Source organism: Pan troglodytes, chromosome 7 (genome assembly GCF_028858775.2).
Source record: "Pan troglodytes isolate AG18354 chromosome 7, NHGRI_mPanTro3-v2.0_pri, whole genome shotgun sequence".
Taxonomy (NCBI): domain Eukaryota; kingdom Metazoa; phylum Chordata; class Mammalia; order Primates; family Hominidae; genus Pan; species Pan troglodytes.
The window spans coordinates 89,973,709-90,045,797 of NC_072405.2; the positions used below are offsets into that span (position 1 = coordinate 89,973,709).

At 37.5% G+C, this 72,089-nt stretch overlaps 1 long non-coding RNA gene across 1 annotated transcript; it reads left to right on the forward strand.

Annotated features, from left to right (window-relative positions):
• Window positions 1-10,339: 10,339 nt before the first annotated feature.
• On the forward strand, window positions 10,340-43,045 carry LOC134810883 (uncharacterized). The gene is made up of 5 exons (XR_010159620.1): window positions 10,340-10,441; window positions 29,169-29,367; window positions 31,789-31,957; window positions 32,992-33,179; window positions 41,659-43,045. It is a non-coding gene; the product is annotated as an uncharacterized LOC134810883 (long non-coding RNA).
• Window positions 43,046-72,089: the final 29,044 nt, after the last annotated feature.

Below are 72,089 nucleotides of genomic sequence, written 5' to 3' on the forward strand. Positions count from 1 at the left end.
GAGACAATGGGGATTTCTAGATATACAATCATGTCATCTGCAAACAGGGACAATTTGACTTCCTCTTTTCTTAATTGAATACCCTTTATTTCCTTCTCCTGCCTAATTGCCCTGGCCAGAACTTCCAACACTATGTTGAATAGGAGTGGTGAGAGAGGGCATCCCTGTCTTGTGCCAGTTTTCAAAGGGAATGCTTCCAGTTTTTGCCCATTCAGTATGATATTGGCTGTGGGTTTGTCATAGATAGCTCTTATTATTTTGAGATACATCCCATCAATACCTAATTTATTGAGAGTTTTTAGCATGAAGGGTTGTTGTACTTTGTCAAAGGCCTTTTCTGCATCTATTGAGATAATCATGTGGTTTTTGTCTTTGGTTCTGTTTATATGCTGGATTACATTTATTGATTTGCATATATTGAACCAGCCTTGCATCCCAGGGATGAAGCCCACTTGATCATGGTGGATAAGCTTTTTGATATGCTGCTGGATTCGATTTGCCAGTATTTTATTGAGGATTTTTGCATCAATGTTCATCAAGGATATTGGTCTAAAATTCTCTTTTTTTGTTGTGTCTCTGCCCGGCTTTGGTATCAGGATGATGCTGGCCTCATAAAATGAGTTAGGGAGGATTCCCTCTTTTTCTATTGATTGGAATAGTTTCAGAAGGAATGGTACCAGTTCCTCCTTGTACCTCTGGTAGAATTCGGCTGTGAATCCATCTGGTCCTGGACTCTTTTTGGTTGGTAAGCTATTGATTATTGCCACAATTTCAGATCCTGTTATTGGTCTATTCAGAGATTCAACTTCTTCCTGGTTTAGTCTTGGGAGGGTGTATGTGTCGAGGAATTTATCCATTTCTTCTAGATTTTCTAGTTTACTTGCATAGAGGTGTTTGTAATATTCTCTGATGGTAGTTTGTATTTCTGTGGGATCGGTGGTGATATCCCCTTTATCATTTTTTATTGCGTCTATTTGATTCTTCTCTCTTTTTTTTCTTTATTAGTCTTGCTAGCAGTCTATCAATTTTGTTGATCCTTTCAAAAAACCAGCTCCTGGATTCATTAATTTTTTGAAGGGTTTTTTGTGTCTCTATTTCCTTCAGTTCTGCTCTGATTTTAGTTATTTCTTGCCTTCTGCTAACTTTTGAATGTGTTTGCTCTTGCTTTTCTAGTTCTTTTAATTGTGATGTTAGGGTGTCAATTTTGGATCTTTCCTGCTTTCTCTTGTGGGCATTTAGTGCTATAAATTTCCCTCTACACACTGCTTTGAATGTGTCCCAGAGATTCTGGTATGTTGTGTCTTTGTTCTCGTTGGTTTCAAAGAACATCTTTATTTCTGCCTTCATTTCGTTATGTACCCAGTAGTCGTTTAGGAGCAGGTTGTTCAGTTTCCATGTAGTTGAGTGGTTTTGAGTGAGATTCTTAATCCTGAGTTCTAGTTTGATTGCACTGTGGTCTGAGAGATAGTTTGTTATAATTTCTGTTCTTTTACATTTGCTGAAGGAGTGCTTTACTTCCAAGTATGTGGTCAATTTTGGAATAGGTGTGGTGTGGTGCTGAAAAAAACATATATTCTGTTGATTTGGGGTGGAGAGTTCTGTAGATGTCTATTAGGTCCGCTTGGTGCAGAGCTGAGTTCAATTCCTCGGTATCCTTGTTGACTTTCTATCTCGTTGATCTGTCTAATGTTGACAGTGGGGTGTTAAAGTCTCCCATTATTAATGTATGGGAGTCTAAGTCTCTTTGTAGGTCACTCAGGACTTGCTTTATGAATCTGGCTGCTCCTGTATTGGGTGCATATATATTTAGGATAGTTAGCTCTTCTTGTTGAATTGATCCCTTTACCATTACGTAATGGCCTTCTTTGTCTCTTTTGATCTTTGTTGGTTTAAAGTCTGTTTTATCAGAGACTAGGATTGCAACCCCTGCCTTTTTTTGTTTTCCATCTGCTTGGTAGATCTTCCTCCATTCTTTTTATTTTGAGCCTATGTGTGTCTCTGCATGTGAGATGGGTTTCCTGAATACAGCACACTGATGGGTCTTGACTCTTTATCCAATTTGCCAGTCTGTGTCTTTTAATTGGAACATTTAGTCCATTTACATTTAAAGTTAGTATTGTTATGTGTGAATTTCATTCTGTCATTATGATGTTAGCTGGTTATTTTGCTCGTTAGTTCATGCAGTTTCTTCCTAGTCTCGATGGTCTTTACATTTTGGCATGATTTTGCAGCGGCTGGTACGGGTTGTTCCTTTCCATGTTTAGCACTTCCTTCAGGAGCTCTTTTAGGGCAGGCCTGGTGGTGACAGAATCTCTCAGCATTTGCTTGTCTGTAAAGTATTTTATTTCTCCTTCACTTATGAAGCTTAGTTTGGCTGGATATGAAATTCTGGGTTGAAAATTCTTTTCTTTAAGAATGTTGAATATTGGCCCCCACTCTCTTCTGGCTTGTAGGGTTTCTGCCGAGAGATCCGCTGTTAGTCTGATGGGCTTCCCTTTGAGGGTAACCCGACCTTTCTCTCTGGCTGCCCTTAACATTTTTTCCTTCATTTCAACTTTGGTGAATCTGACAATTATGTGTCTTGCAGTTGCTCTTCTCAAGGAGTATCTTTGTGGCGTTCTCTGTATTTCCTGAATCTGAACGTTGGCCTGCCTTGCTAGATTGGGAAAGTTCTCCTGGATAATATCCTGCAGAGTGTTTTCCAACTTGGTTCCATTCTTCCCGTCACTTTCAGGTACACCAATCAGACGTAGATTTGGTCTTTGCACATAATCCCATATTTCTTGGAGGCTTTGCTCATTTCTTTTTATTCTTTTTTCTCTAAACTTCCCTTCTTGCTTCATTTCATTCATTTCATCTTCCATCGCTGATACCATTTCTTCTAGTTGATTGCATCGGCTCCTGAGACTTCTTCATTCTTCACGTAGTTCTGGAGCCTTGGTTTTCAGCTCCATCAGCTCCTTTAAGCACTTCTCTGTATTGGTTATTCTAGTTATACATTCTTCTAAATTTTTTTCAAAGTTTTCTACTTCTTTGCCTTTGGTTTGAATGTCCTCCTGTAGCTCAGAGTAATTTGATCGTCTGAAGCCTTCTTCTCTCAGCTCATCAAAGTCATTCTACATCCAGCTTTGTTCCGTTGCTGGTGAGGAACTGCATTCCTTTGGAGGAGGAGAGGCGCTCTGCTTTTTAGAGTTTCCAGTTTTTCTGCTCTGTTTTTTCCCCATCTTTGTAGTTTAATCTACTTTTGGTCTTTGATGATGGTGATGTACAGATGGGTTTTTGGTGTGGATGTCCTTTCTGTTTGTTAGTTTTCCTTCTAACAGACAGGACCCTCAGCTGCAGGTGTGTTGGAGTACCCAGCCGTGTGAGGTGTCAGTCTGCCCCTGCTGGGGGGTGCCTCCCAGTTAGGCTGCTCGGGCGTCAGGGGTCAGGGACCCACTTGAGGAGGCAGTCTGCCCGTTCTCAGATCTCCAGCTGCGTGCTGGGAGAACCACTGCTCTCTTCAAAGCTGTCAGACAGGGACATTTAAGTCTGCAGAGGTTACTGCTGTCTTTTTGTTTGTCTGTGCCCTGCCCCCAGAGGTGGAGCCTACAGAGGCAGGCAGGCCTCCTTGAGCTGTGGTGGGCTCCACCCAGTTGGAGCTTCCCAGCTGCTTTGTTTACCTAAGCAAGCCTGGGCAATGGCAGGCGCCCCTCCCCCAGCCTAGCTGCCACCTTGCAGTTTGATCTCAGACTGCTGTGCTAGCAATCAGCGAGACTCCGTGGGCGTAGGACCCTCCGAGCCAGGTGTGGGATATACTCTCGTGGTGCGCCGTTTTTTAAGCCCGTCGGAAAAGCGCAGTATTCGGGTGGGAGTGACCCGATTTTCCAGGTGCTGTCCGTCACCCCTTTCTTTGACTAGGAAAGGGAACTCCCTGACCCCTTGCACTTCCCGAGTGAGGCAATGCCTCGCCCTGCTTCAGCTCGCCCATGGTGCGCGCACCCACTGACCTGCGCCCACTGTCTGGCACTCCCTAGTGAGATGAACCTGGTACCTCAGATGGAAATGCAGAAATCACCGGTCTTCTGAGTCACTCACGCTGGGAGCTGTAGACCAGAGCTGTTCCTATTTGGCCATCTTGGCTCCTCCCCCTTAATAGAGTTCTTTTCATTTACCATAATCATATTCTTCTCAGAGAGCACAATCATTCAGTGGGAGAATATGAAAACAAAGCAAAACAAGGGCCTCACTCCCTTACCTTAGGAAACCATGCATTCACCAAATATTTGCTGAGCACTTATCATGTGCCAGTCGTTGTGTTAAGCGCTGAGGTTACAGAAGTGAACAAAACAGATGCTGAACAATTAGAACAGTGTTGAGTATTGCAACAGAAGAAATACAGAGTTGAATAAACTATGGCTCAACTTTAGCAAATACATTTTATGGAAAGATGAACTAACACAAAGAAAACACAGAGAACATATGATTTGCAACTTAATGCTTGGTTTAGTAAATATTAATAGAAACAATTAATACTAATCAGTGTACAGTAACACAAAGATAAAACAATGGCAAACCTTAAACTTTTAACATATTATCATCCCTAAATAGGCATAAAATCCCGTTAGTGGCAAACAGCGATAGGGCAGTGAGAGTGATCTATTCTGGATATAGGCAACCAAATGGTGTTTTTTTTTCTGTAGAGCATTTAAAAACAATAATAAAATAGGCTAGGTGGTCTGCTTTTGATTATTACCACATGCAGTCAATTTAAACCATGTTAGTGATAAAATATCCTTCCCTGTGAAAAAAGATCTTTTGTTGGTCTGGATTCTAAACAATTGTTGTTGTGGTTACTACTGAATTTTAAGTATATACGTAAGCTTCAAATTAGCATATTTTTATTTTTTATAATTTATCCTTTCACAAACATTAAATTCTATATAGGAGCTATTTGAAGAACTCCTCAGTTACACACTTAGTCTCCTATGCACATGAAGAGTCAAATGGATGTTTTCATTTTGAGCAGAGTGTTGAAATGTTTTGAGCTTCTTTTGGTGCAGTTCATCTCTTTATAGATTCTTGAGTCTAAATAATGAACGATGGTATGATTTTTATTTGTGTGTGTGTGACTAGAATCAAGGGAATGCAAATTGCACCTATAAAGAGACAACAGTAAATCCCATCAGAATAGCAAGAATTTAAAATAACTGATAATGCCAAGTGTTGACAAGGATGCAGACCACTATTTGTGATTCACAATCTCTTTGGGAAAACCATTCTGCATCTATAAAATTTGAACAAGTTCATACTCTATGACCCAGCAATTACATTCCTAGGCAAATATCCAACATAAATTTATATGCATGCTGAAAGACATTCAAGAATGTTCAGGGCAATATCATTTGTAATAGCCTCTAACTGGAAACATTTCAAACTGTAAAGAATTGAATGAATAAACAAATTGTGGTGTATTTATACAATGGAATAACGCACAACAATGAGGATGACACCTCTATACTCAACAATCTGGATGAATCTCAGGAACATAATGTTGAGTCATATAACTCATATACAGAATATTACATGGTTTATAATTTCATTTATATAAAATTCAAAAACCAGAAAAATTATTCTGTGGTGTTAAAATTCAGGGCAGTTAATATTTTTTGAGGGTGGAGGGGATATGGCTTGAAAGAGACATGACGTTGTTTTCTGGTGTTTCCTAGTGTTGGGGTATTTTCTTTATTATTTTTTGTTTTGAGACAGGGTCTCGGTCTTTCACCAAGGCTGCATTGCAGTGGCACAGTCACAGATCACTGCAGCCTTGACTGCCCAGGCCCAGACGATTCTCCCACCTCAGCCTCCTGAATAGCTGGAACTACAGGTGAGTGCCACCATGCCCAGCTAATTTTTGTAGAGATGGGGTTTTGCCATGTTGCCCAGGCTGGTCTTGAACTCCTGGGCTCAAGCAATCTGCCTACCTCTGCCTCCTAAACTGCTGGGATTACAGGCATGAGCCACCACACCCAGTCAGGTGTTTCCTAACGATGTTTAATTTCTTGACTTAGTTGATATTTATATGGATGTGTTCCCTTTGTGATAATCCAATGAAATGTACTTTTATGATTTGTATACTTTTGAGTGTATAATTCAATAAAAATGTTTATTGGAAAAAATAGCTATAAACAGTAAGGTATGAACAAAAGATGTTACAGACATTGTATTTTGGGGGTATTATTGTACAGTCTGGTATGAGTAGGCTCATAAGTTTAGTTGTAACACATACAGATAGAATTTTCTTTAAGAAAACCGGAAATGAAGAAATCCACATTTATAAAACAAGTAAACCAAGAGGGGTGTTATTTATATAATAATGAATACAACTTTTAAGGAATTCTCTTTCTTTGTGCATTAACATATATTTTTCAATTATTTTATTCCAATACTCGGAGGAAATAAATTATGTTTTTTTTTTTTTTTTTTTGAGACAGGGTCTCACTCCCATTGCCCAGGCTGGAGTGCAGTAGTGCGATCATGGCTCACTGCAGCCTTGACTTCCTGGGTTCAGGTGATTCTCCCACCTCAGCATCCTGGGTAGCTGGGATTACAGGCACATGCTGGCTGGCTAATTTTTTGTATTTTTTTTAGTAGAGGCAGGCAGGGTTTCACCATGTTGTCCAGGCTGGTCTCAAACTAAGCTGGGATTACAGGCACATGCTAGCTGGCTAATTTTTTGTATTTTTTTAGTAGAGGCAGGCAGGGTTTCACCATGTTGTCCAGGCTGGTCTCAAACTCCTGGGGTCAAGAGATCTGCCCTCTTTCACCTCCCAAAGTGTTAGGATTATAGGTGTGAGCCACCACACCCAACTTCTATTGTGTAATTTTAAAAAGCTAAGTATTCTACCTTCCATTTCACCTCTGTATCTTTTCCCTGCATATTATTCTTATGAGACTCAAATGGCCTATCATCACTATCTTCAGTATCATCATTATCCCATTGCATTTGCATCATGCTTAACAGTAACAAAGAGCTTTTTCACTGGTCTCACAAGTCTCAGAGGTAAAGACTTGTTTACCTCTCACATTCTGCATGAGCAAACAAACTCAAAGTGGCCAAGAGATTTTCCTAATACTTCATTGCTCACAGGAGGTGAAGCTCTGCCCTAGTCCAGCATTCTATCTTCAGTAGCCGTTGAATCTGTCAGATTACTTGGTTGCAAGCTACAGAGACCAACTGGGTCAACCTAAGACAAGTAAAGAAAGAGAGAGAGAAAGAAAGAGAGACAGAGAGAAATCAAGAAAAAAACAGGAAAGAAAGAAAAAAAGAAAGAGAAAAATAAGAGAAACAGAGAGAAAGAGGGAGGACAGGAGAGAAGAAGGGGGTCAGCAGGGAGGGAAGTCGGAATACGCTGGAAGCATACCAGGGGCTCAAGTACTAACAAGAGGCTGAAGCACATGTCTTGGAAAAGTGGCGGTTACCAGGCAGCTGCAGAGGCTTGGCATCAGAAATGATGATGCAGAAGCCATCTGGTCTTTGTGGAGTTGCTGGGATGAGTCTGAAATCCAAAAAATATGTTTTCCTTGCTCAGGATTCAAATTTCCAGGAAGAAGTCCTGACGGGCTGAGTTTTCCTTTTGTGCTACTCCCTGGCTATACTAAAAGGCCAGGTAAGATTTAGGTCCCTTCATTCCTGGGAGGGGGCAGTCAGGATTAGAGAACATCTCAAAAGGGATGTTATAGTGAAGGACTTCCCTCAAAGGAAAATTAGGGTGCTCATTGTAGTGAGTTGTTGGATGACAGAGAGCTGAAAAACATGGCAAACCTCTTCTATAATACTCTTCCACACACTGGAGAAAAACCAAATAGGTGATCATGTTAGCAGCTGGAATCATGATCAATGTGAAAGTCTGAGATTCTGAAGACATTCAGGGTTGAACCAATCTGTTAGTTCCTGGTGGCTTTGCAGCCCTTGTGGTTGCATGGAGCTGTGTTACTTTAAACCAAGCCCAACACTTGGTTTCCCGACTGAATTGATTCTCAACCTTAACTAGTAAGACACAAAATAAGACATGCCAATTATTCTAAATACTCAACAGGTGAAAAAAATGGAACAATAACAACAGAAAAGCTAAAGGGCATCTAAGAGGACATAAAATAGCAATCACCAACACAATAGCAAACAGAGAAGTGGAGACTGTGGCCCCGTGTAGCAGCTGGAATAGTTAGAAAAACAAGTAGAATTTTAAGGGAGTGCATTAGTTACTAGGGCTGCCATAACAAAGGGCCATACACTGATTGGCTTAAAAAGATCTTTATTGTCTTGCAATTCTGGAGGCTGAATTCCAAGATCACGGTGTCAGCAGGACTGGCGCCTTCTGAGGGCTCTGAGGGAGAGTCTGCTCCATGCCTCTCTCCTGGCTTCTGGTGGTTTGCTGGCAATCTTTGGTGTTCCTTGGCCTGTAGGTGCATCACCCCAATCTCTGCTTTCATGCTCACATGATGTCCTCCCTGCCTGTGTCTCTGTGTCCAGGTTTCCCTTTTGTATAAGTACACCAGTCATACTGGATTAAGGCCCAATCCTAACGACCTCATTTTCATTTGATTACCTTTAAAGACCCTATTAGCAGGTAAGGTCACATTCTAAGGTACTGAGGGTTAGGCTTTAAACATATCCATTTGGAGGACACAATTCAAATTATAAAAGGGAGGATGCTTCTTATTGGTCAAGAGTCATGCTTTTTAGTTTCCCTTTGTCTGGGGACCAATAGGCATGTTCAACACTGCATCACATGTAGGAACAATTCAGTTTGTGAGAAGGTCAGTGAGTTTATGACGCTCAAATGAGAATGCCAAGGCTGCAGATATTATGTCCTGAAGTCTGATCTTTATTAACTCTGCTAATTTCCTAGTTTCATGTTTACTACAAAGTATAAAGTCTTTTTCTAGGAGAGTGTTGACTGTGACATGTTATTCAACACACTTATTTTATTTAAAGGTTTAATTTCTTTCATTTCAATCTTAATTTTCCAAAACTTATTGAGGATTTTGCTTTTGTTAATAATTTTTGTACCCTTTAAGTACGATATCAATGGTAAAGAGGTATTATTAGAATTAGAGAATATTATAATTTAATAAAAACACAATATTTATTAAACAATTATTATGTGCCAGGAACATAATAAGTTCTTTATATGGATTATCTTATTTAATTTCTGAATGATTCTTATTTTACTCATGAGGAAGCTGAGGCTATGGAAGATTCCATGAATTTCTCAGGGTATCTTACAATGAGGGGAAAATTTGGACTCAGGCTGATTCTAGAGTCTGGGTGTCGCCACTTTGGCGACATTATGGAAATAATGTCCATAATTTGAGATGATGCAAAAATTTGCCTTTTGACTCCTCACAAACCAGGATCTTTTTTATTCCTAACTAAAAACTATCCGAAATATTTGCTGTGTGGTAACAGCAATATTGTGATCAACTGTTCTGCAGTTCTGCAGCCGTCCGTGGGAGGAAGAGTGGAGGAAGAGGAGGGGGAAGAAGGAAGGAGGAAGGGCCGTACCAAGTCACCGGTGAACGTTCCCAGCACACACAGGACTCCTCCCAGAAACAGACAGGTGGAAGCTGACCACTAAAAGCTGGCTAGAGAGAGCCAGGGCACTCAGGACTAGGGGGAGAGTTGAAGTATTATGTTGGCAAAAGACTCTATGGGTATCCTCACTTGACTAGAAGAAGGATTACTTTTTCCTTGGACCCAGGTCAGCACTCTTTTGGGTTGTGTGATGCAAGACATTCATGCCAAGAGATGAATTTTTCTCCACCTGGCATGCACTGCATGGCGTTAGATTTCCATTGATTTAAAGGGGGAAGACACAGCTGCTTCAAATAACAAGCATGCATCTTCTGCAGCTGGTAATGGATGAAAAAAACCTGCATTTTTTTTCTTTTCAATGTCTGGAGAGAGTCAGGAGAGGAGAGGCGGGATATATTAAATTATCCTTTGGCGAGCTTTAGCTTCTGAGTGCCTCAGGCCTTACCCTGGAAATACTCCGCATCAAGTATGCACAGGGATGCAAGAAGAAATTAATCTTGCCATCAGTAACACTTTGTTTTTGGAAACTCTCTATGTCAAAAAGCGTCAGCTCCCAAGAGTTTTGGCTACTTTCTTAATTATCTTTGCAACTGAGCAAATGTTTTCTCTCCTCCTCTAAAGGGAAGGTAATTAGCTCTTTTTCTCTCTTTTTCCCTGAATGTTTGCAAATACTATGGCCTTTAGCAGGTTTTGGATAGACTTGAGAGCTATAAAGCCAAATCCTTTGCAATCCTATAATCTTATTTGTTTCTTCCAGGAATCTGCTGAGGTGTTCACAGCTGCCTGCCTGCCTGCCCTGTCAGATAGTAGAAGTGGTGAGATGATGACCAAGTTGGATGGTGAACGGAAGATTCTCGACACCAGGTACTGCCCAGCCAACAAGACACAGGCTTGTCCCACCGCAGCAGAAAGTTGTTCTGTAGGCCAATAGCGAGACTGAGAAATGGCCTGATGGAAAAGAAACCAGTTCTGACTGCACTCCAGCTCTGCCTACCAAGTCAGGGCCAGGAGGCCCACGAACACTCCCTCATTGCTGACACTACAGAGCTGAGCTTCACAAAGCGCTCCCTGTTGGCTCTGCATTTAGACCTCCCACAACTACAGATAAAACAGAGGGAGACTAACATGCCTTAGAAACTAAGCAAATAACTTAAAGGATAATATTTAAACATGCTCATATATCTAGATCTTGATCTTCCTTTATTCAATTTCATGGTCATGCAAATATAACAGCTTGAGATATTTTTAGTCCTGTGCAGTGTATGCTAAAATAGTGTCTGGCTTTTCTAGATTTCAAGGTCTGAATCTTATTTAGCTATCAATTCAATTAGCAGGAGTTTGCCAAATAACTTACATGTGGAGAGGGTGTGGGGGGAACGCCACAGCTACACTGATTAGGGAGGGCATTATATGGTTAAGTGTTCATAAACCAAAAACACATTTTCTTCCTCTACTCAAGGGTCCCTTGTTGATCTTATGCAAGTCCAAAGAGGAAAGTTTCATCATACTGAAAACAAGAGATAGTGTGAGACTTAATGAGTATTTCTTGCGAATCGTCAACCTTACATTTTAAATTGGAAATGCCTCTGTATTCTATTAGGCTAACAGAAAAGTGTTATACATTTATGTTATGATATTCAAAAGGAAGCACTTTCAAGTTATTAGATAGGAGGTGTTAGATACTTAGAGTATCACCAATTTTCCATTTTTTTTTATTGTCTTTATATGATGACTTTATTTCAGAAAAAAGAAAAAGGAAAAAAACCAGACTCCAAATATTTGAGCTACTTTTTTGCTTACCTCTGAACTGAAACTACTGAAGCGATTTCCCTCCTGGAAACCAGTTAAATGGACATAATCTCAAAAGATTATACTTTTAGGCCAGGCGGCAGTGGCTCTTGCCTGTAATCCCAGCACTTTGGGAGGCCAATGTGGGTGGATCACCTGATGAGTGATGAGTTTGAGACTAGCCTGGCCAACATGGTGGAACCCCGTCTGTAAAAAAATTACCTGGGTGTGGTGGTGCACCCCTGTAATCCCAACTACTTGGGAGGCTGAGGTGCGAGAATTGCTTGAACCTGGCAGGTGGAGTTTGCAGTGAGCTGAGATCACGCCATTGCCCTCCAGCCTGGGAGACAGAATGAGACTCTGTCTCAAAAAAAAAAAAAAAAAAAAAAAAAAAGATTATACATTCAGAAAATGTCATTCCTTGACTCTGGAAAATGAGAGCACTTTGAACAACTACAAGGGAGGGTCTTTTACTGCTCCTTTTCCTCCCTACTTGGTTTATGTTCAAGTTGAGGAACCACATTACTCCATGAAGGGTGATACAGAAAAACACCACCAACAGCAAAAACACACACAAAGAAATGCTGGGACAGAGAATGCTCAACAGTGAAGCATGAGGGGGTACATGTTGGTAATGTGCTGTTTGTTCTCTCTGCCCTGTCTCCTAACCCTCTCCTAACTCCTGCTCACTGGTAGAAGGCATCCTCTTTCTCTGCTTTTTGAATGTTTCCTTCTGCTGCATGAAAAGGCTTCTCTCTCAACAGTTTACATGTCTTCTCAAAAACAACCATTTCTAAGTTCCCAGTATTTTGATCCTTTCATTCCCTAAGCAAAAGTTCCCAATAATTTTACTAGTTTTGGGACCCACTGCATGGAGGTATTAACTATTGGGAAATCCCCAGTAGAGTGCATATAAATTCTTAAAGAGAAATCTCACAGCCACAGCCTTTGGTACACATTACTTAAAACCATTTGCCTTGGGCATGTTAGGGACAGGGATATTGATGTTGGATTGGGAAATACTGCACAGATGCAATAAGGACCAATGTGCTTTCTCTGGGAGTCCCCTATTTCTAGACTAGAGAGGATAATTCAGTGCCTAATTAAAAGGCTGAAAAGACACAAAGGAAACAAACTTCAGAGACTTTTCAGAGAATAATTCCTTAGAAGCTCCTAGAAGACTAGCTACCAAATTTATAATGGTGTCATCAAAACATTTGATCTCTGGCACTGTATCTTTCAGAAATGCAGCTGCCTTAGCAGAGAGCTGGCTGGGCACTTGGCAGCTATTTTTTTTTAATGTGCTGCCAAAGGTAAGAGTTTGCCATTGCTAGTAATTATAAATTATAAACCGGCAGCCAAATGGGAGCAATTATGAAAAGTGACCTATGAGCCAGTTTTTATAAAGTCATCAAAATAAGTAAGGAAATTTATTTTTCTAACAAATAAAACAAGTTTAATCTTATATGTGTGCCATTAAGAAAGTCAGTGATGGAATATATGAAGAACAAATGAGTCAGGCAGCACTCAATCACATGTTGAGTGCTCATCTCCAGTGTTTCATTTCCTGGTTTAGGGAGATCAGGTTTCCTGAAAGAAGTGTAAAGGCCAGATATATCAAAGGTAAGATGCAAAGTCATTTAGGGGGACAATTTCTATAGGAAGGGAGGCTGATATCATTATTATTTAGCATCTGCTGTTCATCAAGCACTAGATATTTCTAGCACTTTGCATCTCTGATCCCAGGTCCTGGGCTCAATAACTCTATGAAGGTGATGTAATTATCCTCATATTTCAGATGCTCATTGGGCAGGTGAAGTAAATGTTACAATGTCTCACAGACTGTAAGTTGACTTCAGAGAGTCCCTTCTAAAGTCTGATCCCAGTCCCAAAGCCCATGTGCCTCTCTGTTGCCTCTCATCTAGGTGACCTTCAAGGGCACCCAATAAAGAGGAAATGACATCCCAGTAGGGCTGCCCGCCCAATCTGTAAATGAATGGAAGGAAAAATCTCACTGCTGGCTGCAAGAAGGAGTGTATTAATTCTACCTTCCTACCTTTAACTCAACCAAATCCCCTGCAACAATCTCCTCACTGTTCTGAGTGTTTGCTCACCCAATCTGTGGAATTCAACTGACAAATCCAGTTTCATCCTCTTCTCTGATCTTATTTAGTGACCTTATTAGACTGACCTTATTAGAATCAGAGTCACTGCCTAATGCCTCCTCACCTTCCTAGCTCCTTCTGTCCACACCTCTCTAGTTTCTCCTCTGTGTGCTCCCTTTGACAGGATTCTGCGATTCTGATTCTTGTGTTTTAGCTTCTGTCTTTTACTTGTACCTGTGGAACCCGTGGGCCAAGTCGGCTCACCACAGATACCTCTCATGGGAAGGACACTACGTTAAGCTCAGAGAAGTACATTTAATCATTAGTAACTGTATTTGGACATTTTTCTAAACATTGTTAAGTCATTGCTTTTAAGGCTGTTAAAACCATTTTAATGTTTTTTTGTTTTTTTTTTTTTTAAATCAGTAAATTTGGTTCTTGGTCATTTCGATCACTTGGTGAATTAATTTTTTTCCTCATTTCCTAACTGGAAATTAGGAATAATTACTGGACAAGGCTCAACTCAGCAGTTGGCTCTCTTTTCTGGAACTTTGTTCTACTTCCTGGAAATAGAGGCGGAAGTCCAGAGAGTCAGAGCCTAGAGACATGAGGCATGAAAAGTCATTCTGTTTTGGTGGCTGGTGAGAAGTGGGTAGAACTTCCTATAATCAAGCAGCATCTGGACAGTCTTGGTTGGAACGAGGTCCTCCTGTTATTTTAGCCTGGAATGGCGCTTGCAGTTCATCTCTCTCCAACTGGTGCAGGAAGAAAAAGGCAGAGGCATTTTAAATCATGGATTTTCCTTCCCTTACAAAGGTCATAGATTAATCTGATGAAAATGAACAGCTTTAAAAAGAATGGCCTAACAACTTTTAGAAAAATGTCCATAATAGTTATGATGATTAAACATATTCTTCTGAACACAGTTTTCCAAACAATAGGTAGCATGTCAAATGAAAAATTTTCAGTTTATACTGATTTTTGTTTGAAAATTGTAAACATCATTTTCAGTTTGTTAACACTTAGGATCTTAATTTTAGTACTTTTCAGACTTCTAACTAGCTTTTTAATATTTCCTTTACAATTTTACATTGATTCTGAGTATATATCAAATTATTTTGATGTACAAGACATCTGATCCATTAAAGTATTCCCTTCTAAACATCCTTGCTTCCTTTCCACGGATTTGAGCAGGGTTATATTTTTAAGTTGAAATTTTCTGCAAACTGCTACCCATCTTTCTGTTTATGAATTTGTTAGAAACCAAAATGCCAGCATTTTATCTTTGATTAGGACTCCTGGTTAATTCTGATTTATGTCATGTGCTCTTTAAATTTAAATTTTTAATTTAATAAACATTCAATTTAATTTTAATTGAAATTTGAATCATCCGTATATTAACATTTAAATTAGTTAAATTAGAAATCTCTTGCTAAAAATGTAAATTAAGGCTGCTATGCCATTTGAAGAATTGATGAAATAATACTAAATGTGCTCTTGCTCTCACGACCCCTACAGCGGGATGCCTTGAACTAGACTTCAGCATACGCTGTATGTTTACATTTTGGAAAAAATAGTTTTACTATAACATGGCGAAACACTATCTCTACTAAAAATACCAAAAATTAGCCAGGTGTGGTGGCTCCTGCCTGTAGTCCCAGCTACTCAAGAGGCTGAAGCAAGAGAATCACTTGAACCCGGGAAGCAGAGGTTGCAGTGAGCAGAGATTGTGCCACTGCACTCCAGCCTGGGTGACAGAGTGAGACTTCGTCTCAAAAATAAATAAATAAATACATAAATGAAAAAATCAATAGTCACATACTGAACTCCAAAATTTTGGATGGAAAAAGTGGTTCACAATGACATTTTCAGTGAATATAGGATTTCTCACCATTTTAACATTCTATTAGGAATATTTTATCAAGGTAGCCAATTAAATTTAGTTTAGCTAATATACAAAAGAATGTATTTGATTGCATGTTATCAAAAATAAAATATGTTTATAGAAACTGCTAACAATGGCAGTTTGTAAATTTTGGTTATTCTGTAAATTGATTATTTCAAGAATTGATTTTTAGTGAATTGGCCTTCCTCCTTCTAGGAAACTTTGCAGCTAAAAATAAACAAGGCCAGGCATGGTGGCTCATGCCTATAATCCCAGCACTTTGAGAGGCTGAGACAAGCAGATCACCTGAGGTCAGAAGTTCAAGACCATCCTGGCCAACATGGCAAAACCTCATCTCTACTAAAAATACAAAAAAATCAGCCTGGAGTAGTGGCATGAACCTGTAGTTCCAGCTACTTGGGAGGCTGAGGAAGGAGAATTGCTTGAGCCCAGGAGGTGGAGGTTGCAATGAGCCAAGATGGAGCCACTGCACTCCAGCCTGGGCAATAGAGTGAGTGAGACTGTGTCTCTAAATAAATAAATAAATAAATATACGAGAACATCAATAATAATGGCGACACTCATTCTAAGTAGATGATGAGCTAGAACATGCGTTAGGTACTCTGCAGTAGTTGTCTTCCTTTAATCCAAACAACAACTTTTTGAATTAGATATTATCATTTTACAGAGGGGATATCTGAGGTTCAAAGAGGTTAATAATGTAAGTTGCCCAAGGGAAGCAGAGTCAAGACTGCTTGTCTCAAAGGCTAGGCTGTCTGGTAAAGTTTCCAAGCTGTGAAATATAAGATGGAAATTACTTTCCTTGTCCTAGATCAATAAAAATTAAGATCAGCATTTTTTGCTACCTAAATGGAAAGAGCTCAGCATGTCCATATATGGCAGCATCTGTGACAAAAGCATGTGGGCTGGAACCATTTCCAGTCTACAGCTCAGATGGTAGGAGTGGCTATAGAGACTATGCAGGTGGTGGGTCAGGTTCAGGCATCCTGCCTGCAGGAGGGTGAGACACTGGTAACTACTGGTTGTGGTTCCAGCTCTACATTCAGCACAGTCAGCTGCCTGCTGTTCCCTGTTCTCCATTTTTTCCCTATAAGACCCGTAGGTCTATTAGATACGAAGAAAAGCATCCTAGAACTAGTTGCTCTCTGGAATAATGTCAATCAGGCCTTAATAGCTGACAGGAGAGAGAGAGGGTCTCTTGTAACCTCAAAACATAGAGCTCAAGAGCGTATGCTGGCTGGGTGCTGTTGCTCAAGCCTGTAATCCCGGCACTTTGGGAGGCCAAGGCAGATGGATCACCTGAGGTCAGGAGTTCAAGATCAGCCTGGCCAACATGGCAAAAACCCATCTCTACTAAAAAATACAAAAAATTAACTGGGCATGGTGGCGGGCCCCTGTAATCCCAGTGATTCAGGAGACTGAGGCAGAAGAATCACTTGAACCCAGCAGGCAGAGGTTGCAGTGAGCCAAGATCGTGCTACTGCACTTCAGCCTGGGCGACAGAGAGAGACTCCATCTCCAAAAACAAAAAGAGCATATGCTGAAGTCTAGTTCAAGGCATCCCGCTGTAGGGGTCATGAGAGCAAGAGCACATGGAGTGGTTTTGTCTGACTTCTGGCAAAGTTTTGTTTGGGTAAACTGGGATGAAATGCCGTCTATGGGACGACGTGTTGTATGAGCCTTAGATATTTATTAATACCAGGTAGCAAATACCTCCCCTCTTCCCTTTCCTCTTCCTTTCTGTAACTGTCATGAGCAGCCTGGAGTGACAGATCTGGGTGTAATATACTGTTATTAGATGCAGTTTGCTATATACTTGATCACACTTGCCCCTCATATACTGCTTTCCATTTCCCACTGCAGCCTGAGAAAGAACAGGGCTTGAGAAGGAGGGGAAAGGCAACTGGGAAGATTTCCTTTTCCTTTTGCTGCAGATGACATGGTACCATATCTATCCGATTATTTTTCTCTTTCAATCCCTCGTCTCACACCCATCTTAGATTGAATGTCTCTAATTAGTGAGATAGCAATTTTTTTTTTCTTTAGAGACAGGGTCTTGCTCTGTTGCCCAGGCTAGGGGGCAGTGGTACAATCATAGCTCACACAGCCTAGAATTCCTGGATTCAAGTGGCAATCCTACTGAGTAACTGGGACTATAGGTGCATGCCACCATGCGCAGCTAATTTTTTAATTTTTTGTAGAGACGGGGTCTTGCTTTGTTGCTCAGGCTGGCCTTGAACTCCTGGGCTCATGTGATCTTCTCGCCTTAGCCATGCAAAGTTCTGGGATTATAGGCATGAGCCATTACACCCAGCCACAAATTTTTAAATATATATTTTTTAGTTTTAAGTTTACAGCTCAGGGTTTTCAATATATTCACAAAATTGTGCAACCATCACCACTATCTGATACTGGAACATTATCACAATCCTGAAAAGAAACTCTGTTCCCATTAGCAGTCATCTCCTTTTCCCTTTTCCCAGGTTTCTGGCAACCTACTTTCAGTCTCTACTTCTTGTCTCTTTAGAGTTCTACTTTTTGTCTCGAATCTACTTTCTGTCTCTATAGATTTGCCTATTCTGGACATTTCATAAAAATTGAATCACAAAATGTGTTTGTTTCTGGCTTTTCTTTACTTAGCATAATGTTTTTAATGTTCACCCATGTTGCTGCCAGTATCAGTACTTGGTTCCTTTGTACAGCTGAATAATACTCCATTATATGAATATACCACATTTGTTTATCCATTCATCATTTGATGGACATTTCTACTTTTTTGGCTATTCTAAATAATGCTGCTATACACATTCATGTGCAGGTTTATATGGACATATATTTTCATGTCTCTTGGGTAATACTTAGAATTGTTGGGTCATATGGCAACTCTATGTTTAACTCCATGAGAAACTGCAAAATTGTTTTCTGAAGTGACTGCCCTATTTTACATTCCCACCAGCTATGTTTGAGGGTTCCAATGACTCATATCCTTTCTAATACTTGTTATTGTCCCTATTGTTGATTTTAGCCACCCTAGTTGATGTGAAGTCATGTGTACTTGATTTGCCTAATAACAAATGATGTTGAGCGTCTTTTCATATGCCCATTAGCCATTTGTATATCTTCCTTGGGGAAATACCTATCAAATCTTTGCCCATGTTTAAATCGTGTTATTTTTCTTTTTATTATTGATTTGCAGGAGTCCTTAAATATTTTAGATATATACACCTGTTGAAATCACAATAAAAATACAGAGAAGACTTTCTAAATTTAACATTTTATTTGGGATACAAGAATTGCAATGAGGGACATACATACAGATAGGATGGTCTTCAGTATATCTGAAGAACGAAGAGAAGATTGGGAGTTTATAAAAAAGAGAAATGTTATGTATTGTTTTTCCAGAAAGTTCTTTGGCATTAGTCAAATTTTGGGGAGCTGGCAAGCTCTCATTGGTGAGTGATGGCAGTAAAACCAGTCTTAGAGTTGCAGCAGGTTGTTTCAGGAGCCGTGAGATAAAACTGGTTTCAGGTTACAGCAGGCAATTTCAGCATCCAGGCTTGCAGAAAATTACATTCTCAAAGTGCTGTTACATTCCCTGAGTGCTTCTCCTAATGGCTTCTTGACTCTGTTTTAGTTGGGTGTGACAAGAATGACCCAATTCACATCACTTATTGGATATATGATTTGCAAATGTCTTTTCCTATTGTGTAGGCTGTCTTTTCACTTTAACGGAGGGAACTCTTCATGTAGAAGGTGACATGTGGGATAGCTCCTGAAATGAATGGCAAAAACAGAATAAAGCTAAAAACTACTAAAATAAGAATATGCATTATAATATGTATGATAAACAGATTGTGTGATTAGGGCTGTTGCTCAACCATCTGTGCTGTGTATTTTTGTTTGCAGATCTATGATAACTTTCTGTGTTTCAAGTGTCACTGTTTAAGCTACTCTAAATTAAAGAAGAGCAAATTAAAAAGGCAAATTAAAGAAGAACAGCAATCTCTTTCTTGCTTCCTATATTGATCAATTCCCCTGATGAATGGTTTGCCAATTATCTATAAATACATTGGTAGGTATTTAAGGATAAGCAGGCTAGAAACTGCATTTTCTAGGGCTTATTGGGAATAACATTCAGATAAGTCAATGTAATGTGGAAAATTTGCAAAACTTGCTTTCGTCTGTAAAGCTTGGAATGCATAGGGATAGAATGCACTTTTCTGTCTTAAAAGTGAAAAAGATGATCATGAAGTTCTTCAGAGAAACATGGACACACACAGACACATTGGCTAACATAGCAAAGACATACTGGAATTCCTAGTGATTTCACTATGATTCCTAATGATTGTGTATGGTACACTGTGAACTAAGATCATAAATTAATGCCAAGTTAGACAAGTAGGTTTTTGACACTGGAAATGGACAATGTCATTACTGTATAAGATAAAAATGAAAAAAATACTATAATTAGGGACTGCCAGGCAATAAATGAGATGCAGTTACCTGAAAGGGGAAATAAGAAAACATATTACTTCACTGTATGCCAGTGAATGAAGTGTGATTTATACAGACAACACTAAGTTAGGAAGGTGCCTTCCATGTGCAAGAAGAAAAAAACTAGGGGAAGAAAGTATATCCTGAAATATTCTTGGAGGCTTCTCTTTTCTGTCAACCTGAGAGATAATGATAGGAAGTTATGAGGAAGTGAGCTTTTCAATTATTGTGGACTGTTTTTATTTTTCTCAAAATCCCTTAGGTGAACAAAGGAAATCAAATCAATATAAACAATGGAAATGTCTGAGACATTTAGGAAATGGAAAACAATGTCCAACAGTAAGACTTGGACAGATCCAAACTGATACAGAAGTGGTGGAAAATTCCATCACCTTTGAATATTTACCCCCTCTGAAAATACAGCAGAACATCTACTGCTAACATCGTCAGTAGGACACTGAATTGGAATGATTTAATCAATCAAATACATCAGTCAAATTTTTACTCCCCATATCCAGGAGAAGCAGTTTCTCACAGATGTTTTATTGGTATGTAGGATCGCCAAGAAAAGAGACATTTTCCAAGGTAATCTGGGAAAAGTCTTGATTAGAATCATTTACGGTTATTTTGGTAGCTCTGGGTTATTAGGCTTAGCTACTAGGCTGCTCTGTATAAGGTCCTCAGAAGTTAATAGGAATTAAAATAGAAAGTCCGACCAATAATGATCCGGAAGAGGATTATATCCCCCAATTAAGACCACAGGATTGGTTTGTGGATGACAGAGTTGAGCTGCTGGCTCTCAACCCTGCAGATTAGGAACATACTAGAACTCTTTCTAGCTATTTTCAGAGCCCATTTTTGGATGTGTCACACATGCCTTTACATAAACTTTTTACAAAATTTCATTTATATTTTTACTTGCCAGTGATATTTGTTGAGACTGGGTTTTACTACATATCACAGAGTTCTAGAATATCAACGACTTAAACAAGATAGTATTTTATTGCTTTCTTGTAAAGTCCAGAGGTGGGCAAGGCAGTGTGGAGGTGGCAGGACTGATCCATGGTGGGCCCAGGGGCCCAGCCTTGTCTCACATCGCCAGGCTACCTTCACACATGTGTGCCCTTATCCACATGATATAGTCATCACATCTGTGTTCCAGGCAGAAAGAAGGAGGAAGAGATGAAGAGTGGCCACAGGTGCCGTAGCTCATTCATAAATAATTTTGAAGAAGCTGCCAGAGGAAATTTCCACATACACCTCATTGGCCAGAACATAATCATATGATTACACCAAGCAGCAAGGCAGGCTGGAAATGGAGATTTGATTTACAAAACTATTTACCCAGCTAAAAAATTGAAATTCAATTACTCTGAAATAAAGGGAGAACAAATACTGGGAGACAGACTGTGGTATTCACAATACCACAACTTAGAAGCAAAGTATTAGACTGAATTTTTTTTTTTTTTTTTTTTTTTTGAGACAGAGTCTCACTCTGTCGCCCAGGTGGGAGTGCAGTGGTGACATCTCGGCTCACTGCAACCTCCACCTCCCAGGTTCACGCCATTCTCCTGCCTCAGCCTCCCGAGTAGCTGGAACTACAGGTGCCTGCTAACATGCCTGGCTAATTTTTTGTATTTTTAGTAGAGACGAGGTTTCACCGTGTTAGCTAGGATGGTCTCAATCTCCTGACCTTGTGATACCCCCGCCTTGGCCTCCCAAAGTGCTGGGATTACAGGCGTGAGCCACCGGGCCCGGCCTAGAATGAATTTTGTAACACAATTCTGTCTTTCAGTTACTCTACATTTACCTGTTTTGAACTTCAGCACTGCCTTGTAGTTCTAATGTAACTGGCTTGATGTTGATCAAGAAGTAACTAAAAGATGCCTGAGATCTCTGACTGTGGAAATGAGAACTACATGGGGGTACATTTAATGGGGTTTAATGAGGTGGTTACCTTTTAATGTTTCACTGTTATTACAGAATAGTTGTGTTCACTCCTTTTGTACTCATTCTGTGATTATCTACTTTAGTTATTTGACTTTTAACAAATTATCAAATGTAACCACTCAGCAAACATTCTTTTCAGGCTGACTCTTAGACGTTTTTGTCTGTGTTTACATGACAGTGTCCCCATATCACTGTGAACACTGTGAACGCCCTCCGCTGCACCTTCTGAAGCGTGAATGTTTCTTCTTTGGCAGAAGTAGAACTGAGTAAATAAACCTTGCCTCAGTGGAGAGAGATACTTTAGGTAATGAAAACTCACCAATGGTTTGGCCTAATTATGGATCATCAACAGGATATATGCTTCATGGCCAAAGAGATGGAAATGGATAATGCCATTTAAAATGTGGGAATATAATTACAGGAAGAAGAGATTATGAAACATCATAAATGTTGAAGAGAAATCTTGCTTCGGATGCCACTTAAAGTAGGCCAGTAGGTTAAGGAAGAATATAAATAAATACATATGGTCTATTTAAACCATATAAACATTAGAAAGATATTTTAGTAGCAAAATTAATCTTGAAAATTATCCATCCAAATATTTTTATTTTATAGAAGAGGTTACTGAATACAGGAAAGTGAGCCAGGAACTGTTATAAAATTAGTCATAAACCTCTCGGGAAAATAATTTCTATTTTTGCCATTATTGAATAATAGTCAACTATACACAAAAGATTTTTGTAAAATTCTCACAAAGAGCTGCAACTGTTACTAATTTTTCTCATAATCAATTATTTACATTATTTTTAAGTTAAATCTTGAAACAAATCCCTAAACTCCTAAAATGAGGGGAAAGAATCATCTTCTCATAAAAATGACATGATTTGGAGAGTAAAATTGACATTTGAATATCATGTCTTACTCCTGCAAGCAAAAGCCAGTTGATACTTAAATATATGTGTCTAACTGCTTAAATATAAACGCAAAAATTCCAAAACAACTCAAGCTTGGAAACACAGAAGTACTATGAAAACTGCTACCCATTGTTTATCTGCTGCTGCTTGTTTACCAAGAGCAAATGTGAGTGGTCGTACATTAGATATGAGAACTAACATCAAACCAGCTTAAAAACATATTTATTTCTTATATTCTCAGTTTTTCACAGCTTGGTGGGCAAGAACTAAAATTATTTCAGTGAAATCTAAAGAGGAAACCTGTTAATCTGGCAATCAGGGCGATGACAGGGCATTTATAAGCTACCAATTACATGTTGTATTTAGTCCTGCATGTTTCTCTATTAGCGTCTTCTGTTCAATATATTCTTCTAAAAAGGTTTTGGAAATATTTCATCTGTCTCTGTTGATTAAGGAGCATTTGTTTTCCATGCTTTAATTGGATAATGAAGAAAATAAGCACTATAATCTACTTAACAAGCAAGACCGTGGAAAACTTAACCACGAAGCTAACAGAATTGCTGACCTTTTGTCATTTCTGCATCACCCACAGAATGACCTTCTGCCTGAAAAGTTCATCCAGAGAGTCATCACTTTGTACCCCTGATCAGCGTGCTAAGCAAAGAGCAGCTGTGACTCAGCCTGGTGACTGAAGAGATGGTTCCTGGTTCTTTTATAGGGCACCTGTGTCCATTTTGCTGCTGTGGACATCCATCTTTACTCAACATTCCTAAATTAAAATTGAAGGCTTTAGGAAGAGTTGTTATTATTATAAAGCTATATTAAGAAATAATAGCCTTTAAAATTTATTAACACATTCTTAACAAATGTTATTGGGACAGGAAAATGAAGCAAACAAAAAGACATGAACAGAAGGGATTCTGTAGCATTTGTAGTTGATTCATTCATTCTCTTTCTTTCAGTCCATTTTTTTCTCCTCTCTCTTTTTCTTCCTCCCTTCCTTCCCTACCGTTCTCTCCCCTCCCTCCCTTCCCATTTCCTTTTCTCTCCTCTCCAACACTGGTTACTGAAAATGCTTTACTTAATGATTTTGTAATGTCAGGACATGCTCTGGCAACCTCTCAAATACTTGGAAGGATTAATATGAAGGAACAGGCTGGCAGCTTGCTGAATTCATTTAAACAACAAATGCTATGGAACAAACAATTTAAAAAATGAGTGCCAGCTAGTTTTTTAAAGTAACTTTTCTTACTTAACTGAAGACTGGTATCGATTGAACTAATTCAATGCAGAAGGGCCATCTTCATGCTGTTAACTCCAAAGAAATGTTGAGTTATTGTTTTTTGCAATAGTGGTGTACACAGCCTATTTCACTCTATCTTGGTATCTGTTTTCACAAAACCATCACAAGAACCCAGATATAATTCAAATCCAGTCTGTCCATTACACACAGATTAAAATTCCAGACATAAAACTAAATCTCTGTTTTTTTAAAATGAAAAACAATTTTAATTGACAAGTAAAAATGATCTTTACTGATCATATACAACACGTCCTTTTGGAATATGTATACATTGTAAAATGGCTAAATTGAGCTAATTAACATACTTATTTTTTAGGGAATGAGAATGCTTAACATTTCTCGGCAATTTTCAGGACTATAATATATTGATATTAACTATAGTCACCATGTTACGATAAATCTATTTAACTTATTCCTCCTATCTAACTTAAACTTTGTGTCCTTTGATCAGCATCTCAATTGCCTCCTCGACTCCAGTTCCCTGGTAACTACCATTTTACTCCTTACTTGTATGAGTTCAACGTTTTTAGATTCCAAGTATAAGTGAGAACATGCAGTATTTTTCTGTACCTGGTTTATTTCACTTAATATCTCCTAGATTTATCTATGTTGTCACAAATGACAACATTTTCGTTTTTTTCAGGGTCAAGTAGTACTCCATTGTGCATATATAGCATATTTTCTTTATCCATTCCTATACTGATGGATACTTAGTTTGAGTCCATATCTTGGCTATTGTGAATAATGCTGTAATGAACAGGGGAGTGTAGCTATCTCTTTGACATACTGATTTCATTTCCTTTGTATGTGTATCCAGAAGTAGGATTGCTGGATCATCTGGTAGTTCTATTTTTAATTTTTTGAGGAACCTTTATACTATTTCCCATAATTACAGCACTAATTGACATTCACACTAACAATGTACAAGAATTCTCTGTTCTCCACATCCTCACCAAAATTTATCTTTTGTCTTTTTGATAATAGTTATTCTATCAGGTGTGAGGTGATATCTCATTGTGGTTTTAATTTGCTTTCTCTGATGATTAGTAATATTGGGCATTTTACATATGCCTGTTGGCCACTTGTGTGACTTCTTTTGAGAAATGTTTATTCAGATCTGTTTCCCATTTTTAAACTGGGTTATTTGTTTTCTAATTATTGAGTTGTTTGAGTTCCTTAGAGATGTTGAACCCTCATCAGATGTATGGTTTGCAAATGTTTTCTCCCATCGCATAGGTTGTCTCTCTACTGTGTTGATTGTTTCCTTGACTGTGTCCATTGCACACAAATTAAAATCACAGTAATTAAACCACATCTCTATTATTAGCTGGATTTCGTGGGGGCACGTTTCACTGTAAGCATTTTGGATTCAGAGCTTTTCTGGTTACTTTGGGTAAAGGCCCCTAAGCGGCAGGATGCTTCTCCTCCAGGATTCCTTGGTTTCTGATCTCTGAACTAGCTATGTTCTTCAGCTACTTTTCAAACAAAAATGAATAACTTGCTGACTCACTGACTTTACACACAAAAATATAAGAAACAACATTCTTGGCAGATGGGTTCATTTAATGTTCTCTAAACTTATTCTCCTTTGTGGCCCTGTTCTAACAGCTGTTTTTTATCTTTATTATTTATTAATAGGGTTATGGCACACCATAGATTTTTGAACCTCTCTCTCTCTCTCCCTGGAGCTTAAATTATTGCCTGATAGGAAAACTATCAAATCATATTGATTGTTTCAGGTCTCAGAGATGTTTCTCCTGAGCTAATTTTCTTCCTCTTCCATTTGTCTCTTACCCAAGAGAGAAAACACAACCCAGAGTGTGTTAGAGGTGAATTGCTTCATGAATTGCTTCACGGAGCTTGCTGGCATTGATCAACACAGGATTCTGCCCTTTTCTTTTGTGGCAGTTTCCTGCTTAGATAAATTTTTCATTGTTGTGGTTTTAACGACTTATTTTTATTTTTTTCTTTTTACAAAGTAATAAATGCGCATGGAAGTACTTCAAATAGTACAAAGTGTATACAGTAAGTCTCCTTCCACCCACTGAGACGCAGTCCTCCAGCTCATCTCCCAAGAGGAGCGTCCCTAAAACTTCCCATTACAGAGACAAATTTCATTTATTCGCCTGTAATTCAGAGCACTCCATGATCTTTCTTGAACCTCTTTCCCTCTTTTCTAACCCCCACTCCTGGCACATACCCCCTACTGCCACCACATCTGCTATCCTGCTCCTGGTTGAGTCCTGGGTTTGCTCCTGAGTTTTCCCTGGGAAACACAGGTCTTTGCTCTGCTGGTCCCGTCTGGCAGGGTGTCCTCTATTCTCCTCCCAAAGCCTGCCCAGCTTCAAAACTCTGCTCAGATCTAACCTGCCTTGCAAGGTCTTCAGAATTTCCCTAGTCTGAAAGTGATCATGTTCTCCTTTTTCATCTTGTCATGAAGCATGATGGCTGATTTTCTTGTATTCATCTGATGTATTTGTCTCCACTACTAAGCTGTAAGACCTGAGGGGGAAGGAATTAAGAAACTTCAACTCTAGGCTCAGCTCAGCCATTAATAACTATGTGCCCCAGAAAAAGCCACTATGCTTCTCTGAGCCCAGTTTTCTTATCAGTCACAACATTTTTGAAAACAAATAGCCAAGCCTTACAAGACTCAAGAAGAAAGCAGTAGCTCGTGCTGCCTCTATGTTCTTAAATTAGGGAAACATATTCTTTCTTTCCTATGTAAATGAAAATAAACATTTCAAGTAAATAAATTAGGTTATTACTGTCTCTAAGAACTACAAGCCTCATGGAAATACAAAGAATGTGTTTATTGAAGTATATGAAGTAAACACTGAGAATTATAAATCTGAGCGATTAATACAGAATCCCAAGTTCCATGGAATGTTTAATTATGTACCAATACCCTCCATTCAAGTAAATAACTTGCAGGTTGATTGAATTCATGGACTTTCATTGGTGGTCTCTGAAATTAAATAAAAACCTTTAAGCTTTCTTAAGGTGTTGTTTATAGCAGGTGTTATGTCTTATGCACCTGCAGGGAGGGATGGTCAGGGGCTTGTGACCTTATTTAAACAGTTAAAATACTCAGTACATAATCACCAAAATGTCCTCCTAGGAAAGAATTTCATTTAAGTCTGGTTAAAGTAGACTTTAATATTCATAAGAGGACAGAATTTTTGCCTAAATAAATCTATCGTGCAGAGTTTTGTGGCAATAATTAAATAAAGCCGAAGAGCTTAACATTACAATGGAAATTTTTCTTTCTAAAATGGGAAATAAAAACAAATAGTTTAACATTTCAGGTCATGAAAAAGAGCTTATAAAATTCTCAGACTACAGATATTAAGGTACATTCATACAAAAAAAGAGAAAATAAGAAGAATCACAGGAAGGTTTTTTTTTTGGTTTAACTTTACAAAAATAATTGTGAAAACCTGGATGAAAGAAATAATGTTCTAGAAAAATATGGTGTACTCATCCAGATGATAGAAAATCTAGGTAGATGTTCTAAAAAGGAAATCAAGTAAGTAAAAAAGTTGCTTTTGTTTCTTCAAATGGTTTCCCTGGAGAATTCTACAAAGCATTTAGAGACCACAAAATTCCAATGTTACTTAAATTATTTCAGATCATTAAAAAAAAAAGAAAAGTCTCTAGGTGCATTTTATGAAGGAAGTATAACATTGATAACAAAGAAATGACAAAGATTACACCAAAAGGAGAATATGGAGACTAATCTCATTTATCAATAAAGTACAAAAATCTGAAAATACTAGCATATAAAGCTCAGTAGTTCTTAAAAGAATGATAAGTCATTACAAGGTGGGGTTTATTTTAGAAATATAAGACAATATTATGAACTGTAATTCATTACTTGATGGATCCAAAGAGAAAAAACAGCTGATCAGCATTAACAATACTGAAAAGAGCACTGAGCCAGCATCATGCTTTATGGAATAACTTAAGAAGCATTCCTAAATTTTTTAAATGGGGTGATGAGATGAAGTGGAGGTAATAGTCAAGTTCATTTTGAAAAATAAAAATACCTCATGCATACATCAACATAAATTACTCTTAATGAGTTTATATTTTAAATGTAAAAAAATCAAACAGCAAAAACATTAGTAAATTCTTGTAAAGGAGGAAGATCTTTCTAATTACAGACTCAAAGCCATAAGCCATTTTAGAAAAGATTGTAAAATTCAAGTACTTTAAAACAAGTCAAAACAAAAACTTCTGCATGGAGGTAAAAATTTGATAAGCCAATTCAAAGGACAGACAACTGACAAACTGGGAAACATTATTTGTAACTCATATCACAAAGAAAAAGCTCACCTCCCTCTTACATAAGCATCTTCTTCAAATAAATATTAGGTTGATGCAAAAATAATTGCGCTTTTTGCCACACTAGTAATAGCAAAAACCACAATTACATTTTTTTTTCGCCAACCTAATATTTAAATTTACTTTTGCACCAACTGAAAAAAGGCTCATGCCCATAATCCCAGCACTTTGGGAAGCCAAGGAAGTGGGCTGATCGCTTGAGCCTAGGAGTTTGAGACCAGCCTGGGCAACATGGTGAAATCCTGTCTCTGCAAAATATACAAAAATGAGCTGGGCATGGTGGTGCGCACCTGTAATCCCAGCTATTCAGGAGGATGAGATGGGAGGATCGCTTGAACCCGGGAGGTGGAGCTTGCAGTAAGCCAAGATTCTGCTGCTGCACTCCAACCTGGGTGACAGAGCCAGACTTTGTCAAATAAATAAATAAATAAATAAAGATGTCTGTCTGTTAAACACATAGGAAAAAAATAGGCAAAGAATTATGAACAGAGAGTACAGCACAGGCAATACAAATGGCCTTTAGATTTATAAGAGGATACTCATCTGCACTCATAAAAAGAGAAATGCTGAATCAAATAATACCATGTTTATGGTTTCAAAACATGGCCCCAGAATTATACGACACTCCGTTAGGAGGTGAAGTCTGTATCTCTTTCTCTTGAATCTGAGTTCTGTAGCTTTGCAACCAAAAGCTTACAGCAGGGGTATTACTGGGCCAATTTCTGAGCTAAGGCTTTAAGAAACACAGTTTCCAATTCCTCTGTCTCTTTCTCTTAAAACCCAGCCACCATGCTGTGAGGAAGCACAAGCCTCTCAGTAGGAAGGCCCATGCGGACAGGAACCAACAGTCCGTACTGACTTGCCAGCCATGTGAGTATCCGTCCTGGAGGAAGGGCCTCCAGCCTCAGTTGAGCTGCCCAGTTGGCCCTGGAGGGAGCTGTCCTCGTCAAGCTTGGAGAAACTGAAGATTTGAAACTAGTTAAGTAAGTGTTTTGTTTTAAGCCCTGTGAGCTGATTTAAGGTGGTCTTTTAAAATATAGTGATAGATAACCAAAGCAACCATTTTTACTATTTTCCACTTCTTTTAGAATGTCAAAAATCCAGAAATTTGGCAACTAGATTGTCAAGGCTTTGTGGAAGCAGTTACTCTTACACATTGCTAGGAGATACGGAGATGAGATGGATTGAGGCAGCCATGGAAGCAATCATTTCCTGTATTTTTTTTTTAATCTTTTGAATTTGGAACTATATGAGTAAAATACCTCTTTCACACAGTCTACCTTGAAAATAACCTTGAAAATAAAAAAAGTTAAAGTATATACCAATTAGTTATTTAGGAAATTTATATTTAATATGTGTATTGAATTATACAGTTTATAAGGCAATTTTACAAATATTGCCTCATTTTATTAATCATAACAACTCTCTGAAGAATAAGTAGGGCAATTATTATAATCCCCAATTATAATTGCAGAAACCAAAACCCCGGTTTTCACCCATCAAGTAAATAGTAAGGCCAGAATTTAAACTGAGCTCTCCTGATACCAAATCCAATTCTTTTGCATGAAACAGCTTCATTTAATGGACAGCAAACTATGATAGAAATGAGTAGATCCAGGTCCTACTTCCAACTTTTTCTTTATCTCTTGAATATTACTGGATAAGATACTCAACTTCTCTTGCACTCAATTTCATCACCCAAAAACTAGACATGAAAATACATATTGTTCTCACTTACTTCTGGAGAATATTATCGGGATAAAATAAAATAACAACTGTGAAGATGTTTTGAAAAAGGAATTGCAAATCATTAAAATATGAATTATAAATGTAAAAGAGCATGGCTCTGCTTAAAGATAGCTGACTGAGGACACAAATTTTCAGTTAAAAAGATAGAGTTAAGAATACTCACCAATGTGAGATGTAAAGAAATTTTAAGGAAATAGGAAGTAGATGGAGTATGAAAACTGATGAAGTGGGAGAGAAGCAGGACTGTGTAGCATACACTAAGAAGAAACACAGCCAAAGAGGTTGCTGATCAGCCCCACAAATCTCTGGACTGTCTAGGATTTGGACATACCATGTGCATTACTACCACTCCAGTCCAAAACTAAAGATATCAGTGCCCCCCAGATAAAGCCAATTCCATTCAGACATTTAGTCATCTCCAGTGAAATGATTGACTTGCACTGTCATCTCAGAAGTAAAACTGGTAATTGACAAATTCCATCCACATATCCAGGTCTCTCAATCAGCTTTCTGTTGCCTCAGTCTTAAAAGTGACCATTGAAAAACAAATGATACAGGGAATAGAAAAGAATTTTAAAAACCTCTGATTGGTATCCTTATAAAGATTCATTAAAAATTTCCATCCAGTAAAAGAAGATAGTATACTAAGTAATAATCAGGAAATAAGAAAGGCCTCTCTGAAAATTTTTTTCACACACAAAAATAAACAAATAAGTTCGAATTCAAATTAAGGAAGTGTCCTTGAAAATATTACAAAGGATGAAGAGTTGTAGAATACAAGGGTAAAATTCAGAGATATGAAATTATCAATATGTGAGATCCAACATATAACCAATGGGATTCCATAAAAAAGATTAGTAAGATTGGAAAGGAGGAATTATCGAAAAACTAGAACAGCAGTTCTCAAGGTATGATCTGAGGACCTCTGAGGTCCTCCCTTTTCTTTATCATAACCAAAAGACATATTTCAACAGATTGAATGCAGAAGCAAATACAAGAATCAGTTGTCTTCTTGTAAGATATTATAGAGATTGTCAAAAACAATGCTATTTTTAACCTTAATCCTTTTGTTTTGGGAAGTATATTTTCATAAAAATGTATATTATCAATGTTAACATGCAATGATTTTCTTATTAAAATATTTTGAAATTAATGCATATTTTTTACATTTCTGAATTTAAATTTCTAGTATGTTAAATACTGATAGATGCAGTAAACAAAAATCTTTAGTGTCCCCAATATTTTTTAAGAGTGTAAAGAAGATGTAGGATAAAAAAGTTTGAAGGCTGATATTTTAGAGAATACCTCAAACTGAAGGACAGTAGCCTGCAAATGAAACAAACAAACAAAAACCCAAAACCAAAAAAAAGAAAAAAAAATCTAGTAAGCTCCCAGCACAATGAAAACCAGACATAACTGAAAGTTTTGAACACAAGGGATACATAAAATATTCTAAAAAATTTCTAGTGAAAGAAAGTAGGTTATTAAGGAAAAACATCAGACTAAAAAACACTAGAATAAAGCCTTTAAAATTTGAAGGGGGAAATAATTTCCATCTAGAATTGTTTATACAGTCAAATTAGCAATTAACTACAAGGGTATGATAAAGCCATTTTTATAAGTGCAAACACTTGGAACTTTTATCCTTTCCTCAGGAGTTACTTGAGTATGTGCTCCAGCAAAAAGAATGAGTGAATGAAGAGAGAGGAAGATATAGTCTATGGCAGAGTAAATTTAATTTACAAAATTAATAAAGGAAAGTACAATGATGATGGCTCTACAGTTGATCTAGAGAACCTATCTACAGGTCAGAATAAACCAGAGGTAAGAAGATCTGGGATGGCGATCACAAGGAAATCAAAGGGGCCTGAGAGATTTTATAGTATTCTTAAAATGACTTAAGGAGATGATATAAACAAATAATGCAAAGAAATAAGAAAGCATTTTCGAACTAAAAAACCACAGGAAATAAATGTAATCATGATACTCAACTGGATAGTGAACAATATTTGCATTATTATAAAGATGTAAATAAACACTTTATTGATTTTTTCTTTTTTTAAGACTGTCTTGCTCTGTTGCCCAGACTGGAGTGCAGTGGCACAATCTCGGCTCACTGAAAGCTCCACCTCCTGGGTTCACGCCATTCTCCTACCTCAGCCTCCTGAGTAGCTGGGACTACAGGCACCCGCCACCACACCCGCCTAATTTTTTTTATTTTTAGTAGAGGTGGGGTTTCACCATATTAGCCAGGATGGTCTCGATCTCCTGACCTCGTGATCCGCCTGCCTCGGCCTCCCAAAGTGCTGGGATTACAGGCGTGAGCCACTGCACCTGGCCTGATTTTTAACTTTTAGAATCATGCCATGTGAAAGCATCAAATAGTATGTTTATAGGGTGGCATGTAAATGATATTAGCCTTGAAATGTTATAGTACAAGTACACGTCAGAGGCTAGAAGGTGGAAAGGAATAGTGAAGGGGCTAACATCCTTATTTCCTAAAGTGGAGAGAACAATAAAGGTGAGCTACATTATCTAAAATTAAAAAGGTAATCAACAGAGAAGTACAAATATTGACATAGCTACGCTGGGGACAAGTGAAAGTTGTCGTTAATGTGTTAAATAATTTCTTACTAGAGCAGAACATATATAAATAACAAGAAAACTGAGAAATCTAGAACTAGCTGCCTAAGATTATTATCTAGCAGTAACAGCCATTTAAAGAAGTAACCACCAGAAGAAACAAATAACTAAAAGGATTGTCTGTGGAGATGTGAATGGGGACAGAAGAAATTCATCAAGACCCTTTCTTTAAAGTGCAAGTATTTTGATATCTAACTGGATGTCTCAATTAACAGAAGAGTCACGTCTAGGAAGGATGTTTGAAATGTTACATTAGGAGGCTGACAGCTGTTCCTTCCTGAGGTTTGGAGGTGAGAATTATTGACACAACCCCAGTATCATGGAGCACTCCTCTCTGCAAGTGTAAACCGCTGTGTGTTGTTTGAAGAACACTGCACGTGCTATCTTCCTCAGTACTATTCTGGTAAGTAACTTAAATCACCACTAAATATTTTAGCTCTTCTGTCTTCCTTTCCTCATTATTCTTCTCTCCAGTTTTTTATTCCGTTGTCTCCTTTATAGTTGCCATTTACAAACTGGTTCAAGTTTTTGTTAAAGAGTTTTAAGTTCTTACGGAGAAAAATACTGGAGTAATTTATATTAAATCATACTTTTGGAATCTCTTGTCCTCGTTTGGACAGGAATATGTGGGGAAATCCAGGGGCTTCTTCAGAACAGCAAAGCTCTTTCAGGTAAATCCTCTCCTCTGAAAGGGCCTTTCTGTCATTAAGTGATAGACACTCTGGAATGTTGCAAATAGAATAGAGACACTGGAGACCCGCATGCCCCCGTATGCCCATGTGGCTCCATTTTTGCTGGAACAATGGATATCAGCCAGCATCTTCTATCTTAGTCAGTTTGGGCTGCCATGATAAAAATGCCATACACTGTGAGACTTAACCAGCAGAAATTTATTCCTCACAGTCCTGGAGGTCAGGAAGTCCAAGATCAAGGTGCTGGCACATCCAGTGTCTGGTGAGCACACTCTTCCTGCTTTGCAGATGAATGCCTTCTTGTGTCTTCATATGATGGAGCAAAGGGAGAGAGGAAGCTCTCTCCTTCTCCTTATAAGTGCACTAATTCCATTTGTGAGGGCTCTATATTCATAAGCTGCCACAGGCCCCAACTCCAAATACCATCATATTGGGCATTAGTCTTCAACATATGAATTTTAGGGGAGACAACATGTAGTTCATAGCAGCTTGATATATTCTGAATGCCATTAAATTAAAAAAATAAGGAGACCTAAGTTTATTTTGCAGATCGGTATAGTGATTGTAATAAGACAAACCATCCTAGTATTGAAAGCCCTGCATCATGAGAAACCCCCTAGTCCCAGAAAAACTGGAACACTTGGTCACCATATGGTTAGGATGACTAGTATGAAGCCAACTGCTCTGAATAAGATCCCAGATCCACCACTTATTAGCTATGTGAATTTGTCAAAATTATTTCATTATTTCACTTTTTCTCAATTATCTTATATAAAAATGAGAATAGTGTACGTACTTAACTGGTAAGGTTATAATAATAAATGATGTAAGACATGTAAAGAACTCAAAATGGTGCCTAGCACATGTCAAGCACTAAATAAATATTACCTAATAACAAAACAATAATGTTACTATTTTTAAGTGGAAAGATGATTTATTGTGTACTAAAGTAAACATAATTGTGTAAATGACATCATTTTGTGTTGGAGGTTGATTATGTCAAATGGGACCCATGGATGCTTTAAGATGTCAGCTGAGTGAAAATCAAATATTTAAATGGTTAATTCTATAAACTCTGCAGAAAGAGCTGCCAGGGAAAGCTACACCCCATGTTTATCAGTGTTGTAGACAAAGCTTGAATAAATAGGTGCTATTAAAACTATCCAGTAAACAAAGCTATTTTCATATCTGATTTTAAAATATGAGGTCATGTTCACATAGATGAAATTGAAATGAACATCAGGTATTTATCGTTGACAAAATAGGTCATAAAATGTGGAATATGGAGAAGTAGAGACAGGGGTTACTAAGTTTGAATTGTTCCAGTACTTATTACTTTTATGATATTAGGAAATTCCTAGTCTTCCTGAAATTGAGGATTGTAAAAACATACAGTGGATATCTGCTTCTTTTTGTTTGTTTCTTTGCTATACAACTTGTTAACATCCTTCCTGCTTTTTAGTAATCTCCTAGCAAGTGGGCACTGGTCCCATTATGGAAATGAAGTGGCCAAATACTGCTTCCTCCAGCCTCGCTGTGGTTATAACAGTAGTCATGAAACCTTAGCATGAATCAAAATCACATGCAAAACTTTTTAAAACATAGATTGCTGAGCCTTATCCCCAGGGGGTTTGAGAATTTGTGTTTCTAACAAATTCCCAGGTGATCTTGATGCTGCCGGTTGGGGACTATACCATAAGAACTACTGAGCTAGAATGTGGGGACATGATTTAGGTCAATCAAAGAGATGAAGCTATCTGGGATTTGAGATAAGGATACAAACATAAGGTTAGCTGAGAAATTATCTGTGGATAGAACAAGCATAACAGGAATCCAACTCTAGCAACGCCAAGTGTTCAACGATTGTTATCAAAGCAGGTAGCTTTTAGATTGTTGCTGTGAATAACCTTGGCTGTCTAGGCTTCCTTGATTTTTTACTGTTTCCTGGAGACTAACTCCATCACCTTCTGTCAGTCTATGAGCCACGCTATGTCTCTTCAGTAAATTACCTGTAAGGGTAAGCTCACCACTGTCAGTTTCTGTTGCATGCATCTAGGAACTCTGACTAGAGGAGCAATGTTATCAATGAGTAAGCCGGGACTTAAACTGTTGTCAGCCAGGGGTGTCAGTAACTCAAGTTTTGACAATAACTGAGTAAGTGATAGAGGAATGCTGTCAGTACTATATGAGCACAGAGGAGAGGATTTAATCCAAGTGACTGGCAATTGAGGGATAGGAAATGGGGGAAGAGCATGTTTGAAGAGGATGTTCAAGGCAGATAATAGCAGGATAAAATGAGAGCTGTAAGTAGGAATGAATTTATGGAAAACCCTGTGTGCCCGGCAAGGGAATTTAGATGATCATCTGCAGGTCCACATTTCCTAGGCTCCTCTGATCATAGGAATCACTCTGGAGATTCTAAGGTAGGACCCCATAATCTAATTTTTAAATTAATCTTATGATCAAGCAGACTTGAAAATACTGCCACAGATAACAAGAAGCACTCGGGGATCTTATGTTTGGGAGGGCATGTCTTCCTAGAATACTCTCTGACAGTTTGATGAAGACAGAGTTAAGGGGTGAAAGATGGGAAGCAGGCAGGCCAACTAGGATGTTGCTATAATTGTTGGGGCAAGAAATGGTATGTGCCTCAATAAGTGCAGTCACTGCAAGAAAAATGATTCAAAATACATAATAAACAACAGATTCCCAGGTGATCTTGATGCTGCTGGTTGGGGACTATACCATAAGAACTACTGTTGATCAACTAGTATTCAAGAGATGATGGGATTTAGGGTGAGGAAGAAGGGGAGGAGTCTGTAAGGACATCTCCCAGGACTTGGAACTTGGGTGATGGATGGACACGTGAATGTTCCTTTTCAAAAAGTCTGGAGGGAAATCTAAGGTGCAAGACAGAGCAGCAGAGAGAAGCAGTGTCCAGGAAAGCGGTATAATTTTTTCTGATAATAGTATAGAGAAGCTTGAAATGGCTTATAGAAGGGGAGAATGCTGAGATCCTCAGCACACTCTAAATATTGTTGCATAGACTTCTGCCAGAGAAGAAGAATTGAAATTATTATTTATTATTGTTCTATTCACATGATATCTCCTTCTCAGGCTGGGATGCTTGTCTCACACATAAAAGGAATGCTATAGCAAGAGAGTACCACATTGTGTTTGTGTGTGTGTGTGTGTGTGTGTATGTGGTGTATGTGTGTGTGTGTTGCGTATGTTTCATGTGTGTGATGTGGGATACTTTTTCTAATGTGACTTCACAGCACTATCCAAAGTTTCTATATGTATCCTTTAGCACAGTCTCAGACTAGGGCATAAAGGGGCTCAGAGAGTCTGTCTTTTGTTGTAGCAATGTAGTCAGGAGAGGGAAGTGAGAGATGATGTAGCCAAGAAAAACTCAGATAGGAGAAGGAGATGCTGTTGTACGAGGCAACACAGAACAGTGGGGCTTATGTTGCTGAAAGCCACTTAAAGTCACTGGCCCGAACATGTGATCCCACTACAAACCGAGTTCTCCCTATGTGACTCACTGAATGACACAGTGTGAGCTATTTGACTTCCGGTTTCCTGCCCCATTTAACAGGAACAAAAAAGCAGATAGAGGTTTTATTGTAGTAAACAACAAATTAACATAAAAGATGTAGCATGCACCATAAAATATTCTTGTTAAAAGGTGAAATGATTGACAAATTTAACATTAAAAATAATATCCTTTTGCATCAGTGTTTATACAGGAATTTCAGACCTCATTTCTAAACACTGTTTTCATTCATGTAGTTTCATTCACTGATTTGGTGCTGTGGCATGTTAATTATTTTTTCTTAGAAGTCTTTCTAGTTTGAGAGATTCACAGTTCTTTCTAAAATGCAAACCAGAAAAGTAAATAATTAATGCTAGTATACTTAATCTTCCTATATCTTTAAAAGTGAAGAAACACAAGTATATCTTTACGGGATCATGTCCCCTTTGATCTTCACAGTCTTTCATAGCAGATTTTTTCCTTTAAACACAGAATAATTGATACCAATATAGCTAAATGTGTTAAACACTAAAAGATAAACACTGATGGTACATAGTGTTTATATTTAAACAAAATAACAAGCAAATGCTTGTTTAATGCTCATAAATTCCCTCTGAAGTTAGTACTATGATTATTCCAATATCACAAATGAGAACACTGTGACTTGGTGAATTTAAGCAACTGGGCCAAGGCCAAACAACGAAGTCTTTTTTTATTCCATTATTCTCATTATTTATTTATTTATTTATTTATTTATTTATTTATCTTTCCAACTTTTATTTAAGTTCAGGGTGGTATATATGCAAGCTATTTCATGGGTAAATTGTGTGATGCAAGGGTTTGGCATACAGATTATTTCATCACCCAGGTAATAACCATAGTACCCAATAGGTAGTTTTTCAATCCTCACTCTCCTCCCACCCTCCACCCTCTTGCAAGCACCAGTGTCTGCTGTTTCCTTCTTTGTGTCCATGTGTACCCAATGTTTAGCTCCCACTTATAAGTGAGGAATTCAGTATTTGGTTTTCTGTTCTTGCATTAATTCGTTTAGGATAATGGCCTCCAGCTGCATCCATGTTGCTGCAAAGGACATGGCCTCATTCTATTTTATGGCTGCATAGTATTGCATAGTGTATATGTACTACATTTCCTTTATCCAGTCCACCATTGATGGACATTTAGATTGATTCCATGTATTTGCTATTGTGAATAGTGCTGCTATGAACATATGCATGCATGTGTCTTTATGGTAGAATGATTTATATTCCTTTGGGTATATACCCAGTAATAGAATTGCTGGGTTGAATGGTAGTTCTGTTTTGAGTTCTTTGAGAAATCCTCAAACTGCTTTCCGCAGTTACATTTCCACCTGATGTAAATTAGGTTGAACTAATTTACATTCCCACCAACAGCAGAGTATAAGCACTCACTTTTCTCTGCAGTGGCACCAGCATCTGTTATTTTTTGAAATAATAGCCATTCTGACTGGTATGAGATGATAGCGCACTGTAGTCTTTATTTGCTTTTCTCTAATAATTAGTGATATTGAGCATTTTTTCATATACTTGTTGGCTGTGTGCATGCCCTTGTTTTGAGAAGTGTCTGTTCGTGTCTTTTGACTATTTTTTAATGGAGTTGGTTTTGCTTATTTATCTAAGTTCCTCATAAATTCTGGATATGAGACCTTTGTCAGATACATAATTTGCAAATATTTTCTCTCCTTCTTTAGATTGTCTGTTTACTCTATTGATAGTTTCTTTCACTGTGCAGAAACTCTTTAGTTTAATGAGGTCCCATTAGTCAATTTTTGTTTTTGTCACAATTGCTTTTGGGGTCTTCGTCATGAAATCTTTGCCAGGGCCTATGTCCAGAATGGTATTTCCTAGGTTTTCTTCTAGAATTTTTATAGTTTCAGGTTTTACATAAATCTTTAATCCATCTTGAGTTGATTTTTATATATGGCCTAAGGAAGGGGTCCAGTTTCAATGTTCCGCATATGGCTAGCCAGTTATTCCAGCAACATTTATTGAATAGGGAGTCCTTTCCCCTTTGCTTGTTTTTGTCAACTTTGCAGTGACTAAGTCTTATAACTGGCTTTCAAATTCCTGTTTGATCCTTTCTCAGAGACAGAAGGAAAAACAGTATTCTGAGAAGCTTTGCTTTTGTTTCCTTTACCAGTTTTTCCTTGCTTAGCTCACACCAGCTGCCTGTGTTCAGAGACACTTTATAACCTTGCTGTTACATCAATGCATTTAAAGAAAATTACTCCTTTCACATATTTCTACCAGTGGTTTTTTACCCCCAAAATGAGAATTTGGTCACGTTATGCTTCTCTTTGAAAATATCCAGCAGCAATTTATTGCTTAAAGGACAGTTTAAACTCCATGACATGGCATGATACTGATAAACATATTAAATGAGAAACATTTACAATAATTGTTCCATATCTTAGTTTTTGTTAAAACACTCCTGTGAGAAAGGTACGTGTCAAATATTCTCCCCAAATTGTAAACTGATGAAACACAGCTGAATTACTTTCCAAAGATATCTAGGAATTAGACGATGGAGCAAAGAACAAATTATATTTCATAGTCTCCTAGTTTACTCTATAACAATTTTAAAGAATCTTTTATCTTTATATCAGCTTTGACACATACAATAGGCACTCTGACATGTACCACACATTCCCACATGCATACTAATAACTTATCCTATTGCTGGTTCTTTACAAAATGTCTCTTTTGTATACCACTCATGACATCATATTAGAGTATGATTGTGAATGAGGGGTAATGTAGTATCAAGGATATGAATGCTTGCAATAGCCAAGCTGTGGAATCAACCTGTGTCCATCAACAGATGAATGGGTAAAGAAATGTGGTATATATTCAAAATGGAATACCATTCCTCCTTAAAAAAGTAGAAAATTCTGTCATTTGTGACAACATGAATGAACCTAGAGGACATTATGTTAAATGAAATAAGATGGGCATAGAAAGATGAATACCACATGTTCTCACCTATATGTGGAATCCAAAATGATGGAACTCAGAAGCAGAGACTAGAATGGTGTAGGAGGAGGTTGGTCAGAGGGTACAAAGTTGCAGCTGGGAGAAATAAATAATAATCATTTAAGGTGATGGATATGGTAATTAGCTTGCTTCAATCATTCCACACTGTATACATATATCATAACATCACTGTATACCCCATAATTATATACAATTAGAATTTGTCAAAAAAAAGGATAAGAATGCATGTTTTAAATATATATATATAGGAATTTGGGTTTAGGTTCTGATACCTACATGGCTGTAAGACTCTGGGACAAATTGCCGAACCCCTTACCACCACTTTTTTGTTTTGTTTTTTGAGATAAGGTCTTACTCTGTTTCCCAGGCTGGAGCACAGTGGTGCAATCATGGTTCACTGAAGCCTCTGCCTTCCAGGCTCAAGTGATCCTCCTACTTCAGCCTCATGAGTAGCTGGGACTACTGGTATGTGCCAACATACCTGGCTAATTAAAAGAAAAAAATTGTATAGATGAGATCTCACTATGTTACCCAGGCTGGTCTCAAACTCTCCTGGGCTCAAGCTGTTCTCCCATGTTGACCTTCCAAAGTGCTGGCATTACAAGCAGGAGCCACCATGCTTGGCCTTTGAACCTCTTTAAGTCCCAATTTTCTTATCTGTAAAATGGGAAGAATAAAATATAGATCTTAGAGATTTTATGAGAATGGAATAAGATATTTGTAAAGTGCTTAGCACTTTTGACATATAAAAATTGTCCAAGAAATGCTCGTTTTAAAATTGTTCTGCTCTAATTTGTTTAGAAATTTCCTGTTTAGGGGTCTGAACTCTATTTTATTAACATATTCCTTGCAACACAATCTCCTGATGGATCATGACAAAGCAGTGTGTGATGATACCATGTTCCAGATAATACATCTTTAAAGTGGTTAACTAGTCAGGGGGCACTGTCAGAAATCTCCCATGCAGTCTGACCTCCTCCAGATTTGGGCAAGCCTGAAAAGCAGGTACAGAGCACAGAAAGCAAGTGACGTAGCCTTTCTATCACAGCATCCCCAAACTGTTACTAAGTAGAAATGCAGAATAGAATTTGAAGGCAAATTGCTGCAGTCAGTGGTTTATTATCTATAAGGCTTTTGAAAAGAACATTCTCTTGTATTAGGATGCCATTTGGGGCTAATAAATATTATACAAGCATTAAAGACATTTTTGCAATTGCTTATGTACTAATCGAAATATTGCCGATTCTAGGATTAATAAGAGCAGTACTAAAGCTGCTAAAAGCCAAACGTTTGACATCATCTGGAGCCCATTCAAGTCTCTGCTCCTTCTCTTACCAGCTTTATGTTCTTGAGTAACTTACGTGGCATCTCTGAATCTCTTTACACAGCTGTGCAATGGGAATAATAATGGGACTTACTTCATAGGTAGGTTGGTTGAGGATTAAATGAAACAATACATATAAATGCTTAGTACAGTACCTGGCTCATCTTAATGACTCAAACAATATTAACACTCATTTTTCTCATATGAAATATTTAACTGGTTTCTTATTTTATTTCATTTGAAATAGTCTTATTTTTATATCTAATTTATCCTCCCTTCCCTCTCCATACCACATACAGTTTTTCTCATCTCTGGGATTCAAAGAAATTGTGTATACAGCAAAGAAACCTCAACTGGGATGAAATGGAGCTGGATGACAGAGGACCTAGTGTTTGGGTTTCTTGGAAGAGCCTTAACTGGGACGTTGGTCAGGAAATGTTACCAATGCTATTTGTCATGCTAAAAGGAGATGTGACCAAATAGAAAGGACTGTGGGGACCACGAAAGGAGAGTAAATAGGCTCTGGCTGGTTCTGAATTCTGGGATCTCATTAACAGTCATCAGGAGCAGACAAGCTGGTCGTGTTCTGGGGCATTCCAATTTGTGCCACAGAAAGGCTCTCAGAGAAAAGTGCCACTTAAGCCTTCCTGTCATGCCTGGGAGTGTCAGAAAGTTGTTTGGTATGACTCAAAGCCTGATTATAGTTTGGCTTGTATAACCACCATCTGCCTGCATGATTTATCTCAGCCTTTTTAACAGTATGGTTTTAGTTATAGCATTGGGAGTTTTTAGGTGTGATAAATGGTAAGAGTAAATTACCCCTTTAGATGAAGAAGCATATGTTATGAAGATTAGCATTATCAAGCAGTTTATAATGTATTTTGTTCTTAAGGGAAAATTTTATGGAAATTTGAATCATCAATTACAATGAATCTGAAGTACCACCAAGAGTTGCTTCACTCCCCCATCTTTCTAAATTAATTAGTGCTGTCCTCATTTTCAGTAGAACTGAGTGGCTGCCTTTTGTTCGGCTTGCCTAACAATGCAATTGCAGACCAAACTAGTGCCTGGAAGAATTCACATAGCTGCTTGAAAATTCAGTAACGTTGCAGGACGTTGGACAGAAAACCCAAGATGTCTGGGACTATCAGGAAAGTTGTCAAAAAAATGTAACAGAAGATTATGGCCTAATCTGCAGCCTGTTTTTCTTAGCGTGGTGCCTCTTCAACATCTCCTAATCTATTCCTCTTTTGCTTTCACTTATATCCCTCCAACTGCCTCAGAGAAACACACTTATGTATACATAAATGTGCTTTAATATTCATACATCTAACATATTTATCCCTTCTTCAGTCTTCCTCCTTTATGAAAAAAATAGAACAAGCTTTAGGAATCAGATGACTATAATGTTGTTTTTCGAATGATTTTAAACTTATTACTTGACAATTATGCTTCATTAGTAGTTCAGAAAACTAGCAATTTCACATGTAAGAAGTTAATTTCTTAGGTTAACAAAGATTATACAAGGCACAGGGAATGCAAAGAAGCTAAATAAACACTTGTTGTTTCTTTATTGTTGTTGTTGGTTATAATTCCCTCTAAGCTGTAAGCCCTATGAAGATGGAAATTGTGTCTGATTTTTCCACCATTATATTGTCAACACTTAAAACAATGTCCAGTGTATAGAAAGTGCTCAATAAACATGTGCAAAGTGAATGATCTCGTTGAACACTTACTATATGTCATGTACTAAGTTCAGTTCTGAAAAGATGAAGCTTCAATGTTGAATGTCTTTGAAGTCTACAAAATGCTGTGGGAATACAGATGAGGAGCAGTGAACTCTCCTGATGAGGCGATAATGGAAGACACAGGAAATCACATGAAGAGGAATTGAATTTCAAGCTGGGCTTGGACCAGTAAGTAGGAGTTCAGCAGATAAAATCGGAGAGTGGGGAGAATATGCTGAACAAAGAGATTAGGATTTAAAAAAGGGATGGAGGTTTGATGGTCCATTTGAGAACAATAAATGAAAAATGTGGCCAGAATTTAGGCTGTCTGTGAAGGTGTGAGGCAAACAGGGCTTGAAAGGTAGCCAGAGTGTTTGAATTTCATCCTGTAGAGGGAGCCATTTAGGATTACGGTATTGTTATATATTGCCATAGAACAGTAACTGAACTCAAAGTGCATAAATGCATGAGAGGTGGGAAGCTGGAGCAAGGGCATCTTGTTTGGTAGGTATTGTAAAGGTGCATGAGGGAGCAGGGGCGTATGAATTGAGAGACAGCAGACAGGATAGGATGGAGGGGATAGTGGTGGGATAGTTGGGTAGAGCTAATAGGATTTAGCTACTGAACTAATTGAATAATAAAGGATAGGAGGGAGTTAACTCCATTACTCTCTGGAGTGATGGTTTCTCTCTGGAGTGATGTGTATACTCAGATGACATTTGTCAAGACAGTAAATGGGAGAGTCGGAATATCTTTTGGGAAAATGATTAGTTTGATTTGAAAGATGTTTATCAATGCTACCAGCTTTGATAGTTTTATAGTGATGGACAGGAAGCAATTGGAATATGGATTAAGAGCTCAGAAGAAATGTCAGTGCTAGAGAGAAAGTCTAGGATGATTTGCTTTAGAAGGGATAGTGGAAGCCCTGGATGAGATCATCAAGGTAGAGCATGCCAGATAAAAGAACAAGAAGACTAAAGCCTGAATCTTGGGAAATGTCTATATTTGAGGAGGGATGCAGAAAGGAATAAAGAGGGCACAGTTAAGAAAGAAGCCAGTAAGTAGTAACACAAACCAAGGGAGAAAAATTTCACAAAGGAGGGAAAATTAACAGTGTCAAATGCTGAAGAAGCCTGGTGACTCAGTAGAATGTGTTTGATATTGAAAAATCCATTGGTGTCTTTGGAAGTGTAATTAATTAATGGCTGTGGAATTCAAATGACAGGGCCAGGGAGTTAAAAAGCAACTATGAGGAGAGGAATGAAAGCAGTGAGCATTGTACCTACTCTATCACAATGTTAATAACGAAGGGAAAGGAAGACCCATTGGGAACTTGGTGAAGTAGCCATGTCTGGGAAGGTTTTTATTAAGACAAAGAGAAAAGTGGTCTAGGAAAAATAGTCATGGGAGAAAAAAGGATTGAAGGTCACAGAGAGAAAACATTACTCATGGACCGATCCAGAAAAATGGAAGAAGAAAATGGGGTCTTTTACTTGGGCCTTAAAATGATTAAATTCATTCTCTCGCTGTTGTCAGATGATGGAAATTGTGAGTTCTCTGAGGTCTAGAAACAATAAAGCCAGGGGATATTTATTAGCTGTACTTATTAAATAATATTAAGGTATGTTATTAAGAACATTTACTTTTATTTATTTATTTGAGATGGGTCTCACTCTGTCGCCCAGGCTGGAGTGCAGTGGTGTAATCATAGCTCGTTTTAATCTTGAACTTGTTGGCTTAAGTGATCCTCCCACATCAGCCTCCCAAGTAGCTGGGACTACAGGCGTGTGCCACCATGCCCAACTAATTTATTTATTTTTTGTAGAGACAAGGTCTCATGATGTTGCTCAGGCTAGTTTTGAAGGAATATTTGTTAAGACTCACACCATTTTAAGGATTTTCTTTTTTAGGGCTGAAACTTCAGGATACATGGGAATACAAAGTGAGTCTGGCCTGAACTGAGAAGTGGTCAGCCAGGACTCTGCCCTGCATGTATGCAGAATGGGCACCACTGCTTTGGCTGCCTTTCCTTAGCCTTCAGCATAACCATTCCATTAGTTAGATTAAGGAAAGCAATTATTTGTAATAGAGTATATTTAACTTGGATCTACATTAGAAGAAAGCTCATTTCTGGTTATAATGTGGTTGTAAAACCTTACTCATGTACAGTGGGCAATCTGTGGGCTGAAAGATTAAAAACCCTGAACATATTTCTTCTGATTCTGTGTGCTGTGCTTAACATGGTAACCCTGCAGCATGAGTGAAGACTGCAATTGAACGGTTAGCCACTGAACCAATAAATACACTCATTCAGCATGCAGGCAATGGTGAAGCACAGAGTATTGTCCCTTCCATCATTCTTCCTGGAAAAAGCAAGCAACCGTAAGTAGAAGACATTTGCATTCGGTGAATGTGTTTGGTTGTAGAGGACTTGTGAGCTCAAGATGCTAATGGTTTTGGCAATACGCAGATAACGAATGTGTTTAGACAGAATTATCTGCTGAGCTGTTACATGACCTTCATATTGGATTAAGCTTTGTTTTTCAGAGCAACCATCGATTTCTCATGAAGTAGAGTATATTTCATGATTGTTCTTTAAATGGGCTCTTTATAAAAAGTAATGACTATCAGTAATTAAAATATCTGGTGAATATCAAAACCATCAGGGCAGTAACTTGTACAAACAAAACAGAGAGGCCTAAAAAAGTACAAGTTGTTTTTTTTTTTTTTTTCACTTCTAAGCCAAAGGGAGAGTTACAGATTTACAGAGTGAAACCTTTGGCTGTTGGAACAAATTTGGTATTGCCTAAGTTGCTAAGTGAAGACTATCCTGAAGGAGAAGAGGAAGATATTTTGAATTTATTCAAATTAAATTTATTATTTAAGATATTTTGAATTTATTTAAAACAAAAGTGAATTTTTGAATTTTGAATTTTGAATTTATTTAAAACAAAAGTGTTCAATATTTCTGAAAATAACACAAGGAAAAAATCAATAGGATATAAAATCAATAATATAGGGTTCTCAGGTGTTTTTCTCAGCATACATTCTACGGGGCTGGTCTCTAATTTCTGACTCTGTTAGACGTGGCTTGTTAGCTACAGCAGTACAGGGCATACTGGGAAAGAATTTTGTCCTAAAACTAGACTCTCATCTTTGGAGATGGACAGAACTGTTTATAAAGAACCTAAGATCTAAGCCGAAAGACAAAACAGGGTATTGGAACAATAAGTCCTAGATATCTGAAGGCTGTGTCCCCTTGCTCTTTTCATCCCGAAGATATTGCATAATTCCCAGCATATGGAATTCACTCAAAAATTATTTGTTGACAAAATGAAGATCAGGTAATGAATGATTCTACAGAAAAATACACTGTAATAATGGGGGTATCCAGGGATGGAAGTGTTCAGACATTCAGGCAATTGGCACTGGGGAAAAGTCTGTTAGGAAACAATGAGAGAGAAACATAGATAGGGGTTCAGAGTCAGGATCTAAGTCCCAAGAGAACAGGACTAGGGCTGGTCTTTGAGGTGCTGATAATGTAGGAAAGTTGCCAAAGCAAAATCCAAGTCTGAAGGATAAGACAAAATCTCATTTATCGAGCCTACGTGACTAAATCATTCATCTATTCATTTATTCATTCAACAATTTATTATTGAGTGTCTTCCCTGTGCCAAGTGCACTGCTAGATGCTAGGAATAAAACAAAAAGAGACAAAGATTCCTGTTCTCATGTGGCTAATAGTAAGAAGAGACAGAAAATCAAGGAAAAAAAAGGTAATTAAAATACAGAGTTTACTAGATGACATTAAATACTTTAAAGAAAAATAAAGGAAGAAGAGATAGTAAGCATTGGACATTATCACTAAGGTGACATTTGAATAAAGACAAGAAAAAAAAAAGGTAATGGAGTGATCCCCAGAGATATCTCAGGGAGGAGTAGAGACAGAAGGAATAGCAGGTGCAAAGGTCCTGGGGCTCTGAGTCTGGAGTGGATCAGAAATTTTCCAGAAAGCAGGGGGCCTTGTGTAGCTTGTAGCAAGTGATCAAGTAGGCAAGTAACAGGAGATGAAATCAGAGAGGCAAGGGGAGGAGCAGAATGCAGGCAGATCCTGTAGGACTTTGTGGGATTGGACTAGATGTGCTGAAATCTGTCCTCTCTACAATCAGAACTGTTTTTCAAGATCAAGGTCAGGCAAAGCCTACTGGGATGGGTTTGATAAAAAGCACTTCTTGTGAGCTGTGAAGAGGTTGAGAACCACTTGGGTGCTATCAGTTAATCCTCAGGAAAAAAAAAATGCTCAGGAAGCAAAATGTGTCATCAGCACCCTCAGCTTCTTCTGGGGACCTTTCCCATGTCACTGTGCCCAACCCTTAGAGGAACACACTTATGTCCTATTTCCATAGAATCTAATTTTCAGTGAAAAACTCAAGTATTAGCATTTCTGGCTTAATATCAACCAAGGGTTATTTAAATTATAATTTGGCCAGACTACAAAGTCCTCAGTATGTAAAGTAACATAATGATGGAATGAGAAACATTGAGTGAACATGCTCTGGCATGGAACTGGTTATCTTTGGCTGGTTTTCCACTGGCAACTCCTTGTATGTGCAGTAGCTGATGTCTAAACACAGCTCCTGTTTTTATAGTTACTTTCTCTGTATATGTAGATGTATGTAGTTTATTATGTACATAGTTAACTATGTGTGTTGAAGTAAAATTCCCAGTGTAATTTAGCCTTTAAGTAAATATAATAAAACAAAATAAAGTCTGAATTTAAGAAATATAAGTGAGGCCAGGCACGATGGCTCACACCTGTAATCCCAGCACTTTGGGAGGCCCAGGCGAGAGATCACTTGAGGTCAGGAGTTTGAGACCAGCCTGGCCAATGTGATGAAACCCCATCACTACTAAAGATACAAAAATTAGCCGGGTGTGGTGGCACATGTCTGTAATTCCAGCTACTCAGGGGGCTGAGGCAGGAGAATCACTTGAACCAAGGAGGTGGAGGTTGCAGTGAGCCGAGATCATGCCACTGCACTCCAGCTGGGGTTACAGAGCCAGACTCTGTCTCAAAAATATAAAAAAAGAAAAAAAAAAGAAAAAAAAAGAAAAAGAAAAGAAAAGAAAGAAATATAAGTATTCTCCAACATTCTAATTCTGGGTCATCAATGCCCCTCCATTATCTGTTTATTAAACCAGTTGCCCAGCAATATCTGACCCCTACATAACTGCTAGGGAAAGGACAAATGGAATTTACAGAAATAGAGACCCAGTAGAGGCATTTATGGACTAACTTCTATTTGCATAAAATTACTGGGTTTGTTCATTTTTAGATTATTTTGAAATGCTGAGAGGCCCTAGTCCAGAAGGGATGGATGCCTGGTTCTTCACATACATTAAGCAGCAAGGGAGTGACAAAAAGAAGGCATATTGTTTTATCCTTTTTTTTTCCGGGAAACAGGACCTCTTGAGTTGAGGGGACTCAGAACTCTCTAGGAATTTTGTTCTGTTCTACTTCATACTCATCATAAGCCAAACCTATGCATCCATGAGTGTAAAATCAGTTGTTCAGCCACTGCTTAGCACAGCTAGTTTATCAAACAGGGTATTGTGGAGTCTAAATAGAAACAAAAAGCTTATTGATTTAGACAATTCTCTTGAGAGCTCATTGAATTTATTGTGATATTTTTCTTTATACAGAAAAGCAGATTAGTACCTGATAACAGATCAGCACATTTGTAAATGCTGAATGCTGAGTTGTAGTCAACATGTGATTGAATGCAGAATTCCTAATTATTTTGCTTTATTGTGTTAGCTGCAAGAACAGCGAGGGGTAGTGAGGTTCTGATCTCTTCTGCAGGGGCCTAGCATAGCTATCGGAGAGGCAGAGATGGGCTAAACCCTGAGGTGCACTCCAGACCCAAGCGAGGCTGATTTCAGCAGTTGCTGAGAGGCTGTGCATGATAGGTGTCAGAGCTAAATGTGTACATTCAGAGAAGAAGGTGGAGGATGGAGGACACAGGTGCTCTGGTGGGTTAATCTGTACTTGAGATGACAGGTGTCCCTATTACCCCTGGGGTGAGATTTTAATTCCAGGGTGGAGGGGAGGTAGTGGTGAAGATGAATCCACACTTGGGGAGGAAAGCGTTGCTGTGGCGGTTATTCAGGAGGTAAGGGTCAAGGCAACTATTTCCCTGAATTATCAGGTTGAAAATACGAAAAACTTAAGTGGTAATGAGATTAAGATCTAGTCCCTCAGAGGCAAGAGGAGATTGGTTTCCTTGGAGGTGAGTTGTACCCAACAGCTGTGTAAAGCGATATTTTTGTTTGCTATAAAGACAAAACAAAACAAGACACACACACACACACTCTTTATTGATGCATGATATATACACAGAAATGTGCATATGTCATAAGCATACAGCGTGAGGAATATTTACAAACAGAGCCACTTGTGCAACCGGTACTCAGACCAAGAAACAATATTATCAACCAGACACCTCATAGTGTCCATTAGTTTTACCTGCTTTGGTATTTTATGTAAACAGCATCATGCTGTATGTAATCTTTCATGCTTGGCACCTTTCACTCAATGTTATGTTTGTAGGATCTATTCATATTGTTGCATGTTGTTATTATTTCTATAGAGTATTCCATTGTATGAATATCATCATTTTTATATCAATTCTACTCTTTATGTACATTTGGGTGGTTTCTAATCTTTAATTACTATAAATAGTGTTTCCACGAGCATTCTTTTGGTGAATATGCTTACACATTTCTGTTGGGTATAAGCCCAGAAGTGGAGATGCTAACTGATGAGGGATATGATCTTCAGCTTTGGTAGATGCTGCCAGTTTTCCAAAGTGTGGTTGTACCAATTTTTGTCTGCCCCTATTTTTTTTTTTAAATGTGAGTGGCACAAAAATTTTCACTTAGCTCTTGCCTGAAGTACTTCCTTACTTCCTTCTTGTCTTAAAGTGTCTAAGTTTTGGGTAACAACAAGGCTTTCTGCCAAGTCTCAAGAAGTTTAAGCTGTAGAATTTTAAAAAAGGGGGAAATTAGGGAATAAGTCTGAGCAATAAAAATAAAATTACATGAGGTTATTATGCAAGACTGGGCCCCCAAGTCTCTTTAGCTCTTATTTTCTCCCCCAAGTATCAGCCCTTTATTTAACTTTTGTGCCCCACTCGAGTATTTGACTATAGTTCTTTTTTTCGCGAAAACTCCCAGTATCTTCAGGATCCTGCACAAAGTCAAGTTGTAGAAGATGAATCTCAGAGTTCCCAGTACATTGGGATTTGTATTAGTCTGTTCTCACACTGCTATGAAGAACTACCTGAGACTGGGTAATTTATGAAGCAAAGAGGTTTAATTGATTCAGTTCCACAGGCTCAACAGGAAGCAGATGTTTTCATAAACAGATTCTCACTGTCAGCTTTTTCAGTCAACATTTTGCTCTTTCCCATAAATTTCAAGGCCCCAGGGGGAAAATTAATTTATATTTTTTGTTAACTGTAACTCTGTTTATGTGAGATTTACTTTCTTCTTAAAAAAAACAAAAACAAAAAATAACTGCTAGAATCAATGGTTAAAATATGCTCTTAAAGATAAGCCATGGAGTTTTCACTGTACTTTATATATTAAAGGCTTGAATTAAGAAAAGAATCATAGATAGAATATTTTACCTTAGGGAGCTTATATCTAGCTGGTGTATGGCTTTCATCAGAATTCTTCAGTTTCATTGATGGAAACCTAATTCAGACAGACTTAAAATAGAAAATTGATCATTCAATCTCTGCCAACATCTCTGCTCCTAACATTTCCACATTTCCATTTCCACTGGCGTAACTGCTTATTTTCAGCACCCTTTGCCCATAAGCTCTTTCTGGCCTTATGTAGGGGAGAAAGGTTGGAAGTGCTCTAGAATTAACAATAAGGAGTGTCCATCTACCAATGACAGGGGTTGGTGAACAAATACCCCAGCCTCCTTGTCTCTCCAGGTCCTAGAGTTTCCTATTGAGATTAAATTCAAGTTACCCAACATGACACTTTGCTTGGTAATACACACTTTATTGGCTTTTTTCTTTTCTTTACCTTACTTCTCTACTCCCCTGATAGTATTTTATGACATCAATACCTAAATAAACTACTTGCACTATAAGCCTCGTCTCGAGAACTACTTCTGGTGATAAAAAATCAGGTGACACATGCAGGCTTAGAAAACAAAACAAAAACCCAACTCCTTCTGAGTGAACTCACACTAAAACAAGTGGCTTTTCTAAGAGAAAGAAATTCAAAGTAAATTTCAGGCACCCCTAAATCCAGGGGCTTAAGTGATGTCATTGAGAGTGCATTTCCCTTGTTTGTGTCTTCAGTTTTTTATCTTAGAGTTATTATCACCCATTGCCTTCTATTAAGATTGCCAGTGGCCCAGTGGCCCAAGATGATTGCAGTGGCCCAGCTGTAGACCATATTCTCTCAGCAGCACCAACTCCAAAAGAGCTATTCTGCTCTGGTTTTTCTGATGGAAAGGGCTATGACTTCATTGGTCTGAATTTAGTCCATGTCTAGCTTTAATCCAATCAATATGAGAATAGAGATGGAATATACTGACTGGAATATACCTGGGTCAAGTGTTTAATCCTGGAGCTAGGGTTGAGTTAAGCCCATCCACATCACATCTCTGCAAATAAAGGACAGTGGCTTTTTCCAAGGGGTAATCCGGTTTCTCTTTACAGAAAGAAAAGGATGCTAGAAAGGTAAACACTCTCAAGAAGCAAGATATTTATGTTCAAGATATTTACGTACAGCAGTGCAAGGCAAGTGTGGGTATCAAATAAGTGATGAAAGCATTTGTGATGTAGGCAGAATTATCATCCAGGAACTAAGAATGGCACCAGGAAGAGAAAAAGGAGAAAATGTTAATTCTTAATTCATCAATGGTCTCCATCTGTGAAACATGACTAATGTTGTTCTAAAACATATAACTACCATCAGTTGAAGTTAGGCATAGGAAAATTCCACCAAAGGTGGCCAGTGGCTTGCTGTAGTCCTGTCAAAGGATGGCTATTAATATACATTTTATAGCATAAGCCAGAGTACAGGAACCAATTCGTATAGTAAAAAACAATGGATAAAGAGCACTTTTATGGTCTTCTCTAGTACCATTTAGTACCATTTTATTCATAGTGGCCATTTTTATTTAAAGCATAGAATAGCTATGAACAGAAGATTATAAAATATCAAATTGTTGTCCAGAGTGTTGATATTTTCTACCAATATTCCTGTATAGCCTCTGTGTGTACAGTGAAGACATAGGTATATTGGAAGAGGAAAGAATTTGGAGTTGGACAGACTTGGGTTCAAATCATGGCTTTGTGATTTATAAACAGAATTTGTAACATTCTTCAGATCTCTCCACCTCAGTTTCCTCACTTGTAAGAATGATTTTATAATGCCTCTCTCACAAACTTGTGAGGATTAAATGAGATAATAAATAAATGAATTGGTCCTTAGTATAATGTGATTGTAATGATGGACACTGATAATTTTTAAAGAGAAAAATGTTGGCCAAAGGAGAGTAACAAGTAAAAAATAGTAATTAAATAACACAGTTTCAACAGATTCCATAAAAATTTGGCTGTTATCTTCAAAAATATTTTTAAGCAAGGAGAGACCATAGAAGCCTAATTCAGTTCAGGGTGTTGGTATATCCCACCAGTCCAAATCAGTTTGACAATTCATTTTCTACTTTGCAGTAAGTAAAAGGAAAAAGAATGATTAACTTTTGTTCAAAAAGAAACAAATGCACAACCATGAAAAGAACTTCCCCCATATATCTTTGTGGGAAAATCAAGTAACCCTTTGCTTCTCTGTCCCTCTTGGGCATAGGAAATATGCTTTTGGTGGCACTGTGCCATTTTACTTTATTGCTTATAAGGAAGAAAACAGATGGAAATTTTCTCAGGAATTCTGATTGTCCTTTTCATGGTTAAAACATGGTTGTGGTCTATTTTTTCTCAAATATCTGTTACATATATTAAGTAAGTTCATTGTTTTAAGAATAGATTGACAAAGTCATTCAGAAAGGCTGACAATAAGAGGAAGAGCAAAGGCAACCTATATAAATGCAAACAAAAAGAAAGCAAGAATCATCCTTTTTGGTGTTTGATTTTATCTTTTTAAAAATTTGTACAAATTTCTGGGTACGTGTGAAATTTCATTAGGTATGTATAATGCATAGTGATGAAGTCAGAGTACTCAGCGTGTCCATTACCCAAGTACAATACATTTTTGTTTAACTATAGTCACCCTACTCTGCTGTCACACAATGACTTTATTCCTTCTATCAATTTGTATGCTTGTATACCTTTTAACCTATTGCTCTTCATCCTTCCTCTCCGATATTCACCCTTCCTAGTCTCTGTTACCTACCTTTCCACTCTCCACCCCCATGTGATCAAATTTTTAAACTCTGACATGTAAGTGAGAACATGTGATATGTCTTTTTGTGCCTGGCTTATTTTACTTAAGATAATGACTTTCCATTCATGTTGTTTTAAATGACATGATTTCATTCTTTTTTTATGGCTGAATAAATTATTTTGTTGTGTATATATACATTTTCCTTATCCAATCATCTATTGATGGATACTTAGGTTGATTTTGCAACTTTGCTATTGTGAATAATTCTGCAATAAACATGTGAGTGTGGGTATCCCATTGATACATTGATTTTGTAGACACGAATAGTGAGATTGCTGGATCAAACGGTAATTCTACTTTTAGCTATTTTAGAAATCTTCATAGTGTTAACTACAGTGGAAGACTAGTTTACATTTCCACCAACAGTGTATAACAGTTCCCTTTTCTGTGCATCCTCACCAAGATATGTTTTTTTTTTTTTTTTGTCTTTTTAATGATAGCCATTCAGACTGGGGTAAGATGACAAGTAATGTTGAGTATTTTTTAAATACACCTGTTGGCTATTTATATGTCTTCTTTTGAGAAATGTCTCTTCATTTCCTTTGCCCACTTTTTAATGGGATTATTTTGTTGTTGTTGTTGAGGTGGTTGCATTCCTTGTATATTCTGAATATTAGTCCCCTGCTAGATGAATAGTTTGCAAATATTCCGTTCCATTCAACAGGTTGTCTGTTTACTCTGTTGATTATTTCTTTTGCTGTGTGGAAACTTTTTAGTTTAATTAAGTTCTATTTGCCTTTTTTGTTGTTGTTGCCTGGGCTTTTGAGGTCTTAGTCATAGATTATTTGCCTAGACCAATGTCCGGGAGAGTTTTCTTCAGGTTTTCTTCTAGTGTTTTTATATTTTCATGTCTTACATTTAAGTCTTTAGCCCATTTTGAGTTTATTTTTGTGTATGGTAAGAGATAGGGGTCCAGTTTCATTCTTTGGAATGTGGCTATCCAATTTTCCTAGCATAATTTTTTGAAAAGGTGGTCCTTTTCCAAATGTAAGTTCTTGTGGGCTTTGTCAAAAAGCAGTTGGCTATAAATAAGTGGATTTATTTCTATATTCGGTTCCATTGGTTTATGTGTCTATTTTTATGCTGTTTTGGTTACTATAGCCTTGCAATACATTTTGAAGTCAAATAATGTGATGCCTCTAGCTTTGTTCTTTTTGTTCAGTATTGCTTTGGTGATACAGGCTCTTTTTTGGTTCCATATGAATTTAGGATGATTTTTCTAATTCTGGGAAGAATTATGTTGATATTTTGACAAGCATTGCATTAAATCTGTAGATTGCTTTGTGCAATATGATCGTTTTAATGGTATTAATTCTTCATCCATAACATGGGATATTTTTCCATTTGTTTGTGTTTCTCTCATCAGTGTTTTTAAGTTTACCTTGTAGAGCTCTTTCACCTCCTTGTTTAGATTTATTACTAGGTATTTTATTTTTCTTAGAACTATTGTAAATGGGCTTTTCTTCTTGTTTTCTTTCTCAGCTGAATCATTATTAGTGTAAAAAACACACTACTGATTTCTGGTAGGTTTATTTTGTATCCTGCAACTTAACTGAATTTGTTTATCAATTCTAAGAGTTTTTTGGTAGAGTCTTTAGGTTTTTCTAAGTATAAGATTATATTATCAGCAAAGTGGGACAATTAGACTACCACTTTTCCAATTTGGATGCCCTTTATTTCTTTCTGTTGCTTGATTGCTCTGGCTAGGACTTCCAGTATTATGTTGACTAGGAGTGGAAAAGTGGGCATCATCATCTTGTTTTAGTTCTTACAGGAAATGCTTTCAACTTTTTCTCATTCAGTACAATGTTAGCTATGGGTTTTCCATACATAGCTGCTATTAATTTGAGTTATGTTCCTTCCATGCCAAGTTTGTTGAAGGCTTTTATCTTGAAGGGATGTTTAATTTTATCAAATGCTTATTTGCATCTATTGAGGCGATCAAATGGTTTTCATCCTTCATTCTGTTGATGTAATGTATCATGTTTATTGTTTGCATATGTTGAATCATCCCTGCATCCCTGGTATAAGTCCCATTTGATTGTGGTATATTATGTTTTTGATGTGCTGTTGGATTCGATTTGGTAGTATTTTGTTAAGGATTTTTGTACATCAGGCTCTAGGTTTTCCAGTTGGTCAGTGTATAGTTGTCCATAGTAGTCTCTGATAAGTTTTGTATTTCCTTTTTTACTTCTGACTTTATTTGGCTCTTCTCTCTTCTTTTCTTGGTTAAGCTATCTAGCAGTCTATCAATTTTGCTTATCTTTCTGAAGAACCAGTTTTTTGTTTCATTTTTCCCTTGTATTGTTTGTAGTCTTTATTTCATTTAATTCTGCCTTGATCTTTATTATTTGTTTTCTTCTGCTAAATTGGATTTCATTTGTTCCTGCTTTTCTACTTCCTTGACATGAACTATTAGATAGTTAATTTGTAAACTTTCTACTTTTTTTGATGTAGGCATTTAATACTATAAACTTCCCTCTTAGTATTACTTTTGCTGTATTCCACAGACTTTGGCATGGTATTTCTCTTTTCATTTGTCTCAAGAAATTTTTTGATTTCCATCTTCACTTCTTCATTGACCCTATGGTCATTCAGGAGCATGTTGTTTAATTTCCATGTATTTGTGTAGTTTCCAAAGTTATTGGTATTAAATTTTAGTTTTATTCAATTATGGTCTGAGCAGATACTTGACATGATTTTGATTTCTAAAAATTTGTTGGGGCTTCTTTTGCAGTCTAACATATGGTCAATCCAGGGAAATGTTCTATATCCTGATGAAAAGAAAGTATATACTGCAGTTTTTGGGTAGAATTTCTGTAAATGTCTGTTATGTCCATTTGGTCTAAAGTCCAGTTTAAATCCAATGTTTCTTTGTTTATTTTCCTTCTAGATGATCTGTCTAATCTGAGAGTAGGATGTGGAAGTCCCCTACTGTCAATGTATTTTGGTCTATCTCTGTCTTCAGATCCAGCAATATATGCTTTATACATCTGAGTGATCCATTGTTGGGTGCATATTTATTTAGAATTGTTATGTCCTCTTGCTGGACTGATCCCTTTATCATTATATAGTGACCTTCTTTGTCTTTTTAATTGTTGTTGACTTAGTCTTTTTTGATCTTATATAAGTACAGCTACTCCTGCTTACTTTTGGTTTCCATTGGCATAGATTATCTTTTTCCATCCGTTTACTTTCAGTCTATATACGTCTTTATTGGGAAGTGAATTTTTTTGTAAGCAACCTATTGTTGGATCATTTTTTAAAAAACCATTCAGCCATTCTGTATCTTTTAAGCAGGGAGAATATAATTCTTTACATTTAAAGTTATAATTGATATGTGAGTCTTTGTAATTTTCACATTCTTAATTATTTTCTGGTTATTTTTTATATTCTCTATTACTTTCTTTTTCTCTTATTGTTAGTCTTTACGATTTGGTAGATTTCTGTGGTGGTATCATTTGAATCCATTAACTTCCTCCTTTGTATGATTGCTTTACCAATGAGTTTTATACTATCTATCATGTGTCTTCATGATGGTAAATGTCATCCTTTCACTTCTAGGTTTAGAACTCCCGTGATCATTTCTTGTAGGCCAGTTTAGTGGTAACAAATTCCCTCAGTATTTTATTTCTCCTTCATTTAAGAAGGATAATTTTTCTAGACACCGTATTCTTGGTTGATGGGGTACTTTTTTTTCAGCACTTTGAATATATATATTATCCCATTCTCTTCCAGCCTGTTAGGTTTCTGCTGAGAAATCCACATTAATCTGTTGAGGTTTCTTTATATGTGACTAGACACTTTTAATACTTTTAGGACTCACTCTTTATCTTTGACTTCATACAATCTGACTGTAACGTACTGTGAAGAAGACCTTTTTGCATTATATCTTCCTTGGAATTGCTGAGCCTCTCATGTCTGTATATCTAAATCTCTTGCTAGACTTGGGAGTTTTCATCTATTATTTAATTAAATAAATATTCTAACCCTTTCATTCTCTCTTTTTTCTCAGGGATACCAATAATTTGACTACTTGGGTACTTTACATTGTTCCTAGGGTCAAAAAAGTTTTGCTCATTCTTTAGAATTTTTTTCCTTTATTTTTGCCTGACAGGCTTATTTCAAAATATTTCAAGTTTCAAGATTCTTTCTTCTGCTTGATCTAGTCTATTGTTCAAGCTTTCAAATGTATTTCATATTTCATTAAATGGATTCTTCAGTTCCAGAATTTCTAATTGTTCTTTTACAAAATATCTATCTTTTTGATAAATGTCTCATTAACATCCTGAATTGTTTTTCTGATTTCTTTGTATTGGTTTGCAGAATTCTGTCATATCGCACTAAACTTTAAAATCAGTATTTTGAATTCCTTAACTGGAATTTCATTTTGATTGGGATCTCTTGCTGGAGAATTATTGTGTTCCCTTGATGGAATCATATTTTCTTGCTTTTTCATGTTTTCTATGTTTTTACATTGATATCTGCACATCTGGTATAACAGTTGCTTCTTTTAATTTTTTGCGATTGCTTTTTTAGTAGAAGACTTTTTCCTGAAGACATATATATATTAACAAAGTTGGTGGATACAGTACTTTGGCTTTGATTTTGGGTGCCTGCAGTAGTGTGATCTTCAGCTGTAAACAGGTTTAGTAGTATTCCTGATTTCCTCTTTGGCTTAGGGTGTGGTTATGAGTAGAAGCTGTGGTGAAGTTTTGCTGGGGACTAGAATGCCAGATGGACTAGTCTTTGGGCCCCAGTGGTGGAGGTAGTGGGCTGAGCATGCCTGTTTGGGGGCCCAAGAGACACTGGCACCAGTGTTAGTGGGGTGGGTCTAGAAGGTCCAATTTTGGGGCCCCCAGGTGGCTTGCTTAGATACTGGTAGTGGCAGCAGTGGACTGGGCATGTGGGTGTGTTCTTGGGCCCCTGAGCAACTGGGGTGATGGCAGTAGTTATGGTAGAGAAACCTACTGGAACCCAAGTAGTCCATCCTGGTGTTGGTAGTTGCTACAACAGATTGAGCTGGCCAGTCTTCTGGCTCACTGGTGATGCATGCGGCTGAGTTCCAGCTGTGGTGGTATAGTTAGGTTGGGCCAGCCTGACCTGAGACTCCAGTAGGAGTAATCAGGTGCCAATGATGGTAGACTGGCCTGAGATGGGTAATTCCCTGAATGGCATGCTCTAGTACTGAGGGGATGGAATTGGGCTGGTAGTCTGACTTTCAGGCCCCCTGATAGTACATTCAGGCACTGACTGTGGTAGGCAGAAGTGAGGCTGCTGGCAGAATCCTCAGATCCAGGCACTGGTGGCTGCACTGCAGTTCTGCCACCAAGGAGGACAGTGCCCCTCTCAGCTGAAACAGTGCGGGTAGGTAGCTATGGGGAGTGTGGTTTACTCATGTCTCGATCCCACAGCAGCCCACAGCAGCAGCAGTGGGATTTGTCCTTAAGGTATGTGGCAATACCTGACCTCTCCTCTCCCTTTTTGGCTTGGCAGCAACAGTGGCAATGTCAGCCTGGCCCCAGGGTAGGATTCAGACCTTCAGAGCTTAGATCCTCAGAATGGCACCAAGCTGCAGCTGCTGTGGGCTTGGATGCTTGTGGGACTCCATATAAGTTTCTTCTCTGGAGCAATGTCTCCGTGTAGTCTCTAGGCAGCTCCCTAGGTTAGTCTTGAGGCCCACATGGGTTGAGGGGTTCTCTTGTAGTTAAGACTGTAAAACACTGGCAGGAGTGTGCAGCCCTGAGAGTCTGGTTTCTCTCTTACTCTTTCCTCACATCTGGGAGCTTCTTCCTGCTTTCCCAGCTGGTCCTAGTAAAGCAAGCTGCCTTGCATCCCTCTCCTTACTTGCTTTTGGTACTTTCTGTCACTCTGTTGAATCCCAGTATTCACTCTTAGATGATCTATTCAAAGCATGGATGTCTGCTTCCTATTTTTGTTCCTCTCTGTGGAGGAGGTATCTAGTCATCCATTTTGAATCAGTCTCCAAGGATTGTCATCTTAACATCAGTCATATCTGAATTTAGAGCAAATGAATTAAATAAGACAATGGAGAGAATTTTATAGTGAGAAACATTTTGACCCACAATAAAGAACATATATATGCCAATTAGCATAACATCACATAAATTATAAGGTAAAAACTACCAGAACTACAAGGAGAAATAGATGGAAACATAGTAAACTTTTTCAGGACATGATTGATCAAGTCATGAACATATAAATAGGATCTGAAAAAACCTATGAGTTTTGGGAGGCCAAGGTGGGTGGATCACTTGAGGTCAGAAGTTCAAGACCAGCCTGGCCAATGTGATGAAACCCCATCTCTACTAAAAATATAAAAATTTGCTGGATGTGGTGTTGCATGCCTGTAATCCCAGCTACTTGTGAGGCTGAGGCATGAGAATCGCTTGAACCCGAGAGATGGAGTTTGGAGTGAGCTGACATCATGCCATGCACTCCAGCCTGGGTGACAGAGTGAAATCCTATCTTAAAAAAACAACAAAAAAGAACCCCCAAACCCTATGAGGTAGGGATTTATTTTTATTTACTTATTTTTCTACAGGGAGAATAAACTGTTACAGTCTATCTTTGCCTCAATGATTTTCAATGCTTACTGTGTCATAAGTCAGGTTTCCATATGTGTAGATCTGTTTCCTGGGCTCTCTGTTTTAACCTATATAAATATAAAAAGATATCCAACCTTATTAGTCATAAAAATGCAAATTAAAGTCATTTCATATTCACCAAGTTGGCAAAATTAAGAAAGCAGGTAATATCAGATGTTTACACAGATATGAAACAATAGAGATGTTCACCGATTGCTGGTGAGAACGTATACTCAAAAATATTTAGAATGGTTTGGCGTTACCTAGTAAATTTGAACTCTCTGACCCAGTAATTCAATTTCTAGGCATGTTCCTCAGAGGAACTCTTCACCATGTATACAAGGAAGCATGTAGAAGAATGTTCACAACAGCATTGTTTGTAAACTAAAAACCTGGAAACAAACCAAACAGTTGTCACTGATAGCCCAGATATGTAACTTATATTGTATTCATATAATGAAAGATACTCAACAGTGAAACTGAATTAGCTTCAGTTACATGTACCAATGTGGCGAAATCTCAAAAATATACCATGAGTGAAATAAGCAGTCTCTGAACAATATATAAAGTATGAATAATAGATGATTTAGAGACATACACAGAAGTAATAAAACTATAAAGAAAGGCAAGGGAATGATTAATTCAAAAATTCAAGATGATAGTTTTATCTCCAGAGTAGGTTGGGATAAGGGGGGAATGTACTCACGGGGTTTCTAAGCTATATGGTGGGTACATTAAAAATTATTTGTTCTTTAAACTGTACATATAAAACCACATCATCTTTCATATATGTTATATGTTTTGTAATAATATTTTAAATGGAAATTATACAATATAATATGATAAATACTACCTAAGAATTATTTATTAAAATGTATTATGGAAGAAAATTGGAATAATTAAATAACCAGTTGCTAAGAAAGAAAATCATGGTATGCATTGGGCATGTTAAGCCAAAAAGCAGGGAAAAAGAAGTTAAATAGCTTTGTGGTCAGGGCCAGGACACAGTATGCAAGTGATAAAACTCAGGACAACAGACTGGACCATCAGAGGACAAATGATCCCTTGGTAGTACTAACAATTCAATGGGAATTTTATTACCTAACTCTTGTTGTATGATCTTCATGAGGAGGAACACTTATTCTTCTGAGTGTACTAATTATTAAATATCATACCTTCTTTATTCCAACACAGTTTAAAAATAAGTTATATGTCCTGTGTTTTCAGAATCATTTTCATTGGTTACATTTTTGGTTGACTGCTTTATAGAAAACCACCTTAGATTGTTCCATAAATTTTTCCAAATTGTGTCATAAAAATTAGTTTTTTCTTATATTTTCTAGAAATACTTACTTAAATCAAGCTGTGAAGAATCTTGTTTAATTTCTTTATTTACAGAAAGTGACTTTCTCAACATCCCTAAGTTTAGCCGTCTATTTTTGGTTCTCAGTTTGCAGTAAGTAATTCAGTTACGATCTATTCCTTGAGATTGCATTAAACTTACTTTGATCTACACCAGAAAAATATTTAATTGAAAGAGTGTCTTTTCAAGTTAAAAAATAAAAAGTAAACAAATCTCAATTGTTTCTCTCTCTCTCCAAAGACAGTTTAAATTGTAGTACTGAATTAGCTTTTTGCAAACAATCTGTATGCCTTAACACTGTAAATGAAGAAATGTGTTTAGTTATGCTGTTACTAGTCTACACATCAGCTTCTCTGGGGTTCTTCAATCCAGTGTCTGGAGGATGATGATATGATATAGCAGTTCTATCCCTCCCTCCTTTACTTTCCTGACCCTGATCCAAGTCATTTGCCACCAGGCTATAAATCTGACTTTACTTGTCTTCCACTGAGTTTCTGTGAAAATAGCCCAATTGTAGTGGACTAAATTTATGGGCAATAAGAGTTGCAATGATGCTGGAACCACCCTGGTGGTTCAGCCCCAGGCAAGTGTTGATTTCTCAATTTCATTCAGAAGCAGGGCACAAATGTCACCTGTATTAACTGCCAGCTTTTTAGAGCTCGTTTTCTGAATTCACTTGGTCATAGCCACTGAGCTTTCTGGGAACTTTTTTGGAATATGATGGGTAAACAACAAGGAATTGGAAGCAACTCCACATTCTTATTCTGAGAAAGCCCCTCCCCTATGGCAAATATTCAAGTATGGTGGGTGGGGTGAGGAGGAGAAAGAAAGAAACAAATTGTTCAAGGAGCTCTCTACAGTTTTGAAGGAAATTACTTCAGATATTGGCAGAAATCAAGAAATCTTTATCACATTGGGTCCACATAGATACTTCCTTTTCAGTTTAGGATTCAGGCCATTTGTTTTAAGGAAGAACAGCTGATTTACTCACCAAATCTCCAGCATCTGTACTTAGCAATCTTGCAATAATCCTAGTAATATTGACATCATCAGTCTTCAAGGTCTGTAAGGGAGGTTTGAGTGAATGAAATAATATAGTGTACTCTAAAAAAATGACAGCTTTTCATTATGAATCCCTTCATTTGATGCTGAAAATATGAATAGGTGATTTTAATCCTTGGGGCTATTCACAAATGTCCTATGTGCATAGTATTTGAAAAATAATTAGTAAATTTATAGAAGTCACATGATGCTGCTGGTAGAAATTCACTCAAAAGAAATAAATGACTCTGATAGTGTATTATTAGGAAGACTATGTCATGAGCTGATATCATGGGAAAATATAAACTAAGTCTGAAAAATAAATTCATTTGATTTATAGTTCCTATTAAAAACATTTGGAAGCAGGGTACAGTGGCTCACACCTGTAATCCCAGCACTTCAGGAGGCTGAGGCGGGTGGATCTCTTGAGCTCAGGAGTTCAAGACCAGCCTGGGCAACATGGTGAAACCCCATCTTTACAAAAAATGCAGAGAAATTAGCCAGGTGTTACAGTATGTGCCTGTAGTCCCAGTTACTCTGGGAGGCTGAGATGGGAGGAACTCTTGAGCCCAGGAAGTCAAGGTTGCAGTGAGCCCTGTCATCATGCCAATGCACTCCAGCATGGGTGACAGAGAGAGATCCTGTCTTATAAAAACAAACAACAAACAAATAAATAAACAGAAAATCTGTAAAAGTCTAAAGAAGATCAGGCCATAGATATGTTTAAAAATCATGAAATTGATCCACTTTTCAAGAAACAGACTATCAACTGCCAGGAGCAAATCTTGGAGTCAATGTCTTAGTTTCCCAAGACTAATCCTTGAAGCTATTGAAATAATGAAGTAAAACTGATTTTAATTTTTACTCTATTAAATAAAAAATTAAAAAGCCAAAATTGACAAATGGGATCTAATTAAACTAAAGAGCTTCTGCACAGCAAAAGAAACTATCATCAGAGTGAACAGGCAACCTACAGAATGGGAGAAAGTTTTTGTAATTTATCCATCTGACAAAGGGCTAATATCCAGAATCTACAAGGAACTTACACAAATTTAAAGAAAAAAATAACCCCATCAAAAAGTGAGCAAAGGATATGAACTGACACTTCTCAAAAGAAGACATTTATGTGGCAAACAAACATGAAAAAAAGCTCATCATCACTGGTCATTAGAGAAATGCAAATCAAAACCACAGTGAGATATCATCTCATGCCAGTTAGAATGGCGATCATTAAAAAGCCAAGAAACAACAGATGCTTGAGAGGATGTGGAGAAATAGGAACGCTTTTATACTGTTGGTGGGAGTGTAAATTAGTTCAACCATTGTAGAAGACAGTGTGGAGATTCCTCAAGGATCTAGAACTAGAAATACCATTTGACCCAGCAATCCCATTACTGGGAATATACCCAAAGGATTATAAATCATTCTACTATAAAGACACATGCACATGTATGTTTCTTGCAGCACTATTCACAATAGCAAAGACTTGGAACCAACCCAAATGCCCATCAATGATAGACTGGATAAGAAAATGTGGCACATGTACACCATGGAATACTATGCAGCCATAAAAAAGAATAAGTTCATGTCCTTTGCAGGGACATGAATGAAGCTGGAAACTATCATCCTCAGCAAACTAACACAGTAACAGAAAACTAAACACCACATGTTCTCACTCATAGGTGGGAGGTGAACAATGAGAACATATGGGCACAAGGAGGGGAACATCACACACTGGGCCCTGTCAGGTGATGGGGGGCAAGGGGAGGGATAGCATTAGGAGAAAACCTAATGTAGATGATGGGTTGATAGGTGCAGCAAACCACCATGGCACATGTATATCTATGTAACAAATCTACACGTTCTGCACATGTATTCCAGAACTTAAGTAAAAAAAAAAATTTTTTTAAAGGGCAAGAATATTAGAAACAATAAAATAAAATTATCTATTTGACAAAAAATTATCAATTAACAAAACCAATGTCACATTTACTATCATATGCAAATATACAGAATACCTTAAAGATTCCTGTTTTAAAGTGTTCTTAATTCTTTTTTTTATTGTTATTATTATTATTATTTTTTGAGACAGAGTCTTCCTTTGTCATCCAGGCTGGAGTGCAGTGGCGGCATCTCGGTTCACTGCAACCTCTGCCTCCCGGAATCAAGCAGCCTCCTGAGTAGCTGGGATTACAGATGCCCACCACCACACCTGGCTAATTTTTTTGTATTTTTAGTAGAGACGGGGTTGCACCATCTTGGCCAGGCTGGTCTTGAAGTCCTGACCTTGTAATCCGCCCACCTCAGCCTCCCAAAGTGCTGGGATTGCAGGCATGAGCCACTGCTCCCGGCTCTTAATTCCCTTTAAGTTTAGTTTTCTTGAAAGTTTGTATATGGGGGGAGTATAAGATATGAAACACTGAGAAAATATTTACTGAGTGGTACTTATGTTCTCTTGGTTAAATAAAATTACTGAAAAACTCGGGTTTTGTTGCTAGAATAGACAGAGAGGTTAAAGAATAGGAAGCAATGGAAGTGGGCATAAGGGATGTGGATATGGTTAGAAAAGAGAGGGGACAATGCTAATTGTGAGCCTGGAGATACAAATTTTATGAACTGATGATCATTTTTCAAGCTTATTTAAACACATAAAAAGACTGAGTAATTTAAGAACTCCATGGGACCTTCTCCACGATTATTTCTAGTTCCTTCCCAAACTTCCCTTCTCTCTTGATAAATTATACTGTGTCCATTCTTTTTTATTTTACTATTTTTAAACAATAACAAAAACTCTAGGGGTGTTTTGACTCTGCAGCTGCAGAGGTGGTTATTGTTCTCGTCCAGTTGAAGTAAGGCTGGATACTGAGAGTTCAATTCTCAGGATGATGACCACTTCTGGCAAGCAGCTTTAGAGAGACCTTCCCGGTTTGCGTGACACAGGGCATGTTTTTCTGAACCAAAGGGAAGCAAATCAAAGTTTTGTTATCTCGACTTTTGAAAAATGGCCTGTAGTGGATGCAGGGATTGAAGTTAAAAGAATGATTGCATATTGAAATAGCTATGGGCTGTTTTCTCAAAAGTCATAGAATAGGGCTAGGGTAGTCATCAGATGGAAATAGAGAAACTGACTTGTGGTGTTGCTATTAAAAAATAAAATAATTTTTTTTTGATTCAACGACTTCCTGTTATTACTATAGAATGAGGTGGCTGAAGGGAATCTTAAAAATACCTAATAGTGCATAGGAAGTGGAGGCTTCTTTTACACTTCAGAAGGTAACATGTATCTTTTTTTCCAGAAATGCTAGGAAAAGAAGAAGTGCCCCAAATGTCCCTCATGTTTTCTAGATTTATTCTTGGCACTGGCATGGAAATGGAAAAATCCAATCAACAGCTGTAACCATTTCCCTTTTTGAATTGTGATATTCCAGATACAGTTGGTAGGAGCAAAAAAGCTCACCTCACACAAGGGGCTACTAAATGGATTTTAAAGTACCAGAAATCCCGTCTTCCCAAAATACCTCTTCTACCAAATGTAAATACCCTCAAGGTATTAACAATGGATTAGATAGGTGCATTTTCTCTATATAGCAGGTTTAAATTCTCTTTCAGTTTATTACAGAATATTTTCTAGGGGAAAGCAAGAGGACATCATAGCTTGTTGTAGGCAGGTCATGGTAAAAGGGTGATCACAACACTTGCCGGGGGAGTGGTTCCAGAGGAAAGCGAGAGGGATACTTGAATGCTACAAGAGTTGTTTTGCATAGTTCCTGTCCTCGATGGAACATTTATTTGCAGTGCTCCTTCATTACTCTTTAGTGAGTATAAATTTTGGAATTCTGTATTACTCCTGTATTAGAGGGAGAAATGTCTTATCAACTCTTACTCCTGGGAAATACAGTCTGGGGATTATTAGAGTGGGATAGCAAAGATATTATACAGCATTATTCTATCTCCTGAAAAAGCATTCCTAAGCTTGATGTTCCAGTCAGATAAAAATTGGCCAAAACCCAACTTCTTGGTTCTTCACTACTTCCCTCAGGTCATGGAAAATTTCCAGAAATGACAGCTTTCTTCCTGCATGTTATCAGGTATGGACTCCACCCTGATGTTCTGTTAAAATGGTTTAGTTGCTGAAAAAAAAAATGAAAAAAATGAAAGGTTTACTTGTAATCTCAATAGGCCCTAATTATGTATCTAAAATGGAGCCAAGACATAAAACTCCCTCTGGTGGAATTAATGTAGTGGAGTCAGCTGCACAGGTGAGGTCCATGAAGACACTGAAATGGTCTTGAGACTTTTAATGACTATAGGTATACATATGTCTGTGACCTTTCTGTGGGAAAGTGTCTGGTTTTTCATCAGGTTCTTAAATAGAACCATGACCCAAGAAATGTTAAGAACCATCATAGATGTAAAGCTTTGGGAGAATGACTCTGCTCTTAGGGAAATGACTGCAGAGAGTGATTGGGTTCAATCATTGTAGATTACATGTGTCTAGGACTTATTTCTGTTAGGTTCTTTGTTTTTTGACGTATTATTGTTGATAGTATTTTCTTATAATCTTTTGTATTTCTCTGACGTTGATCATAATTTCACCTCTGTCCTCCAAACTTTCCCAACTTTTGCCCATTACACAGTTCTAAAGTCACTTCCACATTTTCAGATTTAATTATAGCAATACCCTACTCCTCGATAGCAATTTTCTGTCTTAGTCTGGTTTGTGTTGCTATAACAGCATACCTGAGACTGGGTTATTTATAATGAAAACAGACATATTTAGTTCACTGTTCTGCAGGATGTGAAGTTCAAGGGTATGCTGCTGGCTTTTGGTAAAGGTTTTGATGCTGCATGATAACATGGCAACAGTTCAAAGAGGCAGCAGGTATGTTTGAAAAGGGGCAAAACACAAGAAATGTCCTCACTTTATAACAACCTGCTCTCACAGGAACGAAGCTATTTTCACATGAACTAATCTAGTCTCACAAGAGTGAGAGCTCACTCACCACGACAAGCAGGGCACTAAGTTGTCCACAAAGACAGGGCCCCCATGACTCAAAGGCCTCCCATTAGGCCCCACCTCTTAAAAGTTCTACCTCTTAACATTGTCATACTAGGAATTAAGGTTCCAACATGAGTTTTGGTGGGAACATTCAAATAATAGAAATTTCACTCTCTCCTGGCCTACAGTTTCTGCGGAGAAATCTCTGTAATCTTATGGTGATAACCTTGCATGTGATGAGTCAGTTTTCTCTTACTGCTTTCAAAATTCTCTCTTTGACTTTGATAATTTGGTTATACTGTAACTTGGTGAAGATCTCTATGTTTAATCTATTTGGGGTTCTTTGGAATTCATGGACCTGGATGTTCATTTATCCCTCCAGATTTGATGAGTTTTCTGTCATTATTTCATTAAATAAGCTTTCTGCCAATATCTCTTTCTCTGGTCTTTCTGCAATTTCAGCAATGTGTATATTGGTTCACTTGATGGTGTCCTATAAGTCCTCTAGATTTTCTTTACTGTTTTTCATTCCTTTTTCTTTTTATTCTTCTGATTGGGTAATTTCAAGTGACCTGTCTTCAAGTTTGCCGATTCTTTCTCTGCTTAATTAAATCTGCTGTTGAAGCTCTCTATGGAATTTTTCATTTCAGTCATTATGTTCTTCAGCTCCAGAATTGTTTGGTTCATTTTTTATTGTTTCCATCTTTGTTGAATTTCTCATTTCTTCATGTACTGTTTTCCTGATTTCGTTCAGTTATCTATCTCTTTTCTCTTGTAGCTTACTGAGCTTTTTTAAGGTGATTAGTTTGAAATCTTTGTCAAGAAGTTTATAGATATTCATTTCCTTAGGGTCATTTACTGGTTATTTATTTTGTTCCTTTAGAAGTGTCAAGTTTCCCTGATTATCATTATCTTCATAGTATTGTATTGATGTGTGCACACTTGACGAAGTAGGTACCTATTTTAGTCTTTATAGACTGACTTTGACAGGGAGAGCCCTTCTGGGTGGGCCGGCTACCAGGACCCATGGGTAGGCTTGCTGCAGGTGACCTTAATCTGGCTAGCCTGGTTTCTGCATCAGTGGGTAGGTGGGCCTGGTGCCTGGGGTTGTGGGGGAAGTCTTTGGGCCATGAGGGCTAGCCTGGAGCATGGGTCCACCAGGAATGGTGCAGTACTGTGGTGGGCCTGGAGCCACAAGGGGCAGGTTGATGCCAAGGTTCACTGTAATGGGCCTAGCGTTTGGGAGCTACAGAAAAGTCAGGTACTCACTTCATTTTTCTTTTCCCATATGGAAGGTATTTTTCTCCATGCTATACTATGCAGAGTTTGGGGAGAGGTGACATAAATAATGTGAAACTTACTTTTCTACTCTCTTCAGTGTGTACTTTCTTATTTCTGTGCTCCATCCAGGTGCAGTAATCTCACCTGGGTTCCTTAGCTCTTGTGAAAGTATTTTCATATGTGGACGGTTATTCAAATTGATGTTTCTGTGAGAGTGAGTGTTGAAAATGACTATTGTTCCCTCCTGTTGATGTTACTCCAGTCATTTCTTCTTAAACAATTAAAAGTATAATTAATGCAGAATGAATATTTTTTAATAATAGTATTTAATAAGTATTTCTTTAATGGAAAATATAAACGTAGTTTTTTCCAAATACCTTATCAAAAACTTTAACATAAATCTGAAATGCTTTTACTTTTAATATAAGATCTAAATAGTTCTTAAAGTGTTTACATAGCAGCATATGAAAATACAAACCATCCTTAACTGGCAAGATAGAAGTGCTTTACCAATAATTTTTCTTTTAAAGAAAGTCAATTTCAGCCTATCAAAAGATAAACAAGAAGCCAGTTTGACCAATATTATTGTTCAGCTTGTCTCTTAAATTGCATCTTATGTGCATAGTGAATAGAGTAACATGGTTGGATCACATGCTAAATAAGGAATACATTATTAAAGAAGGGGTATTGCATAGCTAACATGACATCAAGAAAAAAATGTTAAAGGGTAGAATAAAATACCTCTCACCTATTAAAAAGGCAGCAGAAGTTTTCTAAAGGTCTCCTGAGCTTTGTAAGATCTGATTTGACCAAAGACAAATACTCCTACAAACTTATGACTTCAAAACATATGAACAATTACTAATTTTCATATAGTACTTGAAAAATTTTCCAGAGTGCTTTCAAACATATTTAATCTTTACAACAAACCTAAGAACTTTGGAGGAGAGGGTCTGTATCTTGTTCATGGTTTGAATTCAATACGTTTTTAATGGATACATGAAAGAAAAGTAAAGTAACTTAGTCAAAACCATCAGTGTGTAAAGAAACTTGGGTTCAGTCTTGGTCTTACGATTCTGAATTCCTTATTTGGAATTGTATAACTCTAGCTCTTATTTCGTCTGTAGAGAAATAGTCAAATCTTTGATGCATATGTTTTCAATTTTTCCTTGATTAAAGAAAAATTATTTTTCAGGATTCACACCCTCTTTTATCATTTTTAAACAGTGAAGTCAGGTAGTTTGAAATCAAATGTTGGCTATCTTTTTCAATAAGCGGAAGATAGTAAATATTTCCAGCTTTTTAGGCTATGTGGCCTCTGTTGCAACTCCTCAACACTGTTGTTTTAATACAAAAACAATAATAGATAACACGTAAATGAATAGGTATGGCTGTGTTCCAATAAAAATTTATTTATGAATACTAATATGCTGATTTTATGTAATTTCCTTGTGGGTCACCAAGTATTATTCTCCTTCTGATTTTTAAAAATTACTCTAAAATATAAATGTTATTCTTAGCTTGTGGGCCCAATAAAAATAGGCAGTTGGTTAAATTTGATTCAGAAGGTCTTAATTTGAGAATTCTTGGTTTAAATAATGATAATAATAAAAAGAACTCGACCCCTCTGTACAGTTAATTAAAACATTCAGCCCAATCTTGTGTCCGTGAAAATAATATCTATTTGAATTTTCTCAGAGGTTTCTTTTTAATGCTATTTGGTGGTAGGGCATTATTTCATTTGGAGTGACTGAGTCAGAAAAAGTGACAGGGGATTCATGGGGTGGGGGGAGAAATGTCAAAGCACACTCTTTCTGTAATTTGGTGACTTGAAATCAGTTCAGGATTGTGTCAGTATTGAATCTATCCAGGACTTCAGGAAAGGGAATGCTAAGTCAAACAAAAGAAAAATATTCCTGCTTGAGAACACACAAAGCATATTATTTATTTTAAGACAAAATATTTTTTGTTTGAAAACTTGTGTGTTTATCCTGTCGTGTTTACAATCAGAGACAAGAACAAATCTCAAAACTTGTATATGCTCTGGGGAAAGCAGACATAGAGAAATGTGGAATAAATTCAAAGAAAAAATTCAGAAGTGCTGCTGAGGGAAAGTTGAAGAAGTAGTAGAAGGAGACATTTCCAAAGTTAGAGACAAGAAGATGAGGCTTAACTGATTCAGAAAGAGAGGAACTGGCTACCTCCTTGGCTATGTATTGCATTAGTATTGTTAGAAATGCTTATTAAAATGCTGAAGTGCCGCCAGAGCATGACTATAAAATAATCTGCCATGTTCCATGAGAAATTGCACGAAAAATGGAACTTTAGAATAAGAATGTAATCCCTGCATTCATTTATTCACAGTTTTTTTTGGTGGTTGGAGGTGAACTGATGAGAGAGTGAGAAAGGTAATGTCAGAATCATTTCATCATTGAAATGATTTTTCATTGATGGCACCATATTTTTCTGACCATTTTAAATGTGGTTTGGTCCCATTCACTCACTGAAACTCTCAAGGAACACAAATTTCTCTCATTGGAAACTGAAGGAAATGAGGATCTGAAAGATCTCTTCTGATAACTTAGTTTTCAATAATTTTCTTGGTTCTAGTAGGGACATATGTTTGGATTAGATAACTTGTCATTGTGTTGCTAAGTAAATAAAGAATTTATCTCCACTTGGACTGAAAGGATCATGTTCCAGAGAAGACCTTGTGAAACATCTTCATGAGAAACATTTTGTGTGAAAACTAGCAGACACCTCCTGGAAACATTCTTTTGATCTCAGGGAAAGACTGCCATTATTCCAATCCACAAATTAGAGCAGGCCAAGCTATATCAAACACTCCTTCTCATTTGACCTCAAACTTTTGTTGTGGTTTTACTCAATAGGAGGTAAGACATGAAAACATGGAGAGACACAAATTCTTTTGAAACACCCAGCAGAGTCTGAGATACTGCTTGCCAAGAACAAAAGTTTATATTCTATTTTTGAATGTTTAGTTGTTTCTTGTATATAAAGCCTCTGCCCTTCAGTGTTGAATGGGGAAGTCACATAAACAGTTTATATTTCTCTTCTGTCATTTTTAGATGCTTATTTCTGAAGAATGAATGAGGGTGTATTTCCTGTGTGCCTTGTAGGGGTTTCTGTTTCATCTTCCTTCTCATTGACTGGAATATTAGACTATGACCTCCTGTTCTTGCCTTTTTAGCACATCCTG